This window comes from Protopterus annectens, chromosome 6.part1 (assembly GCF_019279795.1).
Source record: "Protopterus annectens isolate FY-2018-M chromosome 6.part1, PAN1.0, whole genome shotgun sequence".
Lineage (NCBI taxonomy): Eukaryota > Metazoa > Chordata > Ceratodontiformes > Protopteridae > Protopterus > Protopterus annectens.
In genome coordinates, this window is record NC_056738.1 from 52084135 (window position 1) to 52156223 (window position 72089).

The following is a 72089-nucleotide window of genomic DNA, read 5'->3' on the forward strand; positions in this document are numbered from 1 at the left end:
CAATGCCAAGCATTGTACATAATGATTCAATTTTAGTCCCCATAAACTTATAAACACACATAAACTCTCTTAATGATTGAATACCATATTCATGTGGTATTACTGTAAACAGAGACTTATAAGGTCACAAATATAAAACTACTGCATTGATTAGAATTAATCCACTGGTAAAGCAAGCTAAGAAAATCATTGTTGTCTTTACTATAACTTTTACTAACTTGTAGTAAAGGGGTCAGTTGTTTTTCTACATATTTATAAATAGCTGTAGCTATCCATCTGTTTCCAGAAACTATCGGTTGCATAGATGGTACATTAACATTTTTGCAAATTCTGGGTATCCTATAAATAACAAGGATAACAGGTTCAGATATGTAAAGGTAATTATAAATTTCAGGATTAATGGAACCTTCCATAAGTAGCTCATATAAACAATTCTTGACAGTAGAGACAAAATTATTAATATCCATCCTGTCAATCTTCTTAAAAGTACTGCAGTGAGACAATAATTCATACATCCAACAATAATATTGTTCTTTATTCATAATTGCAGTCTTGCCACCTTTATCAGCTGTCCATATAATGATATCATAATTACTGCAAAGACTACACAAAGCTTTCCTTTCCTCTAAAGTCAAGTTGTAATATCTATCACATTGTTTCTCAAAAAAGATCTTATAAAATTCATCCTCACACATATCATAAAATGTGTCAACAACAGGTGAATTAAAAGGGACAAACACATTTTTCCTTTTTAACTGGTCATTGCTATTAGACTCATTCTTATATAACATTTTCAGTTCAATGTTACATGTAAACAGTCTTAAATTTGTTAAAGCATCACTAATATTTCTTTGTGCCGAAGGTATAAATGTAAGTCCTTTATCTAAAAGTTTTAGTTCATTAAATGAATATACACACTTGGAAAGATTATGTCCAGTAGAGCTGACTCTATTTGATCAACATTTTGCTTCTGGTTGCTGGTCCTACATTTATTGATATCTGTGGCCACATCTTTATTTGGGTGGATTCCGTTAGTTCTTCCCTTCCTTGGTTCATTCTCCTTGTGGTGCTCTGTCCTTGCGAATGTGGTTGTATTTGAATAAGTAATTGAAGAAATATCTTTGGAGACCCTACAAAACAGTCTTGATCCAAAGAGCAACTAGTTTTATGACAAGGGAAAGTGGAATGTTCCAATTCAACCACTTCAAGGGATGAAAAGTTATTTGCATCCTTATTGCTTTCACTTCCCTTAACATCGTTGTTTTTAGTTTTATTTTTAGTTATATTATTATTAGTAGTAGAATGAACTGTGGTGGAAAAACTGTCTAAATCATAAACTACTTCACTGCATTTAAGATGAGTCGCCTATTTTCCATTGTTGCTGGAAGGATTAATCACTGAGATCAACATCCGCCTTTGTTCCTTCGGCCAGTAGAAAACATACTGGTGTTTAAAGTCATAAACATTCCAATTTAGTCTACTCTGCTTAACTGCAATGAATTTCTCTTCGAACAATCTAATCTTCTCAAGCATGTTATTATATTCATTAGAAATATGCTGATAGTATGCAGATTGCAAAATTTTGTCCTCTATAGTTTCATTCTCAGCTTAATGTTCTGATTCGCTATTGGCAAAGTAACTATTCATCAAGTGCATGTAGTTCACACTCAGTTTAAGATTTAATTCTTGACATTGCTTTAATACCTCTGGGTGACTATTACCATAAGTTGGCATTTTGGTAATTCACACTCATGAGGAACAATGCAAATTTCTAGATAAGCTTGAAAACTCAAGCACTGCCACTAGAGTCTTTAAAATGTTGAACTTTGGACTCCAAACTATGTAAATTTCTTATTAGATTAGTCCAGTCTTGGCTGAATGGAGCAAGATCTCATACATCAGTACAACCACTACACATATCAAGAAATGGACTTTTATTAAGGACAAGTAGCCGATGTATGAAGTGGAATTAAATGTAGATACTAAGGCCATATTTACAGAGGATCTGAACTGTGCATCCATATAGCTGGCATTGGATAGACATAACACCAGCAGTGTAAAAACAGTAATAGCAAACAAAATGCCAACTCTCCTGATGTTTAAATAGGTCCCAATCACCAAAAAAATTTCACATCAAAAGCAAAACAAGTGGGCATTCAACTGTCTAAAATGTATTTAATGTAGGAAAAACAATAAAACAGTAGAGCTGTCGAGTTAGGATCGGCTTTTTTTCAATGCTAAAACACAATGCCAATTCTGCTCCCATTCAACTTATATCAGTAGCCAGCTTCTTCAACTTAGTCACATGATCTATAAGTAATTAACCACTTAAAAACAATTAACTTAATTTATTCACCATAATATAATGCCCGGTAAAACTTAATTCATAAAAACTCTCTCTTAAATTTAAAAATAGTTTTAATACTAGTTTACACCAAGTCTAAGTTGTATGTCTGCTCTGAAATAATCAATCCATCTGTATTCAGCTCCTTCAGTTTTAGTAGACAGATCTTCACCTCTTAAAGTAATATGTACCTTCAGTATGACTCAAAATATGAATATATGGTCCTTCCCCATGGCTATAATGTATTTACTTAATGCATTACTATCAACCTCCCTCCCAATTTCAGATAAGTGATATCATAACATTTTTAATATTTGATATGCATTACCAATATAAATCTGTTCGTATTTAACACAGTTTGCCTTGTATATTGTTTTCCATAAAACATGTAGCAAAGGCAGTAAAATAAAATATTTGTTTAGTAATTGGATGTTTAAAAGTAGTCTCAGCATTAATATTATTACAATAGGAAAAGTTATAACAAGGAACAGTTTCTTTAGTATTAAATGTAGGTGTATGTACATCACTAAAAATCCTTACAACATAGCTGTTGTTTCAAATTAATTTCCGTACTACAAGAAAAGGATGGTATCTCTACTACTATTCCCTTTATCTGAAGATTAGTATGTAAAATTCCCCAGTTCTTATATAGAAAAGATTTAATCAGTGAAGAATGTCTATTAAATTTCATAACATATTTCACAGAATGATTAATACATTTTCTCTTCCTAAACATGTTTTCTCTATCTGAAATCAGTGGTGTAGCAAAAGAATTATGTTCACTAAGGACAATCTGTTAGTTTTTATCTGTAAGTTCATTATCATAGCCCCTTGCCTGGAAATATTTAGCCATGTTAGATAATTCTGATAAAAAGTAATCAGTTTTAATACTGAGTCTACTATCTCTAATGCACTGACTTTTAATCACACTGCCATATACCTGCTGAAGGTGCATGTTATCATACTGTAAAAACGTAATAGTTTGAACATTCTTTCTGTGAATTGTTGTATCAATCCTTCCCTTGTTACATAATAATGTTATATAAAAAAATCAATTTGTTTAATAGAATATCTCATATCAAATTTAAGAAAAGTAGTTGTGTTTTGTAGCTATAATATATACATCTACAATGCATCAATACTACGTGTCCATATCAAAAAAATATTGTCCACAAAACATACATAATAAATAAGATGCTGATTCTTAAAAATATGTAGATTGATAGGCTGTATAAATAAATTAATTTTCCCAGTTTGCAAGGACTAGTTTTGCATTGGTATTAGCAACTGGGTGTCCATAGCTACACCCAGTTGCTGATGATAAAACTCTTAGTTAAATATAAAAACATTTTTATTTAAAGCAATGCCAAGCATAGTGCATAATGATTCAATTTTAGTCCCCATAAACTTGCAATAAACACACAAACTCTCTTAATGATTGAATACCATATTAACGTGGCATTACTGTAAACAGAGACTTATGAGGTCACAAATATAAAACTACTGTATTGATTATAATTAAACCACCAGTAAAGCAAACTAAGAAAATCATTAGTGTCTTTAATATAACTTTTATTAATTTGTAGAAGAGGGGACAGTTGTTTTTCTACATATTTAGAAATAGCTGTAGCTGCCCATCTTTTTCCAGAAACTATCGGTTACATAGATGGTACATTTACATTTTTGTGAATTTTGTATATTTTATAAATAACAGGGATAACAGGTTCAGCTATGTAAAGGTAATTATATATTGCAGGATTAATGGAACCTTCCATAAGTAGTTCACATAGACAACTCTTGACATTAGATACAAAAGTATTAACATCCATCCTGTCAATTTTTTAAAAGTACTGCAGTCAGACAACAATTGATACATCCAAAAATAATATTGTCCTTTATCCATAATTGCAGGTTTGCCACCTTTATTAGCTGGCTTTATAAGGATATAATAATTACTGCAAATACTGCACAAAGCTTCCCTTTCCTCTAAAGACAAGTTGTAACATCTATCACGTTGTTTCTCAAAAAAGATCTTGTAAAACTCTTCACACATATCATAAAATACTTTAACAACAGGTGAATTAAAAGGGACAAACACACTTTTCCTCTTTAACTGGTCATTGCTATTAGACTCATTCTTATATAACATTTTCAGTTCAACGTTACATGTAAACAGTCTTAAATTTGTTATAGTATCACTAATAGTTCTTTGTGCTGAAGTTATAAATGTATGTCCTTTATCTAAAAGTTTTAGTTCATTAAATGAAGACACATGCTTGAAATGATTATGTTCAGTAGAGCTGACTACTATTTGATCAACATTTTGCTTCTGGTTGCTGGTCCTACCTTTACTGATATCTGTGGTCCCATTTTTGTCTGTGCGGCTTCTGCTAGTTCTTCCGTCCCTTGGTTCTTTCTCCTGGTGGTACTTCGTCCTTGCAATTGTTGTCATAATTGAATAGGTAATTGAAGAGATATCTTTCAGAGACCTTAAAAAAACTGTCGTGGTCCAAAGAGCGACTAGTTTTACAACAAGGGGATGTGGAACATTCCATTTCAACCACTTCAAGGGATGAAAAGTTATTTGCATCCTTATTTCTGTCACTTCCCTAAACATTGTTGTTTTTAGTTTTATTTGTAATTATAGTACTATTAGTAGTAGTTGTATGAACTGGGGTGGAAAAACTGTTTAAATCGTAGACTACATCACTTCTTTTAGGAAGAGCCACCAATTCTCCATTGCTACTGGAAGGATTAATCACTGACATCAACACCTGCCTTTGCTCCTTCAGCCAATAGAAAACACACTGGTTTTTAATGTCATAAATATTCCAATTTAGTTTATGCTTCTTAACTGCAATGAGTTCTCTTTGAACAATCTAGTCTATTCAAGCATGTTATTATATTCACTAGAAACATGCTGAAACTCTGCAGATTGCAAAATTTTGTCCTCTAGAATTTCAATCTCAGCTAAAAGTTCTGATTCAGTATTGGCAAAGTCGCTATTCATCAAGCGCATGTAGTTCACACTGAATTTAAGATTTAATTCTTGCCATTTCTTTAATAACGCTGGGTGACTATTACCATAAGTTGGCATTTGATAATTCACAACCCATAAGGAACAATGCCTATTTCTAGAAAAGCTTGAAAACTAATGTGCTGCCACTGGAGTCTTTTAAAATTTGCCCTCCAGACTACATATATTTCTTATTAGATCAGTCAGGTCTTGGCTGAGTAGAGCAAGATCTCTCTGAACACCAGTACAATCACTACACATATCAAGAAGCCCGGGTTAAAAACGACTGCCACCAGTACTGTTTTTACTAACCACAAGCAGCCATTGTAGTGAAGTGGAATTAAATGTAGCCACTGAGGCCATGTTTGCAGAACATTTGGGCTGTGCATCCATATAGCTGGCGGTGGTTAGACGTAACACTAGGAATGTAAAAACAGTAATAGCAAAAAAAAAAAAAAAAATACCAACTCTTTTGATATTCAAATAGGTTCCAGTCACCAAAAGCAATTCACATCAAAAGCAAAACAAGTAGGCACACAACTGTCTAAAATGTATTTAATGCAGAAAAAACAATAAAAGACAGTAAAGCTTTCAAGTTAGGATCAACTCTTTTTCAATGCTAAAACACAATACCAATTATGTTCCCATTCAAGTTATATCAATAGCCAGCTTCTTGAAATTAGTCACATGATCAATAAGTAATTACCCACTTAAAAACATTTAACTTAAATTATTCACCATAACATAATGACCGGTAAACCTTAATTCATAAAAATTCTCTCTTAAATTTTAAAATAGGTTTAATACTAGTTTACATCAAGTCCCGGTGGTATGTCTGCTCTAAAGTAGTCAATACATCTGTATACATCTTCAGTTTTAGTAGACAGATCTCCACCTCTTAAAGTAATATGTATCTTCAGTCATCATCATCTTCTTTCAGCTGTTCTCGTTAGGGGTCACCACAGCGGATCATCTGTTTCCATTTCTTCCTTTCCTCTGCATCTTGCTCTGTCACAACAACCAACTGCATGTCCTCTCTCACCACATCCATAAACCTTATCTTAGGCCTTCCTCTTTTCCTGTTACCTGGTAGCTTCATCCTTAGCATCTTTTTCCCAATATACTCAGCATCCCTCCTCAGCACATGTCCAAACCAACATAATCTTGCCTGTCTGACTTTGTCTCCAAACCTTCCAACCTGGACTGACCCTCTAATATACTTATTCCTGATCCTGTCCATCCTCGTCACACCCAGTGCAAATCTTAACATTTTTAACTCTGCCACATCCAGCTCTAACTCCTGCCTTTTTGTCAATGCCACTGTTTCCAACCCATATAACAGAGCTGGTCTCATTGCCCTCTTGTAGACCTTCCCTTTCACTCTTACTGGTACTCGTCTGTCACAAATCACTCCTGACACTCTTCTCCACCCACTCCATCCTGCCTGCACTCTCTTCTTCACCTTTCTTCCACACTCACCATTACTCTGAACTATTGATCCCAAGTACTTAAACTCATCCACCTTCACCACCTCTACTCCTTGCATCCTCACTATTCCTCTATCCTTCCTCTCATTCACTCACATATATTCTGTCTTAGTCCTGCTGACCTTCATTCCTCTTCTCTCTAGAGCATATCTCCATCTCTCCAGGGTCTCCTCCACCTGTTCCCTACTCTCACTACAGATCACAATGTCATCTGCAAACATCATAGTCCACGGGAACTCCGATGTGATCTCATCTGTCAACCTGTCCATCACCATTGTAAATAAGAATGGGCTCAGAGCTGATCCTTGATGTAATCCCTCCTCCACCTTAAATGCATCCATCACTCCTACCGCAGACCTCACCACTATTACACTACCCTCGTACATATCCTGTACCACTCTTACATACTTCTCTGACACTCCCGACTTCCTCATACAATACCACAACTCCTCTCTAGGCACCCTGTCATATGCTTTCTCTGAGTCTACAAAAACACAATGCAACTCCTTCTGATATTCTCTGTACTTTTTCATCAACACTCTCAGAGCAAACATTGCATCTGTAGTGCTCTTTCCCATCATGAAACCATACTGCTGATCACTAATCATCACGTTCCTTCGTAACCTAGCTTCCATTACTCTTTCCCATAACTTCATTCTGTGACTGATCAATTTAATCCCTCTGTAGTTACTACAGCTCTGCATATCACCCTTATTCTTAAAAATCGGTACCAAAACTTTTTTTCTCCATTCCTCAGGCATTCTCTCACTTTCCAAGATTTCATTAAACAATCTGGTTAAAAACTCCACTGCCATTTCACCTAAACACCTCCATGCTTCCACAGGTATGTCATCTGGACCAACATCCTTTCCATTCTTCATCCTCTTCATAGCTATCCTTACTTCCTCCTTGCTAATCCATTGCACTTCATAATTCACTATCCCCACATCATCCAACCTTCTCTCCCTCTCATTCTCTTCACTCATCAACCCCTCAAAGTACTCTTTCCATCTGCTCAACACACTCTCCTCACTTGTGAATATGTTTCCCTCATTATCCTTTCTCACCTTTACCTGCTGCACATCTTTCCTAGCTCAGTCCCTCTGTATAGCCAATTGGTACAGGTCCTTTTCTCCCTCCTTAGTGTCCAACCTTTCATACAACTCTTCATACGCCTTATCCTTAACCTTTGCCACCTCTCTCTTTGCCATGCACTTCATCTTCTTATACTTCTGTCTACTTTCTTCATCTCTCTGACAATCCCACTTCTTCTTTGCCAACCTCTTTTTCTGCATACTTTCCTGTACTTCCTCATTCCACCACCATATCTCCTTGTTGTCCTTCCTCTGTCCAGATGTCATACCAAGCACCTTTTTAGCTGTCTCCCTTACTAGCTATGCTGTAGTTACTCAGCTATTTGGTAACTCTTCACTGCCACCCAGTGCCTGTCTTAACTCATCCCTGAACTCCACCTCCCAATTACCCTTTTTCAATTTCCACCATTTGATCCTTGGTGCTGCCCTCACACTCCTCCTCCTCTTTTTGATCACCAATGTCATCCTACAAACCACCATCCTATGCTGCCTAACTACACTTTTCCCGGTCACCACTTTACAGTCTCTAATCTCCTTCAAACCGGCCCTCCTACATAAGATATAATCCACCTGTGTGCATCTTCCTCCACTCTTGCATGTCACCCTATGCTCCTCCCTCTTGTTAAAATATGTATTCACCACAGTCATGCCCATCCTTTTTGCAAAATCCATTACCATCTGACCTTCTGGATTCCTTTGTTTAACGCCATACCTACCCATCACTTCCTCATCTCCTCTGTTCCCTTCACCAATATGCCCATTGAAATCTGCTCCAATCACCACTCTCTCACCCTTGGGTACAGTCATCACCACTTCATCCAACTCACTCCAAAATGTTTCTTTCTCATCCATTGCACACACAACTTGTGGAGCATATGCACTAACAACATTCATTATTACACCATCAATTTCCAGCTTCATAAACATCACTCTATCCAACACTCTTTTCACCTACAAAACCCTCTTAGCATACTGTTCCTTCAGGATAACTCCTACACCAGTTCTCCTCCCATCCACACCATGATAAAACAATTTGAACCCGCCTCCGATACACCTAGCCTTACTCCCCTTCCATCTGGTCTCTTGCACACACAATATACCAACCTTCCTTCTGTCCATCATATTGGCTAGCTCTCTCCTTATACCAGTCAGACTGCCAACATTCAAAGTTCCGACCCTCACTACCCCAGTCCTAGCCATTCTCCTCTCTTCCTGCCTTCAGCCATGCCTTCCACCTCTTCTTCTCCTTCGGCCAACAGTAGCCCGATTTCCACCAGCACTGTGTTTGCTAACAGTACTGGTGGCAGTCGTTTTTAACCTGGGCTTCAGTATGACTCTAAATTTGAATATATGGTCCTTCCCCATGGGGATAATGTATTTACTTAATGCATTACTATCAACCTCCCTCCCAATTTCAGATAAGTGATAACTTATCGTTTTTAATTTTTGATTAGTCTTACCAATATAAATATGTTCACACTTCACACAGTTTGCCATGTATGTTGTTTTCCATAGAACATGTAGCAAAGGCAGTAAAATAAAATATTTGTTTAGTAATTGGATGTTTAAAAGTAGTCTCAACATTAATATTATTACAATAGGAAAAATTATAAAAAGAAACTTTTTTTTAGTATTAAATTTTGGTGTATGTATGTCATTAAAAAAATCCTTACAACATAGCTGTTGTTTCAAATTAATTTTCCTACTACAAGAAAAGGATGGTTTCTCTTTTACTATTCCCTTTATCTGAAGATTAGAATGCAAAATTCCCAAGTTGTTATATAGAACAGATTTAATCATTGAAGTATGTCTATTAAATTTCATAACATATCTCACAGAATTATTAATACATTTTCTCTTCCTAAACATGTTTTCTCAATCTGAGATCAGTGGAGTAGCAAAGGAATTATGTTAACTAATGACAATCTGTTTAGTTTTTATCTGTAAGTGCATTATCATAGCCTGTCAAAAGAAAAATCAAAGATCAATGCAGCCAAGGTTCAGTTAAGGTTCCTTTATTCTTGTACAAGGAGACAAAAATGCAGTTCAGAAATTTGTCTGACATTATACAGGACATACTTCATTATTATACTGTTCTGTAAGCCATTGCCCTCTAAGCTGACGTAGTCAAATATAACTCTAAGCATTGTTCTAAAATAGGTGTTTACTAAGTTTTTCTGCTGATATAACAAATATAAATGTTCCCATGAGAAAGTTTTCTTAAAAACAACGTGGCCTTGCTGACCACCAGCTTGTAACGATTTGGTATTACAATTCGTGATTCTTTCCTACTTTGAGCACAAAGCATATACTGATTACAGCCTATAGTCTTATCTAGTTCCTCTACAGCTGCAGTGTTGACTCAACATGAACAAGGTTATTTCCCTAAGTCTAATAAAATTTCAGAATGCTGTATTGTTCTATTCTCCTAATGCTAGCAAAATCATATGTTTCTCAGTGTATGAACAAGGTCATTCACTGAGCTGACCAGAAGCAAAGTCAGAAAGTACATGCAATTATTTTCAAGCCTGTAACAGAATAAATGTGTTAACCCTTTTAGACTTCTAATGCAGCAATAATAATAATACTAATACATATATGAATACTATATATGTGAATACACATTTTTCTAACATTTCCCCCCTATTAACACTTTTTATTCTGTTCAAAAGCAAAAATCGTTAGTTTCTTCTCCTAACCTCTTCCACTTGGGATTTGCAGTTAGGTGAGTCATTTAGTTTAAACTTCTGAAAGCATTTCATTTTCCAGCAATTTATCAACTTCAGTGTTTTGATACAACGTTTCAGATACTGACATGTCTATCAATTCTTTAATCAGTTTTTTCATGCAGGGTATGCCAAAACACGCACACACTCCCAACAGGAGTATCCCCACACAGACAGCTATTAATATGTTCATTATGAAGGTACCCCACCCCCCCCAAACAGATTCTGGAAAAAGTCCGTCAGTGGGTTGGGGCCTGGTTTGGTCATGGCCAATACTTGCTGTATCACCTCAAGGTGGTCGTTTATCTCATGTTGATAATCAGGTATATATGCACAACACTCTTCTTTGATTAAGGTACACTAACCACCTCTTGCCGCTAGGGTGAAGTCGAGAGCCATACGGTTCTGGAGCACTACAGTTCTCATAGCATTCAGTTCATCAGTTATCAATTCAAGAGCAGAAAAAGTTGCATTACTCATTACTTCAAGAAGTTTAGACAGTTTTCACAGTTCCCAAATCGATTTTGCAGCTCCATATGCTGGTAATATGCCTGCCCATGATATGACAGCATCACTCAAGTCAATGTGCGTCAGCTTGGTATCCATGGTATGATGGTCTTTCCAGCCTGCTTCGATCCGTCCCACTGGATTCTCAGGCTTTCTGACAGCTTCCATCTCAGATATTTCGAATATTTCCCTGAGGCAAAACTGCAGTGTGTCGTATGGCCGGAACCAGCTACCCCAAAAAACAACTGCCGGACCAATTCTCAGGAAACCATTTATATGCTTTCTTACCACACACAAAATAAAAATCCTCTACCTTAGTAGTTACTTTACTACGAAATGGCTGCCCTGTATGAAACATTTTCCTATCTATTACAGACAGTTGCTTAAAAAGAACAGGATTACGTTGCACTTCATCAATAGTCTTGTGCATGGACTCAAGAAATGAGTCATAATTCGAATTACAAACTGTATCCATTCTGTTTGCTTTGGTATAACATTTGTAATGTACAGTCACATTGCACATGCTCCAACCCACTTGAATTGTGTCATTCTTATAAAAACATACAATTCCTTTTTGTGTCACAGGCAAATACAGTGCTACCTTATCATGTGCTTTGATAGCTACAGTCTCATAGACCAAATTTTCCCAGGTCTCATTGACCCCTAGGGGGACTGCAGTCATTAATAACCCCCCTTATGCTGTTGGTATGGCTGTGCAAATCCAGCAATTCGAAACATTAAAAGTCTCAGCATATACACGTGTAATTGCCTGATAAGTGTTAAAGTTCGGGTGCCAGTCTATGGTCGGCTCATCACGTTTATTCAGTTCAGCTGATGTGGCCAAAAAAAGGATGGGCCACAGCAAAAAGATTATTGTTGTCAGTACAATTAACAGGATAACCATGCAATACTTCTGGGGTTGTTCTGCATTCCTGTTTGCTCTAGATTCTGTCATGTTTAGTCTTTCTGTGAAACAGCAAGATTTTTATCTAGCTCAAAATTTTTGCAAAGTTTACAGTGTGTCAAATGGATCCAAGAGGATTTCTCACCAATCTTGATTGCTGTCGGTGTCGGCAAGAGGACCTGGTAAGGTCCCTCCCACTTTGGCGTGGTCCAATTCTTCTGCTTGACAATCTTCACCCAGACCCAGTCGCCTGGGGCTACTGTCGCTTCCAATGGTTGATTTGCCTCTTTACCTGAAACAGAAGGCTGCAAAAGATGTTTAGAGTTTAGCATACGTCCCATATATCTTGCTAGTGTACAGTCTGCTTCCTGGTCCGTGGGCATGAGAGATTTCCACTGAGGGGTATAGTATGCCCTCCCAAATATTATCTCAAAAGGCGTTAGTCCTTTCGCATTCGGAACAGTTCTCATGCTCAACAGTGCCAGGGGCAGGCAGTACACCCAATTCTTTTGTGTATCTGACATCAACTTCCTAAGCTTGTTCTTTAAAATCCCATTGTGCCTCTCCACCATCCCTGAGGATTGAGGATGATATGCACAATGTTTTTTCAAAGAAATTCCAAAATATCTACTGAGTTTCTGTATGGTTTGATTTACGAAATGTGTGCCATTGTCACTGTAGTTCCTTTTCGGTATACCAAATCTAGGAATAATCTCTTTAACCAGAGCCTTTGCAACCATAGCTGCATCTGGATTTTTAGTCGGAAAGGCTTCCACCCATTTGGAAAACATATCTACAATGACAAGGCAGTAACGTTTATTTTCACATTTACTCAATTCTATGAAATCCATACAAATAGTGTGAAATGGATATGGTGGTGTAGGGAAACTCCCTTGCTTGGGCTTTAACGCCCCCTGTGCATGATGTTTGTTACAAGTGTGGCATGATAAACAACATTTTTTTGTATAGTTTGTAAATCCGTATGTAGTAAATACCTGGCTGACTAACTGTACCATCCCCCCTGTTGAGACATGGCATTGCCCATGGCTCAACAAAGCTGCATATCTAAACAAATTAGATGGCAATATTGGTTTTCCTTCTTTGGAGATGTACAGTCCTTCCTTGAGGAGTGCTCCTCGCCTTACCCACTTTTGTTTTTCTGCCTGTGTAGTAAGTGTTTGCATTGTTTTCAGCATTTCTAAGTCTAAACTCTCAGAAGGTTGTAATTCCTCGTTCAAAAGAAATGCTTCTGAGGCTGCTTGCTTTGCAGCTGTGTCAGCTCTCGCATTGCCTTTTGAAATCCTATCTTGTTGCTTGGTATGAGCTATGCATTTACAAATAGCTACTTTCTGAGGTAACTGAATTGATTCTAACAAATCTAAAATAAACTGTGCATGATTAATCGGTTTGCCAGTAGATGTCACCATTCCTCGATTTTTCCACTGTTGCGCAAAAACATGTACAGTAGAAAAAGCATACTGGCTGTCTGTAAAATGTTCACACATTTACCCTTTGCTAAGGTACATGCTCGTGTCAAGGCAATCAATTCTGCTGCTTGTGCAGATAAGCTATGTGGTAAAAGTTTTGCTTCTATAATTGCAGTATCAGAAACTACTGCATATCCTGTTAGGTTCCATCCTGTAGGACCCTTTCTGCATGAGCCGTCCACGTAATATGTCACCTCAGCATCATCCAAGAGAACATCCGTGAGGTCTTTTCTGGGCAGTGTCTTTTGCTGAATTACCTGCAGGCAGCTGTGCGGTGTGCCATCTGCAGGAATTGGGAGCAAGGTAGATGGATTCAAAGTTGTACAACGTTCAATTGTCATGTGAGGTTGGCTCAACAAGCTAGTCATACAGGATAGATGCCTAGCAGGGGAAAGATATGTTACCTTCTCTTGCAGTAAAATAATTGCGACTGCATGAGGCACTCTCAGTGTGAGAGGGTGGAATAATACTACTGAGGCCGAAGCCTGCACTGCCTTTGCGGCTGCAACTACTGCTTGTACACAGTGAGGCAAAGACAGCGCCACTGGGTCCAGTTGTGATGAATAGTAAGCAATGGAGCGTTGCTTGTCCCCATGCTGTTGTGTCAATACTGACGTCATATAACCTTGCTTACAATCTACGGTTTGGAAGAAACGTTTATGATAGTTTGGTAATCCTAAAACCAATGAGGATGCTATCAACTGTTTCAGTTTACAGAAAGCTAATTCTGCTTCTGGTGGTCCATTGTATCAAATCTTGTGCTGCCATAGGCTTCTGAAAAATCAGGTTGGTTAATGGTGCAGATTCCAAAGCATAGTTTGGGATCCAGCTCCGACAAAAATTAGTCGTACCAAGAAAGGGCATCATTTCCTTCTTGGTTGTGGGTTTTGGTGCTTGTAAGATTGCTATTTTTCTGTCTTCATCTAATGTCCTACCCTCTTTGGATATTACATATCCAAGGTACTTAACTTGTTTTCTCCAAAGCTTCAATTTATCTTTGCTTACTTTGTGTCCTTCAGCGGCTAAGAATTTCAATAATGCTATAGTGTCTTCCTTACAATCTCGCTGGGTGGGGGCTGCCAGCAGAATATCATCAACATAAAGTAAAATCTGACTACCTTTCAGTAGAGTAAACCCCGCCAAGTTACTTGCCATCTCTTGTGAGAATATCGTTGGACTTTCACAATATCCCTGTGGTAGTCGCGTATATGTATACGGTTTCCTCTGAAATGTAAATGCAAACCAATACTGGCTGTCAGGGTGTATCGGTATTGAAAAGAATGCATTGCTAATATCTACCACAGAAAAATATTTTTGTTGAGGCTTTACATCATTCAATAGGGTGTGTGGATATGGCACCGTGGGTGCCCTTGATATTACTGCGTCATTTACAGCTTGCAAATCTTGGACCATATGCCATTCTCCATTTGCTTTTTTAACCGGGAATAAGGGTGTGTTACATGGTGAATCAGGAGATTCCCCCAGTATTCCTTCCTTAAGTAAAGCTGCTATGATAGGTTTAATACCTGCTTCTGCATCTTTTCTTAAGGGGTACTGCCTTTTTTGTGGTCTAAACGCTGACTTTGGCGTGATGGTAACTCATCCTGCTGTACGAATAAGTCATACATCTGATTTTCCTGTTGACCAGAGAGTCTCTGGTATGTCTAATAAATCTTTTTCTTCCTCTTCTAATAAGTGTGCTTCTCAGCTGTCCCCGCTTGACTGCAAGTGCACAGCTGGGTGTGTCTGTGTTATCCAACTCAATTTCTGTCTTTGTACTCCTTGTTCTGACAATTCTGACTCTGTCTGCTTTTCCCATTTTGTGACTTTTTCTCCTAGATCTGCCCATTTCATACTCTTGTCCTTAGTTAAACTAACATGTGGTAATCGATTTAATTTATACAGTGCAAAGAACTCCTGGGGCCATGAACAGCTAACTACACTGTTCCCTTTCATGTCCCAATACAGATTACGCAACACTAATCTGTTTGCACGGTTTTTAAACAATTCTTGCTCATATTCTTTGTCAGGTCCTGGTGTATTACAATAATACAGAGTACAGTGCAACAGATGTTGTATGTCAATGCAAAGGGAGGGGAGGGGAACTTACTGATAGCTACATTCATTAACTCTCCAGTTATTGCCCCAGGACCAGTCGTGACCAAGTTCTGGCTGTACCAATAAAATGTTTCACCCTCCAATTGCACTGCAAAAGTATTAACTTGTCACCGTGCTTCCATACCCAGCATGGTTGGGACTACTGCTATGTCAAATAGTTGCATAAGGTCTCTGCCCAAAAGGTTCACTGGGCATTTCGCAGAAACAACAGTTTTACTTTTCTGGGTTAATCCTGAAACAGGATCTGTTATTGCAATATTATGGGAGAGAGGCTCCCGATACAGCTGTCCATTAGCTGCTTTCACTAATATGTAATCATGTGACTGAATTCTCCGGTAGTTTGGAGAGGTGTACCAGGGTTCGTGATGCCCCTGAGTCACACAGAAATTTGACTTCCCTCCCCTCTACCAGGAGTGTAACGTCTGGTTTTGTGTCAGCCAAATAGAGCTCCAAGCTCAATAAGGCTAGGTCTAATATTTCATTGTCTTCACTATCGGTAGCTTCCTGCACTTCCTCTATTTCTCCTAACACATTCTCTGCTCTGTCTATCACATTCTCATTTGTCCTTTCTTCATTATTCCTATCTAGTGATTCTCGACTATCATATAGTCAGTCCTCACCCTCTTCATTTTTATCCTCCATAGCTGCCTTTTTATTTTTCTTGCAATCCCTTGCCATATGTCCCTTTTTACCACATTTGAAACATTCACCCCTTTTCTTTTGCCCTTCAAAGTCCTCTGATCGCTGATCAGATTGTTTGTTTCCCTGGGCATTCTTCTTGCCCTTCCTCCCAGACTGTACTAAACAAATTTCTCCATCATCTACAGCAAATACTTGGGCTTTCTTTTTCTTCTTGTTATTAAAATGCCTTTCGGCATGCCTAGCACATTCAAGCAGTGACTGTAATCTGCTTGTGCGATGATCTACCATACGCTTCATAATAAAACTGCTTATGGGTGCAATACTGCCTTTTAAAAATGCATTCTTTAACTGCTGCTTATATGGGGAATCTTGTGTCTGGTCTTCAGGAATCTGCATTCCACAATGGTTATTAAAACATTCCAGTAATCTAGCAAAATATCTGTCAACAGTTTCACCTTCTTGTTGGATGCACTGATTAATGCAAGTCCAGTCTGCCCTAGGCTTCCATTTCTCAGAGATTTGGTCTTAGACCTTTCACTCTGTTGTCTAACTCTGCACTGCTATGTGGGAGGGGCTTAAGCGCGGCATCACGGGGATTCCAGCTGCCACTGATCATGTGCCAATCTGGACGTACTATTTGTCTGACTACTTTTTCTACTTCCTCTCCGTTTAAGTGATAACTTAACCTCATGCCTTCCAAGTCTTCTAAAAACTTTCTAAAATTAACTTTTGGATGGGGAATTCCCTCTGTGGCTTTCCGGATATCTTCCGGTGTCCACGGTCTATATACTAGGAGAGTTGGGTCCTGCCCTTCCTGTCCTGCCTGAGGATTTGGTACTTCTATGAGTGGGCATATCTTTTTTTCACTCATAGATCGCAAATTTTTACTTATTTGATATAACTCAATATCCCCTCTCAAACTGTGTGTTCAAGACCTAGTCTCGACAGGATCTCTGACAAACGGCTCTGTTTTTGTAACACTTCTAACCAACAGAACAGCAGGGTATCGTGGGGGTGGACCTGCCTGTTCACTCGCTTCATATTCTGGCAAGGGAAGCGGAGGGGGCAGAGGGGCTGATGCTAAAACCAAGTTATTATCCTCTTTATCCAAAAACATTGCTTTTGAATTTTTATTTATTTGTTCCCTTCGGTTTGCTTCCTCAATCCACCTGTGTGCCTGAGGAATTCCTAATTTGCGCTGTCTTTTTACCTGCCCTTTGGAATCAGTTTTAAGTTGTTTTAAAAGTTTGACAAGTGAGGATTTTTCTAGTTTACCATCAAATTCATATTTATTAACCCACTTTGTGTAGTACTTAATGTTATCGGCACGTCGTGACCGCATGTATTCTGCGTCTTCGGTTAACGGCAGATTTTAGGGTCATTTTGTACACTTATTACCCATTTTGTCCTAACCTTATAAATGTTACATAACCCTTCTTATTTTTAATGTGGTACTATGAAGAGTTTATAGTCCCTTCAGACTACCTGCCTACTTATTCTGTTTCCCTGATCTATGACAAGATAGCAATTTTTCTGTCCCTGGATTTACACAAAAATCCTGACTGATCAAATACAATCAAGTCCCTGATCTAAAACAGAAAAAAAAGTAGAATCACCTTAGCTGAGCCTCAGCAATTGATCACCCTGGTCCGATTGAAACCTGCCCATCAGCCGCAGATCAGAAAGTGGCCGGCCTCTGCTTATACGACAATTCAGTCGGAGGTCTTTTCGAGCAAGAAGAACCGTTTCGGTAACTTCTTCCGTACGGATTCAAGCCACCAGGCCTGTCTGATCCGGGATAACCGAGAGGTTTCCAGTCCAAAGGATCAACTTGTCAAAAGAAAAATCAAAGATCAATGCAGCCAAGGTTCAGTTAAGGTTCCTTTATTCTTGTACAAGGAGACAAAAATGCAGTTCAGAAATTTGTCTGACATTATACAGGAAATACTTCATTATTATACTGTTCTGTAAGCCATTGCCCTCTAAGCTGACATAGTCAAATATAACTCTAAAACAGGTGTTTACTAAGTTTTTCTGCTGATATAACAATTATAAATGTTCTCATGAGAAAGTTTTCTCAAAAACAATGTGGCCTTGCTGACCACCGGCCTGTAACGATTTGGTGTTACTATTCGTGATTCTTTCCTACTTTGAGCACAAAGCATATACTGATTACAGCCTATAGTCTTATCTAGTTCCTCTACAGATGCAGTGTTCACTCAACACGAACAAGGTTATTTGCCTAATTCTAATAACATTTCAGAATGCTGTATTGTTCTATTCTCCTAATGCTGGCAAAATCATCTGTTTCTCAGTGTATGAACAAGGTCATTCACTGAGCTGACCAGAAGCAAAGTCAGAAAGTACATGCAATTATTTTCAAGCCTGTAACAGAATAAATGTGTTAACCCTTTTAGACTTCTAATGCAGCAAGCATAACACTAACACATATATGAATACTATATATGTGAATACATATTTTTCTAACATAGCCCCTTGCCTGTAAATATTTAGTCATGTTAGATAATTCTGTTAAAAAGTAGTAAGTGTTAGTAGTGAGTCTACTAGCTCTAATGCACTGACTTTTAATCACACTGCCATATACATGTTGAAGGTGCATGTTACCATAATGTAAAAACTTAGGAGTTTGAACATTCTTTCTGCGAACTGTTGCATGAATCCTTCCCTTGTTATATAAAAAAAAACAATTTGTTTAATAGAATATCTCAGATCAAATTTAAGAAAAATAGTAGTAGTTATAATATATACATCTGCAATTAATCAGAACTACCTGCCCATATCAAAAAATATTGTCTACAAAAGATACATATTAAATAAGATGTTGATTCTTAAAACTACGTAGTTGATAGGTGGTATAAATAAATTCATTTTCCCAGTTTGCAAGGACTAGATTTGCATTAGTATTAGCAACTGGGTGTACATAGCTACACCCAGCTGCTGATGATAAAACTCCTAGTTAAATATAAAAACATTATTATTTAAAGCAATGCCGAGCATAGTACATAATGTTTCAGTTTTAGTCCCCGTAAACTTACTATAAACACACATAAACTCTCTTAATGATTGAATACCATATTCATGTGGTATTACTGTAAACAGAGACTTATAAGGTCACAAATATAAAACTACTGCATTGATTAAAATTAAACCACTGGTAAAGAAAACTAAGAAAATCATTGTTGTCTTTAATATACCTTTTACTAACTTGTAGAAAAGGGGACAGTTGTTTTTCTACATATTTAGAAATAGCTGTAGCTGCCCATCTGTTTCCAGAAACTATCGGTTGCATAGATGGTACATTTACATTTTTTGCAAATTTTGGGTATCCCATAAATAACAGGGATAACAGGTTCAGCTGTGTAAAGGCAATTATAAATTTCAGGCTTAATGGAACCTTCTATAAGTAGTTCATATAAAAAACTCTTGACATTAGAAACAAAATTATTAACATCCATCCTGTCAATCTTCTTAAAAGTACTGCAGTCAGACAATAATTCAAACATCCAACAATAATATTGTTCTTTATCCATAATTGCAGTCTTACCACCTTTATCAACTGGCCTTATAATGATATCATAATTACTGCAAAGACTACACAAAGCTTTCCTTTCCTAAGTCAAGTTGTAATATCTACCACATTGTTTCTCAAAAATGATCTTATAAAACTCATCTTCACACATATCATAAAATGCTTTAACAACAGATGTATTAAAAGGGACAAACACACTTTTCCTATTCAACTGGTCATTGGTATTAGACTCATTCTTATTAATGTTACATGTAAACAGTCTTAAAACTTGTTAAGGCATCACTAATATTTCTTTGTGCTGAAGGTATAAATGTAAGTCCTTTATCAAAAAGTTTTAGTTCATTAAATGAAGATACATACTAGGAAAGATTATGTACAGTAGAGCTGACTCTATTTGATCAACATTTTGCTTGTAGTTGTTGGTCCTATATTTACTGATATCTGTGGCCCCATCTTCATTTGTGTGGATTCCGTTAGTTCTACCCTTTCTTGGTTCTTTCTCTTTGTGGTGCGATTGTGGTTGTATTTGAATAAGTAATTGAATAAATATCTTTGGAGACTCTACAAAACTGTCTTGGTCCAAAAAGCAACTAGTTTTATGACAAGGGGAAGTGGAACATTCCACTTTAACCACTTCAAGGGACGAAAAGTTATTTGCATCCTTATTTCTTTCACTTACCCTAACATCGTTGTTTTTAGTTTTATTTTTAGTTACATTATTATTAGTAGTAGTAGTAGGAACTGGGGTGGAGAAACTGTCTAAATCATAGACTACTTCACTGCATTTAAGAAGAGTCACTGATTCTCTATTGCTGCTGGAAGGATTAATCACTGATATCAACACCCTCCTTTGTCCCTTCAGCCCATAGAAAACATACTCGTTTTTAAACTCATAAACATCACAATTTATTTACTCTCCTTAACTGCAATGAATTTCTCTTTGAACAATCTAAACTTCTCAAGCATGTTATTATATTCACTAGAAACATGCTGAATCTCTGCAGATTGCAAAATGTTGTCCTCTATAGTTTCAATCTCAGCTAAAAGTTCTGATTCACTATTGGCAAACTAACTATTCATCAAGTGCATGTAGTTCACACTAAGTTGAAGATTTAATTCTTGCCATTGCTTTAATAACTCCATGTGACTATTACCATAAGTTGGCATTTTGGTAATTCACACCCATGAGGAACAATGCCCATTTCTAGATAAGCTTGAAAACTCAAGCACTGCCACTGGAGTCTTTAAAATGTTGAACTTTGGACACCAAACTATGTATATTTCTTATTAGATCAGCCTGGTCTTGACTGAGTGGAGCAAGGTCTCTATGAACATCAGTACAACCACTACACATATCAAGAAATGGGCTTTTATTAATGACAAGTAGCCGATATAGTGAAGTGGAATTAAATGTAGACACTGACGCCATATCTGCAGAGCATCCGGGCTGTGCTCCATATAGCTGGCAGTGGATAGACATAACTCCAGGAGTGTAAAAAATGTAATAGCAAATAAAATACCAACTCTCCTGATGTTCACATTGGTCCCAGTCACCAAAATCAATTCACATGAAAAGCAAAACAATTGGGCATTCAACTGTCTAAAATTTATTTGATGTAGAAAAAAACAATAAAACACAGCATAGCTTTCGAGTTAGGATCAACTTTTTTTCAATGCTAAAACACAATGCCAATTCTGTTGCCATTCAACTTACATCAGTAGCCAACTTCTTCAACTTAGTCACATGATCAATAAGTAATTAACCACTTAAAAACAATTAACTTAAATCATTTACCATAACATAATGCTCGGTAAACCTTAATTCATAATAATTCTCTCTTAAATTTTAAAATAGGTTTAATATTAGTTTACATCAAGTCTAGGTGGTATGTCTGCTCTGATGTAATCAATCAATCTGTATTCAGATCCTTCAGTTTTAGTCCTCAAAACATATAGAATAAAAAAAGATGCTAATTCTTAAAAATACTTAGATTGATAGGTGGTATAAATAAATTCATTTTCCCAGTTTGCAAGGACTAGATTTGCATTAGTTTTAGCAACTGGGGTGTCCATAGCTACACCCAGTTGCTGATGATAAAACTATTTTTTTAAATATAAAACATTATTATTTAAAGCAATGTCAAGCATTGTACATAATAATTCAATTTTAGTCCCCATAAACTTATATAAACACACAAACTTTCTTAATGATTGAATACCATCTGTCTGCTCTGATGTAGTCAATCTGTATTCAGATCCTTCAGTTTTAGTAGACAGATCGCCACCTCTTAAGTAGTATGTACCTTCAGTATGACTCTAAATTTGAATATATGGTCCTTCCCCATGGGGATAATGTATTTACTTAATGCATTACTATCAACCTCCCTCCCAATTTCAGATAAGTGATATAATTTTTAATTAGTCTTACTAATATAAATATGTTCGCACTTAGCAGTTTGCCATGTAGATTGTTTTCTACAGAACATGTAGCAAAGGCAGTAAAATAAAATATATGTTTAATAATTTGATGTGTAAAAGTAGTCTCAATATAAATATTATTAGAATAGGAAAAATTATAACTAGGAACAGTTTCTTTATTATTAAATTTAGGTTTATATACATCACGAAAAAATCCTTACAACATAGCTGTTGCTAAAAATTAATTTCCTTACTACAAGAAAAGGATGGTTTCTCTACTACTATTTCTTTTATCTGAAGATTAGAATGTAAAATTCCCCCAGTTCTTATATATAACAGATTTAATCATTGAAGTATGTCTATTAAATTACATACAATATCTCACAGAATTATTAATACATTTTATCTTCCTAAACATGTTTTCTCCTTATGAAATCAGTGGAGTATCAAAGGAATTATGTTAACTAATGACAATCTGTTTATTTTTATCTGTAACTGCATTATCATAGCCCCTTGCCTGGAAATATTTAGCCATGTTAGATAATTCTGATAAAAAGTAATTAGTGTTAGTATTGAGTCTAGTAGCTCTAATGCACTGATTTTTAGTCACACTGCCATATACATGTTGAAGGTGCATGTTATCATAATGTAAAAACTTAGTAGTTTGAACATTCTTTCTGTGGATTTGGTTTATCAGTCCTTCCCTTGTTATATAATAATGGTATATGAAAAAATCAATTTGTTTAATAGAATATCGCAGATCAAATTTAAGAAAAGTCGTTGTGTTTTGTAGCTAGAATATATACATCTACAATTCATCAATACTACCTGCCCATATCAAAAAATATTGTCCACAAAACATGCATATTAAATAAGATGTTGATTCTTGAAACACTGGACTGATAGGCAGTATAAATAATTTCATTTTCCCCTTTTGCAAGGACTAGATTTGCATTAGTATTAGCAACTGGGGTGCCCATAGCTACACCCAGTTGCTGATGATAAAACACTTCGTTAAATATAAAAACATTATTATTTAAAACAATGTCAAGCATTGTACATAATAATTAGATTTTACTCCCCGTAAACTTATTATAAACATACATAAACTCTCTTAATTATTGAATACCATATTCATGTTATTACTGTAAATTGTGCCTTAATACACATGGTCACAAATATAAAACTACTGCATTGATTAGAATTAAACCACTGGTAAACAAACTAAGAAAATCATTGGTGTCTCTAATATAACTTTTACTAACCTGTAGAAAGGGGACAGTTATTTTTCTAAATATTTAGAAATAGCTGTAGTTGCCCATCTGTTTCCAGAAACTACCAGTTGCATAGCTGGCACATTTACATTTTTGTGAATTTTGGGTATCCTATAAATAACAGGGATAGCAGGTTCAGCTATGTAAAAGTAATTATAAATTTCAGGATTAATGGAACCTTCCATAAGAGGTTCATATAAACAACTCTTGACTTTGGAAACAAAATTATTAACATCCATCCTGTCAATCTTTTTAAAAGTACTGCAGTCAGACAATAATTCATACATGTATATATTATAGCTACAAATCACAGCTAATTTTCTTAAATTTGATCTGAAATATTCTATTAAACAAACTGAATTTTTGCTATAACATAATTATTTAATGAGAGAAGGACTGATACAATTCACAGAAAGAATGTTCAGACTACTAAGTTTTTACATAATGATAACATGCACCTTCATTATATATGGCAGTATGACTAAAAGTCAGTGCATTAGAGCTAGTAGACTCAATGCTAACACTGATTACTTTTTATCAGAATTATCTAACATGGCTAAATATTTCCAGGCAAGGGGCTATGATAATGCACTTACAGATAAAACTAAACAGATGTTGCTAAGTGAATGCAATTCCGTTGCTACACCACTGATCTCAGATAGAGAAAACATGTTTAGGAAGAGAAAATGTATTACTAATTCTGTGAGATATGTTATGAAATTTAATAGACATACTTCAATGGCCAAATCTGTTCTGTATAAGAACTGGGGAATTTTACATTCTAATCTTGAGATAAAGAGAATAGTAGTAGAGAATCCATCCTTTTCCTCTAGTTAGGAAAGTAATTTGAAGCAACAGCTATGTTGTAAGAATGTTTTTTTTTATTGATGTACATAGACCTAAATTTAATACTAGAGAATACATTCCTTGTTATAATTGTTTATAGTGTAATAATATTAATGTTAAGACTTCTTTTAAACATCCAGTTACTAAATGAGTATTTCATTTTACTGCCTTTGCTACATGTTCTATGAAAAACATAGTATACATGACAAACTGTGTTATGTGCGAACATTTTTAGATTGGTAAGACTAACCAAAAATAAAAAGAGAGGATAAGATCTCACTTATCTGAAATTAGGAGGGAGGTTGATAGTAATGCATTAAGTAAATACATTACTGGCATGTGGAAGGACCATATATTGAAATTTAGAGTCATACAGAAGATGCATAGTACTTTAAAAGGTGGACATCTGTCTACTAAACCTGAAAGAGCTGAAAACAGATGGCTTGACTACTTCAGAGCAGATATACCTCCTGGACTTGATTTAAACTAGTATTTAACCTATTTTAAAATTTAAGAGAGAATTTTTATGAATTCAGGTTTACCGGGTATTATGTTATGGTGAATGACTTTTTAAGCGGTTAATTACTTATTGGTCATGAGACTAATTTGAAGTAGCTGGCTATTGATATAAGTTGAATGGGAGTAGAATTGGTATTGTGTTTTATCATTGAAAAAAAAGGTGATCCTAACTCAAAAGTTATGCTGTGTTTTATTGTTTTTTTCTGCATTAAATAAATTTTAGACAGTTGAATTCCCAATTGTTTTGCTTTTGATGTGAATCGTGTTTGGAGACTGGGACCTATTTGAGCATCAGGACAGTTGGTATTTTGTTTGCTATTACTGTTTTTACACTCCTGGTGTTATGTCTGTCCACTGCCAGCTATATGGAGCACAGCCCAGATGCTCTGCAAATATGGCCTCAGTGTCTACATTTAATTCCACTTCACTACATCAGCTACTTGTCATTAATGAAAGCCCCATTTCTTGATATGTGTAGTGGTTGTACTGATGTTCATAGAGATCTTGCTCCACGCAGCCAAGACTGGACTGATCTAATAAGAAATATATGTAGTTTGGAGTCCAAAGTTCAACAGTTTAAAGACTCCAGTGGTAACGCTTAAGTTTTCAAGCTTATCTAGAAATGGACATTATTCCTCATGGGTGTGAATTACCAACTTGCCAACTTATGGTAATAGTCACCCAAAATTATTAAAGCAATTGCAAGAATTAAATCTTAAACTGAGAGTGAACTACATGTGCTTGATGAATAGTTACTTTGTCAATAGTGAATCAGAACTTTTAGTTCAGATTGAAACTATAGAGGACAAAATTTTGCAGTCTGCAGAGTTTCAGCATGTTTCTAGTGAATATAATAACATGCTTGAGAAAATTAGAATGTTCGAAGAGAAATTTATTGCAGTTAAGGAGCGTAAACTAAATTAGGATGTTTATGACTTTAAAAACCAGTATGTTTTCTATTGGATGAAGGAACAAAGATGAGTGTTGACATCAGTGTTTAATCCGTCTAGCAGCAATGGGAGAATTAGCGACTCTTCTTAAATGCAGTGAAGCAGGCTATGATTTAGACATTTTTTTCACACCAGTTCATACTACTACTACTACTAATAATAATATAACTAAAAATAAAACTGAAAACAATAATGTTAAGGGAAGTAAAAGCAATAAGGATGCAAATAACTTTTTATATCTTGAAGTGGTTGAAGTGGAAAGTTCCACTTCCCCTTGTCATAAAACTAGTTGCTCTTTGGACCAAGACAGATTTGTAGGGTCTCCAAAGATATTTCTTCATTTACTTATTCAAATACAACCACAATCGCAAGGACGGAGCACCAAAAGGGAAAAGAACCAAGGAAAGGAAGGACTAACGGAATCCATTAATAATATTGTTCTTTATCCATTTTTACTATCTTACCACCTTTATCAGCTGGCTTTATAAGGATATCATAATTACTGCAAAGACCGCACAAAGCTTCCCTTTCCTCTAAAGTCAAGTTGCTATATATATCACATTGTTTCTCAGAAAATATCTTATAAAACTCATCTTCACACATATCATAAAATGCTTTAACAGGTGTATTAAAAGGGACAAACACACTTTTCCTTTTTAACTGGTGTTTGGTATTAGACTCATTCTTATATAACATTTTCAGTTCAGTGTTACATGTAAACAGTCTTAAATTTGTTAAAGTATCACTAATATTTTTTTGTGCCAAAGGTATAAATGTAAGTCCTTTATCTAAAAGTTTTAGTTCATTAAATGAAGATACATACTTGGAAAGATTCTGTACAGTAGAGCTAATGCTATTTGATCAACATTTTGCTTATGGTTGCTGGTCCTACATTTACTGATATCTCTGGCCCATCTTTGTTTGTGTGGATTCCATTAGTTCTTCCCTTCCTTGGTTCTTTCTCCTGGTGGTGCTCCGTCCTTGTGATTGTGGTTGTATTTGAATAAGTAATTGAAGAAATATCTTTGGAGACCCTACAAAACTGTCTTGGTCCAAAGAGCAACTGGTTTTATGTAAGGAATATAAAAACAGTAATAGCAATCAAAACACCAGCTCTTTTGATGTTCAAATAGGTCCCAGTCACCAAAAGCAATTCACATCAAAAACAACAAGTGGGCACTCAACTGTCTAAAATTTATTTAATGCAGAAAAAGGCAATAAAAGACAGTAAAGCTTTCCAGTTGGGAGCAACACTTTTGCAATGCTAAAACACAATAAAAATTCTGCTCCCATTCAATTTGGGCGGCACAGTGGTGTAGTGGTTAACATTGTCACCTCACAGCAAGAGGTTCTCCGGTTCGATTCTCGGCTGGGGTGCCTTCTGTGTGGAGTTTGCATGTTCTCCCTGTGTTCGCGTGGGTTTCCTCCGGGTACTCCGGTTTCCTCCCACATTCCAAAGACATGCATCTGGAGCATTTCTCCCCGGGCCTCCGCTGAAAAAAGGCTCTGTGGAACCTAGTCGGACATTCCCGGTCAACAAATGTTAAATAAATAAATAAAATAAAATAAATAAAATTTATATCAATAGCCAGCTTCTTCCAATTAGTCACATGATCAATAAGTAATTACCCACTTAAAAACAATTAACTTAAATTATTCACCATAACATAATGCCTGGTAAACCTTAATTCATAAAAATTCTCTCCTAAATTTTAAAATTGGTTTAATACTAGTTTACATCAAGTCCAGGAGGTTTGTCTGATCTGAAGTAGTCAATCCATCTGTATTCAGCTCCTTTAGTTTTAGTAGACAGATCTCCACCTCTTAAAGTAATATGTACCTTCAGTATGACTCTAAATTTGAATATATGATCTTTCTCCATGGGGATAATGTATTTACTTAATGCATTGCTATCAAACTACCTCCCAGTTTCAGTTAAGTGATATCTTATCATTTTTAATTTTTGATTAGTCTTACCAATATAAAAATGTTCGCACTTAACACAGTTCACCATGTATACTACGTTTTCCATAGAACATGTAGCAAAGCCAGTATAATGAAATATTTGTTTTGTAATTGAATGTTTAAAAGTAGTCTCAACATTAATATTTTCACAATATGAACAATTATAACAAGGAACGGTTCCTTTAGTATTACATTTAGGTGTATGTACATCATTTGTCACCTCATAGTCAGACGCTGTCCGGTTCGATTCTCAGCTAGAGCGTCTTCTGCGTGGAGACATGCGTGAATGGGCGTACCTTCATTGAAGGTTGTGCGTCAGGGCTGGTAACTCGGCACATAAAAATCAAGTACCACTCATTAGCAGACCAGAGTTCCGCTGTGGCAACCCCTAACCGGGAACAGCCGAAAGACACAACAACAACAACATCATTAAAAAACAAATCCTTATAACATAGCTGCTGCTTCATATTTCTTTCCTTACTAAAATAAAAGGATGACTTCTCTCCTACTATTATTTTTATCTCAGGATTAGAATGTGAAATTCCCAAGTTCTTATATAGAACAGATTTGATCTTTGAAGTATGTCTATTAAATTCATATCTCACAGAATTATTAATACATTTTCTCTTCCTAAACATTCTAAGAATAGTGGTTTTGCAAAGGAATTACATTCACTAAGTGCAAGCTGTTTAGTTTGATCTATAAGTGCATTATCATAGCCCCTTGCCTGGAAATCTTTAGACATGTAAGATAATTCTGATAAAAAGTAATCAATGTTAGTATTGAGCCTACTGGCGCCAATGAATTGACTTTTTAGTCATACTGTCATATACATGCCAAGAGTGTATGCTATCATAATGTAAAAACCTAGTAGTTTGAACATTCTTTCTGTGTATTGTTGTATCAATCCTTCCCTCATTACATAATAATTTTACATCAAAAAAATCAATTTATTTAATAGAATATCTCAGATCAAATTTAAGAAAATTAGTTGTGTTTTGTAGCTATAATATATACATCGCCAATTTATCAATACTACCTGCCCATATCAAAAATATTGTCCACAAAATGTACATAATAAATATGATGTTGATTCTTAAAACACTGGATTGATGGGTAGTATAAATAAATTAATTTTCACAGTTTGCAAGGACAAGGTTTGCATAAGTATTAGCAATTGTGGTGCCCACAGCTACCCCCAGCTGCTGATGATAAAACTCTTTGTTAAATATAAAAACATTTTTTAAAACAATGTCAAACATTGTACATAATAATTCAGTTTTAGTCCCCATAAACTCTCTATATGTGTTATTCATTCACATATGGTTTATATGATGAATGTTCATGGAGTTCATTAGTTTTTGGTAGCACACACTTGCATACGCGCGCGTGTGTGTGCGTGTGTGCGCATGTGCATGTGTGTGCGCGCGTGTGTGTGTGTGTGTGTGTGTGTGTGTGTGTGTGTGTGTGTGTGTGTGTGTGTGAGGTACATTCAAGTGGTTTGTCACTTTATTTAATCTCAAGTGGTATAAAAAGAGATGTAATCAAAGATGATCTAATGATAATGTCCTATACATTTTACCAGTTATAGCTCAAATAATAAGGAAAGCTTATGATTTTTGATCATTACTATTAGTTTTCTCATAGATGTATCCGTAATATTGCAGTTTAGCTTGTCACAGTGCATTAGACTGTGTGATCTAGTGGTATAAGTCTGGCATTTTTCCCCTTCTTCCACTGCAGTGTGACAGTGCAGTTGTCATATGTAAGTTAGTGGGTAGCAGGAAAATTAAGAAATCAGCCTCTCCTCCTCTGTTCATACCAACCAGTCAAGAGAACTACGAATGCTAAGTTCATTTTTTGCTACTGCATTTGTGCACATTGACTGTATTTCATACCAACTGCTGCTTTTATCTAATTTAAGTAAAGGATTTGTTCTGCTGTGCTGCTTTTTTCACTGTCGCTTATTTAATTTAAGGAAAAAAGTATCTCTTCTTTTTTATTCTGTTCGGTTGCATTTCTGTTGTCTGTAGTACAGCTTGGATTCAGACTGGTGAAATCTAGTTCTGTTTGAGATTGAGCACTAAAAATCAGGACATATTTTCTTGGAGAACCACGCCCCTGTATCCTCATGGCAGAAGAAGTACAATAGGACTATCTAATTAAGGGTTTATTGGTTCAGGGCTTAGTTTGAGCTTTTACATTGGTTCAGGGCTCAGTTTCAGCTTTTTCATTGGTTTCCTTGCATTTGTTTCTTTGCTCTACACTAAATTATTTTTTTCTGCTGCATTTGTTGCACTTTGACTGTACTTCGTACCAGCTGCTGCTTTTATTTAATTTAAGTAAAAGATCTGTTCTGCTGTGTTGCTCTTTACACTGTTGCTTATTTAATTTATGGAAAAAAGTATTTCTGCTTTTTTTTGTGTTCTGCTGCACTTCTGCTTTCCATAATATAGATTGGATTCTGAATCTAGTTCTGTTGGGGATTGAGCCCTAAAAATAAGGACATCTTTTCTTGGAGAAAGCCCCTGTACACTCGTGGCAGGAGAAGTACAGTAGAATTATCTAATTAAAGGATTACTGGTTCATGGCTCAGTTCAAGCTTTTTCATTGGTTTCCTTGCATTAGCTGCTTTGCTCTACATTAAGTTCATTTTTGTTATTGCATTTATTGCACTTTGACTGTACTTTGTACCAACTGCTGCTTTTATTTAAGTAAAAGATCAGTTCTGCTATGTTGCTTTTTACACTGTTGCTTATTTAATTTAAGGAAATAGTATTTCTGCTTTATTTTTTCTGCGTTCTGTTGCACTTCTGCTGTCCATAGTATAGATTGGATTCAGATCATCTGAATTCAGTTCTGTATGGTATTAGCACTAAAAATCAGGACATCTTTTCTTGGAGAAACCCCCATGCGCCCTTGTGGCAAGAGACATTCAGTAGGGCTCTCTAATTAAAGGTTTACTAGTTCAGTGCTTAGTTTGAGCTAGTGAGAGAAACTTGTGATGGTACTTCAGAGACTGTACCTAGTTCAGGGCTCAGTTTGTGCTTTTTCATTGGATTCCTTGCATTAACTGATTTGTTCTTGTGTTTTATTTAAAATCCATATTTGTGCAGGTTGGTGCTTATCTTAGAAGGGCTCCAGAGAGTTAGGCAATCTCTGCTCCTCCTTTCATACCAAACAGCCAAGAGAACTACAAATGCTAAGTTCTTTTTTGCTACTGCATTTGTGCAATTTGACTGTATTTTGTACCAACTGCTTCTTTTATCTAATTTAAGTAAAAGATTTGTTCTGCTGTGTTGCATTTTACACATTGTTTATTTAATTTAAGGAAAAAAGTATTTGTGCTTTTTTATTCTGTATTCTGTTGCATTTCTGTTGTCCATAGTATAGACTGGATTCAGACCAGCTGAATCCAGTTCTGTTTGAGATTGAGCACTAAAAATCAGGGCATCTCTTCTTGGAGAATCCCCCTGTAGCCTCGTGGCAGGAGAAGTTCAGTAGGACTGTTTACTAGTTCAGGGATTAGTTTGGACTTCTTTCATTGGTTCAGTGGTCTGTTTGAGCTTTTTCATTGGTTCAGGGCTCCATTTGAACTTTTTCATTGGTTTCCTTGCATTAGCTGCTTTGCTGCTGTTTGGCACATGTAGGGTTGGGTATGACTGGCAGTTACAGACACAAACATCTTGCTTATTAAATTTCTCTTAGCACAGCATTAACGCTCCTTCAGATGCTTGTCATGGTCCTGCTCCACTGTCCCATGGAACACTAGGTGCAGCCTCTGAGGTACCGTTACAAGTCTCTCTCACTAGCCCTTCCTTATTTATACCTCTCCTGTCCACCTACCTTACTTGTCCTTCCTGTCCTCTTCCTGTTCTGACAACTTTGACTTATGTCACACTATGTGCAGACAATTTTGCAGTTTCTCTAGCCAGCTTGGTTGACACAGACATCCTGAGACAGTGAAGCAATTGCCTAATGCACACTTACAACCCTCTTATTCTAGTTCACACATATTTAGTATGTGAGAGATGGATCTATTTTAAGAACCTAGAATCCATGCTCTCCCACTCACCAGTCAGTACATCTGACAAAGAGCAGGTTGTCAGCATGCACACCTCACCTCCCTCACCCCCCAAACCAACAACACATATACCTACATTTTCAGAAGTCCTCATCAGAAACTTAACTAAACATCAGAGAACTTCTAGATACATGCTCACTTCACATAATACATCCTATGTTAAATAAAATACACATAACAGATCACGCATAAGTGTCTTACTAAAGAAGCCCTTAAAGCAAAACACAAAACCAAACATCTTAATCATAGGTGAGTCCATTGTGAGACACACAGATGGCCCACTCCCCAGATTGGACAAGGAAAAGATCATAGTCAGCTTCTGTCAGGTTCCAGAATCCAGAACATCTCACAAGTCCTCAAGTCTCTCAGCAGCAGGTACTGTTATGACTCGGTCATCATCTATGCTGGTGTGAATGACTTAAGACGTACTTCACTCGACTATATGAAGAGAGATATGATTGAGCGTTCTGATTAAGTACCCCAGGCAGGTATGTCCCTAGCCTTAAGTAGCATTTTACCTTCACCTACGATGATTGCTCAGTACAAACAAAAAATTATTGACTTCAATAATTGGCTTAGTTTCTGTTGTTATTTTAATGGGATCTAGTACCTGTTATGTGCAGTATCTAGTACCTGTCAGCCTGGGATGACATGATCGACAAACCTCAATGCTTTGCCAGAGATGGTTTTGATGCCCCTGCACTGGCCCAGTAATCAAGGAGCCTCAATTCTCACCAGTAGTACTAGTGAGGGATGTACACATTAGGTGGGAAGACAAGTACACACACTGTAAAGTGCAATTTCCCTTAAGATCACACAGAGAAAACAGTCAGTTTGGGGCTGTTTTTTCCCTCTTCTCCAGATCCCCAATGACTCCCCACTGGCACAGCTATAGGGTTAAGATCTTAGCCGAATGGCCAAGCTAAGACCTCCAGCACCCTCTCTGTCCAGCCAGTGCTTTGTATCCCTGCCGAAGTAGCTGACACACACACACACACACACACACACACACACACACACACACACACATACACACACACACACGCACACACACACACACACACACACACACACACACACTCTTTAAGATTTGATTGACATGAAAACACACAGACACACACCTGAGAAAGGTTAGCACAAGTTTACTAGTTATGCCTCCTTCGGCCCAGACTATGAGGTAGTACCAACTGCCACCAGCCACCTTTACTTATCAGCTACTATAAGGCCCTTACCAAAGGGTGTCCAATCCTACTGTGTAATGTTATATTATCCAAATGTAAGTGTGACCAAAACCAAGGTTATTGGAGTGTCCTATACAGTGTCACCAAATACATATGCAAGTACTCTAAGAGCTTAAATATGTCTCACAAATATCAGCCACAAAGATACGTTTAAATATATTTACTAATAAATAATAAAGAAACAAGATAATATTCAATCACTACAGTAACTACAGAGTTCAGAATCACAGGACATATTTTAAAACAACATTGCAGGACAGTCTCAAAGAAATACATAAAACATCTAAACTAATCTTTACTATATTTTTATCTATATCTAAAAGAAATCACTGTACCCTAGTTACTTACTATTAGCAAAGCAATTGCAGATGAGGGGATGTTCTTGCCAGGTCCAAAACCAAACACAAAATGCAAAGTCTGTCTCTGAGAGAGTTGTTAAATTACTATCAAACATTACGGCTGGGTCAGCTAAGATGGCATCACTCTGTCACCTGCCTTCAGTTCCCAGGCTAACAGAAACTTAACAAAGTTTTAGCATTGCTGCTCAGATGTGCAGCTGCTAGGATGCAATAAAACACTTTACATTTTAAACCCTGCAATTAAAACTACCTTCAAGACAATAGAAAGAAACTTCTAGCTCTAAACATCCTGTCTCCTTGCTGAAGCTGAGAGATAACACAATCGTAAACAATTTTGACTTATTTTCTTGAGGGTTTGCAAGATAACTCTGTATGTTCCAGCATCTACTATTAAGACATACATTTGTACAGGTATATAGTTTATATACATTTCTGTTCTTTTCCAGTAGGGTACACTGTGGCTACATTCTTAAAGCTCAGTACATAACATACAGTTCAACATACTTCTGTACCAGTAGTTTAATATACACATAACATATAGTTGTCTTACATTTGTAAGACAAGCATATGAATCATATTAATATTCACAAATGACATATGATTATTTACAAAATTCCAGATAACTGGGCTGGCAGTGTCACAATAGTCTTCATCTGTCACCTCTGGGTTTTAGTTACTGGCTAATGCTCTTGTCACCCCCATTATTCCTTTTTTAGTGAATGTCAAAAGGACAAAACTAACAACAGAATAAGACCATCTAAAAACAAACTCAAGGTTATGCTGCTTAATGCTAGGAATCTAAATCTGAAACTGCACTCACTGGACGCAGTCCTTACTTTGGAAGATCCTGATGTGTGCTTTAAACAAGACCTGGTTTAAGGCTGTGGAAAGCACCGCAACCTTACCGGGTTACAATCCTTCCACATGTTCAGACCTCAAACTGAAGGTGCGAGAACTAAGGAAAGTGATGTATTGATATTCATAAAAAATAAATACATCTCAAGACTGGTTAAACAGAGTGACTACCATGAATTACTCCAGATGCATTAACTGTTGGTAAGACCCCTCTTTAAATCATTGCCAGCTATGGGACCCTGTCCATGAAGCAGGATACCCACTCAGCCTGCCTGGATCTACTTGAGTCATTCAAGGTACAAACAAGCACCCCGGTTGGGTGACTTTCATTACTCATCCATCGGCTGGGTTAACTATACATGTGCTAGAGCTCTCACCCAAAGGTTCCTGGACTTTGTTAACTCCAGTGCCCTGAACCAGCTAGTTGGCACCACCACAAGGGGCTCAAACATTCTGGATCTGGTGCTCACCAACATGGGAAATCATTGTACCACCCCAGTTATGCTGCCCTCCCTAGTGAGGTCTGACCACAAAGCAGTCTCATTGGAGGTAACAATGACACAAGAACCCCCACCCCAGCAGCAACTAGACTGAAAACCTTCACTAAGGCCAATTATTACCTCTTATGTGACGGTGTAAACAGATTCATACCTGTCCCACTGATGGAGAGGTTACCTATGCTAGGATATACACTAATGCTTTATACAAGCATCTCTACAATAGTATTACTGGTGCCATAGCTGATAGGATCAAAGCAAGCTCTTCAAGGAAGAACAAACCTGTCTGGTGGATGTCAGCCATTAACAGGCTATGCAACAAGAGGAAGAAATTGCTGTCTAAAAGTACAATTATGATCTCAAACCTGGAAACAATCCCTCTTTAACTTAAATAGGCAAATAAAACATCTTGGAAAGTCCTCTAAAACTACTTATGAATCCAAATTAACATCCCTAGCTAAGGAAAACCATAAAGTGTTCTTTAGCTACATCCAAAACCTCAAAAGGAAATCCTTGATATGTGCAGAACTTGTTGTTAATGGTACTACATATACAGAACCAGTGGATATTGCAATCCTGCTGGCTGAAAGGTTCAGTGCGAACTTCACTCCCCTTTCTCCACTACGTATACCACAAAGCATCCCTACCTCCTGTCTCACACCTAGTATCTCCAAAGAGCAAGTCTTAAACGCCCTGTCCAAGGCTAAAAACACAGCATCAATGGGAGCAGAAAACATCAGAGGCTGTGTTCTTAATGGATTAAAAGAAGAATTAGTGACAGCATTGGGTACTTTGTTCAACCACAGACTTAGTATGGGTTTTGTCCCTGCTGAATAGAGAACAGCTACAGTCATCCCTTTGCATAAAGGGGGTGTATTTATGACCCTGAGAACTATTGACCCATAAGCCTAACCAGCCTTATCTGCAAGGCCATGGAGCATATCATCATGGACCTAATCAACAAAGATATAAGTAATCTAGAAACACTCAACCGTCCCCAGTTTGGCTTCATCAAAGGGAGATTTTGCCAGTTAAACTTAGTAGACTTCTTCAAAACAGTCATCAAAGTTCTTGATTAAGGTAAAACTGTGTGCATACAGCCTACCTGGACTTAGCCAAGGACTTTGTCACCATCCCACACTTAGGCATCATTTAATAACTCACCCAGCTGGGTATCAACCCATTTATTGTCAGGTGGGTTGCAAACTGGCTCACCAATAGAACTCATACAGTCAAATTAGTAGACACTACCTCCTCCAGCAGACCAGTAACCAGTGGTGTACCGCAGGCGTCTGTTCTGGGGCTCCTACTGTTCAGAATATACTTCTCTGAAGTACAGGCTAAAACTGAAGGTCTGCAGTTGAGCCAATGATTGCAAACTAGGAGCAGTTATTCAGTCCACTAATGATGTCAATATCCTGCAAGGAGGACTTAAACAAACAAATGATTGGTGTCAAAGTCATGGACTGACACTCAATGTAAAAAATGCATTATCATCTCCTTTGGCAAGGGTGATGTTCCTGCAAACTACTCCATAAATTGCAATACCTTAAGCACACAATCACTAGTGAGAGACCAGGGCATGTAGGCTGATAGCAACCTTACCTTTGATCACCATGTCTCCACAGTAGTAAGAAGGGAATTCTATGTTGCTCATCTAATAAGTAAAGGAATTGCCTCCAGAAAAAAAGGAGGTTATAACCCCCATGTACTCTTCCAGTTATAACCCCCATGTACTCTTCCATCATCAGGCCAATAATAGAGTATAATGCTCCCTTTGGTATATACCTGTCCAAGCACCTGCAGCAATTGGAGAGATGGTAAAGGTTTCTTACAAAGAAAAAAATCAAGGTCTCCAGCACATGTCATATGTGGACAGACTGAAATCACTGTCTGTTTACTCTGTGTAGTATAGACTACTCAGATATGACCTGTTCCTTATGTATAAGGCAATATCTGACCCTGTCTTAATGGAAATGCTACACATTCACAAGTCAAACAGTACATTTGTCACACGCTCAAGGGACATTAACCTGGTATGTGATATCGATAGAACTTGCTGGAGGGACAGATTTACCTCACAGAGGTTACCTCATCTCTGGAACAGACTTCCAATCCATGTTAAGCAGAGCCCCTCAATGACCCTATTTAAGTGTAATTTGGATGATTGGATAGGAAACCATAAATTCACCCGGGGGGGGTCAACCTGTGTCCCATGTAGATATGGGTGATAGCTTGTGGTTTAATGCCTACCCAAAACAGACACTCTTGGGAACAAGGGTTAACTTAGCTAGGCTTGTAAGATCCCTATGGCCATTAGCCTAGTAACCTCGTATGATCCTATGACCCTATGATCCATGGGGGTGTAGGTGGATTCCCCCTGTAAAAAAATTGTTTTCTCTTTTTAATGTTTGAGTTATGTTGGGTTTGAAGAAGTGTGCCTAGATAGTTATGTTAGATCATTTGTGTTTAGACATTCTGTTTTTAGAGCAAATGACATATACTTTGTGTGTGTGTGTGTGTTTGTGTGTGTGTGTGTGTGTGTGTGTGTGTGTGTGTGTGTGTGTGTGTGTGTGTGTGTGTGTGTGTGTGTGTGTGTGTGCGTGTGTGTGCATGCGTGTGTGTGTGTGTGCAGCATGGCACAGAATGTGGTATGGGTTGGTGTATAGGATGAGCACCTGGTTATGGCTGTTGGTAGGTTCAGTGCTTTCTGAAGATTCAATACTAAGCTGCCTTCCAAAAACATAACCTTCATATTGGGACTCAAAAACTATGGCTACATGATTTGTTAACATGATGTGTGGGTACCCCATTTATCCCATTGTTGTCTGTTATTTGTGTACAACTCATGAATATTTCAAAGTACATTTCTATGGCACACTACACTGCATTATCTACCTTACACTAATTGAACTGATATTTGTATTGCTTCACCTGCCTATCTTAAAGGTATGTGATATCCTGGTTGGCCTTCTAGTTAGTACTTTTGTCAAAATGAAAAGTGCCTTAGGCATTCAAGTGTTTTATGATAAATTAATCATTGACTTGAGTGACTATATAATTGCTTATTTAAAATCTAAATTGACACAGTCTGTATAAAACATAGAGTTTCAGTCTTATCAGCTCACAGATGTCCAATCTGTTTTGAATCATAAAAACGGTCTTTCCAATTTGAAATAGCCGGGTACATGGTTGTTATAACAACATTTTAGTATGAGTAACATTGAATTTGGGATGTGATAAAAATAATTATATTAGTAGCATGTCTTGTATTAGCTTAAGTGAAGGGAATGAGGATTTTTTGCTAGATTTTGACAGACAGAATGAAAATGTTTCTAAACTTCTGAACTTTTAAACGTCTGTATACCAAGCCAATCAGTTTTGCTCTGGAATACTAGTTAATAAACCAAAGACATCTGCATATATTGAATTGCTATTTTTGGCTTTGATCAGACACAGTATATCTTTGAATCTATCAGTCTTTTCTAGTTTTTCTACCTGTGGCTGAATGGCTAAGTCAGATGTTATGGATGGGTAATGGCTAAATCAAGTAGTATGGAGAGATAAAGGACAAGCTTATTTTGTACAGCTTTATTGTTAAAATGTCAGAGGTTTCTGTTTCAATACATACAGGAGCCACAGCATGCATTCTGAGCATCCATGTACCAAAGGAGAGAAATGGAAGTGTACAGTGACTATATTCAAATGTTGTCAACTTACTGTGCCAAAATTTTCAATTTCTGGCGTTAATGCAGTATTCAGCAAGCTGCCTGTATATGCTTGTTTCAACTTGAATATGGCTTTCATAGGTTCATATGTTAGTAGTACGTTAGCTGTCCTTGTGGGCCATTTTTATCCTAGCTAATTTCACTTTTTGTACACAAAATAACCTATCCCATTTGGTTATAGATCGGCCTTACCTATTTCATGGTTGGTAATTATATATTACCCCTAATGAGAATAACTGGGATCATACTACAGATAATTTGATGGGACCTATGTGTGGGATAAAGCATTTAGGACCTGTATCTTTCCATTAGTAGCAGAGGGGGAAGTTCTGGGGTAAAATTTCTGTTTCTCATCCATAGATGTAAATTGTGCTTGAAAATGGACAGGGATAAACTTTGTTTAATGTGGATGGGTAGTCTGTTCCAGGTATCCTCTATAAAATATATCTCTCCCTCCAAACTGTTCTGTTGATGTTGCAGAAGAGGTTTAGGTTACTACACTGAGTATTCCTGATGTTTATTTTTTTATATTGATATTTGTTTAAGATATAGTATGTCTTTCATTTTGGGGTTAAAACACATTGGTCAGAATGTATTAGTGTGCATATTTGATATTTCAATATACTGTCAAAAACTTATATAAAAATGCTAGTAACACTAAGATAACGTTTGGAATTATAAGGGAGATAATAGCAGAATTTATTTTTGGAATGGGTAGTTATATAGAATGTGTTCATAATAAAGGCTTTCTGGGAATGAAAGAGGTGTTAACAGATAGGATTTCATTATATCTTGTGATGATGGGTTTTAGTTTCTTAAGGAAGAATTCTGAATTCAGATGCAGCTGCAAAGAACAACTGACTGGGTGGAGCTACATCAGTCAGTGTTACCTATTCCACAGTTACACCACAGCATATGGTAACATCAATTTTCCTTCCAGTAATAAAAGATATAGGCATGGAACCCCATCCTTAATTGCCATGGTTGCAGTGGGGACAACATGCATGCTTAACTGACATCAAATGAAAGATATACTGAAAGCAGCAACACTTGCCATTGCCCCCAAGACACACAATACACACAAGCAAGACATATGTGGTCAGTCCTTTTGGACATACACACACACACACACACACACACACACACACACACACACACACACACACACACACACACACACACACACACACACATACACACACACACACACACACACACACACACACATGCACACACATATGGTCTGTAGAAGTGCTCTGGGCCTGATGCATGGTTGCATGCTTACATTTCCAGAATACTGGGAATCAGAGTACACTAACCCTGAGATTTAATAAAATCCATGTAGACATAGTGTAGAGCCTACACAGAATTTACAGTGTCTGTATCCATGGTTCCCCCTTGGCAGCACGTCATGCATATTAATGATGGCACATTGCTGAAGGAGAGCTGTAGAGCAGGGTTATTGAATCATTATAGGGAGTGTGCTATTAACTGTATCCACAGATGAGTAACACACTCCCTGCACTGTCCAATTACATGAGTGTCCTTTTTTTTTTTTTTTTTTTTTTTTTAAAGCGACTGTGCAGTGCAGTGTGGAGCACAGCAATGCTGAGTGATGCCGAGACACCTTCCAGACATCTAAAAATAGAAACTGGATGCATTTAATTTTTGACTTAAAGGTCAAGTTTAAGCATAGCTGAGTGGGTTTGCATGGCACTGTGCACAGCAGTGCTTATACGTAGCTCAGAGTTATATGTAATGGTATAGCAGAATTCCACATATCCACATAGCTGATTGAGTGGAGTAATGGTGTTATGTGCAGTAGGTGCAGGGTTTGAATATATGCAAGTGAATTATTATGGAAATAAAAATGATGCTAATTATTTTTAAAACCTGGCTCGCTGCACTCAGCTAAGCTCTGCTAAGTCCTGCTAAGCACTGGTAAGCATGGGGGGGGGGGTTTCTATGAGTTTTCCTGATGCTTGACTGAGCTGAGCTAGTTTTTGTGGTGCTAAGCAATACACAGCATTTTTAAACATTGCCCAGTGGCATTTAAGGGCAGGAAAACACACTATATAAAGCTCACTAGGTGGAAATATAGCATAATCAGTTAGAGTTCTACCTATGTACAGACTATGGCTGGTGTTGGAGAGGGTGCACACATCTGGGCACAGCAGTGAGGCATTCAGGAGTCATGGGTCATGGTTGGACTTCTGATAGAAAACCAGGAAGAAATGGCTGCTGCAGGGGGAGTTAGAGGGCTCACAGTGCAAGGCAGAGGCCTGGGACCAGCTGGCAAATGAACTCACTGGTGTGACAGGTATCCCCCACACTGGTGAGCAGGTCTCTCACCACTATGATGACCTGAAGCATCTGAAGGGGTATCTCTTGGCCACCTAGATCCAAGATGCTCAGGCTGGTAATGCCCCACATGTCTGTAAGTACATTTACCTCTGTTTGACTTATGTCTAAACCAAATGTCTGCTAAACTGGTAAGCATAATGGTCTGCTTCTCTCCCAACAGCTACAGAGGATACAGTTCACAATATTGAGCCCCGTGCAGGGTGCTTGGCCAGGTTGCACTGTGAGTGTGGTGAGTACAGATGTATTTTGTAATCTATAGTCAAATAAGCAAGAAAGAGTAGAGCATTAACCATAATAAGGTACCTGCAAAACATTTGCAGTGCCATAACTGTGGAATTTCAGCTGCATAATGACAACTGCTGTGCAATAAAGACTCAAAACTCTACCAGGAAATGCATGACGGTATCTCTAATAAATGCTGTTATGCAATAACTCCTGAATTAGACATGTTTTCTAATAATACAACTATGACAACTGTGCTGCAGTAACACATAAACCAATACTAATAACAGCAAGGTAAAGTGTGTACATTAGGATTGTGTTGTTATAGTCATAGCATTCCAAGTATAATTATTCAGGCTGTGAGGTAAGGTGCTGCAGTCAGGTATAACACTGTAATAGCTGTATACTGCAAATATATTGTTCACATATTGCTCTGTTTTCCGTAAATAGGAGGTAAGCAAAATATATGGGTGAGATAGCCTACCCATGATCTGATATCGTTTGTTGACTTCACACATATATCAACACACTAACAATATATCATGTACACCTGCATTCTGTTTAGTAATGTATAGGTTACCTAGTATCTCTCTCATGCTTGAATGTCATGCATGTATGTTTAACTGCCACGGCAGTCTAGTATAAAACTGTAATACGATTACCAGGTCATATTTTGATTCCAGGTGAGCTCTAGGTAAATATCAGTCAGTCATCACTCAGCAGTGACCCAGTAACTCAGTTTGTTAAATGCTCTGCATGAAGTACATTTTGGCACACACAGACCAGAGTTTGAATCCAGTGCTATATAGAAATAAATATTACTGAATCAGTCACATAATGCAGATTTTCTCTCCACAGGAACTACAATTAAATGGGTGAAGTACCCCATATTATGATTAAATAATTGTGTATTCAGATGTCACAGGCTGTTAAAATTATTACCAGGAATGTGATAATACTGCAGAAAATAAAGGACATAAGTATAATAATATTAAAATAAAATAAAAGAAATAAAATGTATAATCTTGTTATGGCTCCATGCCTGGAGTGTCTGTTAAAGGTTGATGCGGTCAGTTAATACATTCAATGCACATGTCCTCTGCAGCCACTGCTATTGGGTTTTATCCCCATGCTTGTGAAAAATATTATAGTATCAGTCACATAATGATTACAGATATTCAGTTGAGGTACCCCATATTATGAGTACATAACTGTGTGTTCAGATGTCACAGACAGTTAAAATAATTACCAGGATTGTGATAATACTGCATAAAATATGGGAAATAAGTATACTATTAATAAAATTAAATTAATTATGGCTGGAGTGTCTGTTAAAGATTGCTGCAGTCAGTTAATACATTCGATGCATGTTCTCTGCAGTCACTGTTATTGGGTTATATCTGCATGCCTGTCAAGCAAGGCATGATAGTTGTTTACTTTCTGTACTGTACGCATACATGTCTCTCAAGTGTCATGCTGTCATGTAATGTAATTAGTAGTGCATAATCCATCTGTCATAGGCATAGCATACTAATGATTACAACAATTGCAAAGTATCACTACAGCAACCCACAGTACACCTTGGTAGTTACATAGGTCCACCTGATGTGAAAGTATTCTGTATAGTTGTGTACCCACAGTTTTTACTGCTTGGCCCATAGGGTCCCATGTGGATAGCTTGAGAGGTATGTATGTGCTACAGCACCTACAGAGAACATTTACACATACAGAAAGGACAAAACTGTAGAGTAGAAGTAGTACTGTCAACTACATAGCTAATAGTTATTAATGGACTGTATTTCTCTGTCTCCCCACCCCATATTTTCATTTATCTTTTGTCATTCATTGGTTATGGTTTACTATTAACATACATTGTTATATTAAACATTATTTTGGTGCATGTGTTTTATTATTGTTATCTATTATAAAGGTTGGGTTGCATATTAACATATCTATTTGATTTACCAATTCTGTTGGCCTTATGCTATAACTGTTACTGGCATGCTGTTTGCATTCTGACTGTTCTGTTATTTATCATTGTGTTTCACATAATATGCATTGGTTTGTAATCGGATAATTTCCAATGTTCTGGTATGCTGCTATTACTAACAATGTTTTGTGCATAACTAACCTATCCATCACCACAGTGTGTCTGGGTAGGCTAGTTCTTGGTGATCTGCCTACCCTACCTCAGCTGGCCATGGCACCAGTTCCTGGCACATCTGGGACCCAGGTCAGTGGTGCCTCCTCTACTGCCCCCTGCACTACCTTTGTGTGAAACCACCTTGGGAGGGGGTGAGACCAGGCATACCCCTGGGAGCAGTGGTGGAGAGGTTGGTGTCACCTTAAGACAACTGCCAGTCATGGTGTGCAGGATAGTTCAGCGGACTTATGAACTACACCTGCACCAGATTGAGGGCACACTGGCCAACCTGGTGGGGCAGGTTGGCCCTGGCATCCAGCCTCCAGTACAGCCAACATTGGGGTAGTGAAGGAGCATTGTGTACTGCCCATAGGTGGGGATCTCAGTCATGCTGCTGCCATCTGGAGGCACATGCATCTCGGATTCCACAACTTCCTCCCCATCCAAGGTATTTACCCCTCCCTCATGTGTCGCACACTGCCCCTGTCTGCTGTCTTGTCTATCTGCAATCACATCCTCTCCTACCCAACTTACTTCCCCTCATGTACCTATGTATCTTCCACTCCCTCCTTACAAAGAAAAATGGGCACCTGTCCCACAAAAAAAAATATTGCCCCATACATATCTCTCTGTTTTGCACACATGTCCCCTGGACACAACTAATTTGGTCCAATTGGCTTTGCAACACATTTATGTTGCCATCCCTCATCTCTGTGGGGTTTGAGGGTCCAAATTCATCTACAAAAATCTGTCAAAATGCACAGCTGTTGCTGTACAAGAAATAGAAAGCTATGGTTCTTCCCTACACCTTTCCTGCACATCCCTACCTGCCTTTCACTGTTTTCCCCCTGCTTGCCCTCATTTCACCACTGCCTTATCACTCCCTTTTTCTTTTCTTTTTAATTTTTTAGTGCAGATTTGTGCATAGCTAAGTGGCATGCCGCACCATGCAAATCCACTTAAATGAGCTTTAATGTGCCTGAATGATCCTATCTATTTCTCACATGAACAAAATAATCACCTCTGTCATGTATTGAACCCAGGCTCCTGTTAATTGCTGTATAGTGCATTAGCCTACTAGGCCACACAGACTTTAATTAAAAGAGGTGTTTCCAGAAAAATATATAGATTGCCACTGACAGACTGAAATTAAATCTAATGGAGAAATGGAAGTATACCTGGGACTCTGATGCAAAAGGTACACCAGTAGACAGCCAAATAAATAATTATTGAAGTACATGAGGTCTGCGATAGCAGGTAAATGTTCCCTTTTATCATCCAGCATCTTTAAACACACCTATTAAGGCAGCAATGACAAAGTACATGTGTACAACTGGGACCTTGTTGCAGAACAACTGCCTTTGAAAGCCATGCACATACTGACGGATGCAGACAATGTGTGTCATAGACTGTATCTATGCACATATATCTTGCAAATACACTTAACATAGCACTGACTCAACTGTTCAGTCTGTTAAATGCCTTACATTAGCTTCATTTTTGCCACTCACAGTCCAGGGTTCGAATACAGAGTGTTGCACTTCAATTACATTGTTGTGAACACAGCAATTAATGACCGTGTCATGCAGTTTTATCCCACACAGTTTACTGCTACTGAATTAACTGCTACCATGCTTGCAAGTCAAAGGCCTGCAGGTAGAGACACACTACACATATTTGTATAGCCTAACTATATGTTGCATACTACTCTGTTACTGGCACTGTTGCATAATAGATGTAGTTTAAGCACATGTCTCGAGTGGACTGTAAAGGGTACCTTTGCCCTGGCTCAGCTGTAATGATAGGGCTGTCACTGCTGCCATAGTTACACATAGAGCTTGCTTTCCTTCAAAGTGTTCACACTCTCCCCATGTGTGCTGCTGCAGCCTGGAGCATACACAGCTGTATATTAAGCTTTTTGCTACAGATCTACCATGCCTCACAACCCCCTAGAACAAAGGATTCAGACAAAACCATACATAAAGGGGGGAGTTCAAAGGTCCAGCAATAGGGACATGTTTAACAGTTTGCTCCTACAAAGATAGTCAGGTGATAGAATAGCAGCTACTGCATTAGCATACATATTCTGATGGGTATGATGTGTGACACTCACGTCTCCCTCCCCTTACTGATGTCAGCCCACAATGTTTAACACTGAACTGCCATATGATCACATTGTCATGGGACAGTGGCCAAACATATCAGGCAAAACTGTGGACATACTTCATAAATTTTAACAGTGGACAGTATTTGTACCTACCCTCTGTGATGATGTATTCTCCACCCCTCACTAATGTCCATCTCAAAAAATAAGAAAGGGGCCAAGGTCTACACGAAGGCCTTAAATATTGCACTGTGCTGTCATGTCATTGGCTAATGATAGTGCAATTCAGCTGATCTGGATGCAATTAGCAAGTCTGAGCCACAGATTGGTGCAGAGGCAATTACCTGTTAATGAGCATTACCTACAAAAGGCAAGCAACTGCTTGTGAGGAACAGGTCTGCATGTTGTTTTGCTCACACAGACAATGGATTTGCAAGCTGTTTGCAGAGGAACACTTCAAAAAAGGATTACATCTCTCTACCAGGTATGTAATAGATATCCGCATATAATGGGATGCAGATGGGAGGAGGAAGGTATGGGGATAGGGAGTACAACTGTATGTCTGCAGCAGATCTGTAATATTGACATGTCAATGATACTCTGCTGTCCAACAGCTACAAGCATGCCTCTCAACTGTCCCTGCTTTGAATCACATCTCAGCTTTGCCCCTGTTACTCCCACCTACAACAGTCGGCTGTTGTAGGAAAGCTAGTGGATTACATGTTAGACATAGCAACACTAAGTAAGGGCGGACACTTCTGTAACATCAAATGATGTAATGTAATTCATCTCCTCTCAGTCTGTCAATGTCACACAAACAGTTTTGACATTGTAAAGCTGTCCCTGACTGTCCCTGATGTACTCTGGCTAGGTCACTGTTTTGTTGACATTCGTCCCTCAATGGTTGAGAGCCATGGCTAACATACCTGTCAACCCCCTACTGCAGGAATTCAGGTCAAAGCCATAATTAATGGGGGACACAGCCCCATACTCAGTGACAGAGTATACATATTGCCCATACAAAGTAAGACTGTGAATAGACTAACAGATATTACCATAGCATAAGTGTTTTCAGAGGGGTCTGGCATGTGACATTTAGATTCTATATTTATTTTCTGACAGCAACCATCAATGATTGGCCAACCATTTGTCAGACATCCACATGTTTGTGCCAAAAGGACCACATATGTGAGGCACACATTGACATTCTGCAAACATCTGTGCAGTTGAGAGGTATGATGCCTACAGGGCAAATATACTAAAGCAGGTTTGCATTGCTTTCTGTTATTGTGGCACATTGGTGTTGCTGGACTGCCCCCATATAGTTGCTGTAATAGCACACAGCTATTTTTTCAACAGTGGCAGTATGACATATTAATGGGAATTTGCCCATAAGGGACACACCACAGTAGACTGCAGTGATGGGTGTAGAGACATACAGCAAAATCTGTCACCGCATATGGGGACATACCCAGTATTGCTTGCTATCTTGGTGACAGCCATCCATGTAGTGTGTTGATAGACTGTGTGGGGTATGACACAAGTGAAAGGTGGATAGTGCAGCCCGTTTTGATTGTGCAGGGTCTGTACATAGTGGATGTCCACATATCTGGTCCTGTAATGTGTTCCCCTCTTGTTGTCTTTCAAGAATGATGTATCACAGGAGGCATGCACCATTTACAGCTGCAGAAAATTATGTTATCCCGGATGGCCTCAGACTGCATCATCACATTCTGCTTTCTAGTGGTCACCAGAATTGTGACCAGCATGCAGCATTCTGGGGTGACCTTATCAGAGAGGTTAACCAGATTGGCCAACAGGGCAGGACCTATGATCAGGTCTGACACCGGGCCACAGATATGGTCAATGCTGCACATCAAAAGGCAGCTGCTGTGGCCAGAGATCGTGCTACCACCAGTGGAAGGCCAGCAACAGAACAACCACTCTTGGACACAGAGGAATTCCTGGCAAGCCTAGGATCAGCCACCAGCTCCAAGGCATCCATCACACCATACATCCTGGAGGTGGTACCACAGCTTCCACATTAGAGGAGCATCTAGGTAAGCTTACTGTGTTCACCAGTGTAATACCATATCAGTCATTGTGGCAGGCTCTGCATACCAGTACACAGGTGTCAGGGCTATCTGCATTGGGGGGTAAGTTTTAATGCACAGTTGTGCACACATACTCAAAATGTCAGCAATGTAGGCAGTATCACATTAGCTACTGTACATGTGAATATATGCATACATTATCTTGTAACACTGCAACATTTGGTATTGCTGACAATACCTCTCCCTCACCTTTTCATAGGTCTATCAAGTGTAGCCGAAATCTGTGGTCCTGTACCTGGTAAGTGTGATATTGTTGTTTTATGGATCATCTATACCCTGAGAATGTTAAGGGCTGCCATTTTGCCCTAGGCACAACAGTTATGCTTAGCTAAAATAGAATAGTTATATGTTCCATTTCGGGGCAGTTAACTGCAGTGCATAGAATGGGTAATCACAGCTGTGTATTTGTACAAACATTAACATGTTTGCACTTATAGTTATGAACTACTATGCAGACTGCTATACAGGAGGCAATTACTCCAAGATGCCTGTTCATACACAATAGAGAGATGGTACATACCTGAGGCAGGGATACTACAACTGGCATATAATTCTGAGGGTATGTGTACTGGGTTTTAAGTGTAGTTCTATCACATACATTGTCATATAGCATACCTCACAGGTGTATTGTACAGGCAACGTTAACCAGATGTAGGTGAATTGCAAGTTATAATGGGCCTGTCTTGTCTGTGTATGTTATGTGTTTGTGTGTTGTGCATGGGATCAGTGATGAGAAGATATGGGATGTGTAATGCAGTTGTGCCTCCTCATCTGTATGAGTCTGTGTGGATTACCATACATAATAGTGCAGGTAGTAATGTACTGATATTTGTCTTCATCCTCACAGGTGAATGGGGGGGTGGAGTCTGTCCCCTCATAACCTGATGTCAGTGTTCCATCAGACTCTGATAATGATGGTGGCCATAATGAGGTATAGGTGGGGCTGTCAGGGGCTGAATCTGTCCCACCGGTTGACATCACTCTTCTGCCTCCATTGTCCCTGCACATAGTCAGTATGCCAACACGGGTCTACTTTGTTTGATAGAAAACACATTCATTGAAACTCATTTCATCGAAGCATCATTTCACTGAAAATTATTTGCCTGAGCACAGTTCACTGAAAGGTCACTTCACTGAACTCATTTGACTGAAACTCATTTAGTCTAAACAGGTATATGCCCTGTTCCCCACTGTAGTGTGATCCTAGAGTTAGTTAGTATATATAGTAAGAGGTGGAGTGGGGGGCACCCCCCACATTGGGGGGTGTTGGTGGCGTAGCCCCCCACCTATTTTAAATGTTGTAAACTATAGACATGGATTCTTACAAACCAAATGAATAACTCTTTCCAGAAAATAATATATACCTAAACTACCCACACCCCCTCTTACTATATATACTAACTCCAGGATTGCATTACAGTGTGGAACAGGGCATACACCTGTTTAGATGAAATGAGTTTCAGTCAAATGTGTTTTCAGTGAAGTGAGCTTTTAGTGAATTGTGCTCAGGGAATTCATTTTCAATGAAATGAGGCTTCGACAAAATGAGTATCAGTGAAATGCATTTTCTATCAAACAAAGTAGACATACCCACACATTCCCAGTTCCCAGAGGCCACAGATATTGGACAGTCAGAAGGTGGTGACATTGAACAGGACAATGTGACAACTATGGCCTCAGTGAATGTAGACACTGGCCATATTCAGAGATCTGTTGAGGTCCCACACAGGCAGATTGACAGGGGTGCTTGAAGGAGGACTGCTGCCTGTCCACCTCCCATCACAGGTGTCACATCACAGGTCACTCGGAGCAAGTTTCGGGCGTCATGGAGGCACAGGCATGTTCTGAATACAACACCAAATGGATGTTCAGGGTTATGGATGCAGCACAGTCTGACATCCCTAACTGCCTCCACTGCATTGGTGATGCCATGAATTGTTTCACTGATGTAGTTGACAGATTGTGCATTGTGTATGTCTCTGACCATACATTGTCTGTGTTGGAACATCTGGTTGGAGTAGGGCATCGGACACATGGACGTAGGTCAGCAACACCATCTGCTGACGGTCCATGTGGCCATGTATACTCATGCTCCCATAGTGACAGTACCTTCAGCACTACAGAGGGAAGTGTGCTGTTCACACCACAGTGTAGCAGGTCATGGGCACATCATCCTGGGTTTTCCCATGGGGAACACGGGCCCAGCAGACAGCAGTCACAGTCAGCTACTAGCACTGCATCTGACCTTGGGCATGGTGGTGCCAGTGCCACTCCTGGCAGAGCCAGTTCCCATCTTCGTGATCAGAAACAGTGAACTGCTACTCTGCCATATACAGTCCACAGCTGTCCAACATACACATGTGTAGGGCTATCACTGAGCTTGACTGTGTACATACACACCCTCAAACATTACTGTCACATGCAGGTCACCAACAGACACATATGGCACCTCTCCATGGCCCATCTAACCAGCACCCCTTTTTGACCCACACACATGCTGTCAACTGTTTGGCACAGCCTAGGCTTCTGACACCCCCACACCACACATTGTGCATGTGATGATACCTGTGCCACATCCCTTCCATCTGTGCCATTGATGCAGGGATGTGCAAATATGTGTCTGATGCACAGGGTGACTATATTAGTTTCAGTGTACTTGTGTAGTGCAGTATTGTTATGCCATGGCAGGTGTTGTGGGCCACTAAAGGTACTGTGTGCTGGTATGTGTCATGACTACACAGCAAACATTGTGTATCTTAGTTGTATGATGTCAGACTGGTGGTAGTGTGACAGAATGACAGGTGTATCACAGACCTCTATATGTTTCTGTTCCAGGGGTCTGAGTGGTTATACTATGGACACATGGCGGCAGTAGAGCAGCACAAGATGACATGGCAGCACAGCAGAAATATGACAGCAGCAAGGTACGGCAGTATTCCTGCATGGTTCTCTAGGTGCATATGTGTACAAGGGCATGTCTGGGATAATGGGGGCAGTCAGCAGAATTATGCATTCATGCTTTGTGACAAGGTCTGTTACATTAGTTATGCCTATGTAGGTGAGGGCAATATAAGACCAGAAGCTTGTCGCAGAGCTGTAAAATGCATAACCATTGCATAGAAATAGCCCATATGGGATGCCCATAGTGATACAAGGGGATATTTCTGTACCCACATACACTTTTCAAGCTTGCTAGTTGTTGCTGAAGCACCTACCAAGAGGAGAAAACGCTGACAGAAGAAAAGGAGCCACTTTTATGATTTTAAGTATTTTCTTCTGATTTTTTGTTAAGTTTTACTGCTTTGTCGCCTACTTTTTGGCATTTTCCGGCTTGCTAAAGTTTATATCTGTAACAGTAACAGTACTTATAGGTTCATAGGTTCATAGGTTCATACTAGGCTATCTGCCCGAGGGCATTTACAAGCCTAGCCCATAGTTTTGTGGCTTACGCCACCCCTTTAGTATGGGGAACTATACCCATTATTTTGCTGTGCCTCTGTTGAGCAGTGACACTGAGGTAATCCCTGGGGTATATCTGCGATCTCCCATCCATTGGTCAAGATTTCTCTTGAACAAGGCCAGCGAGGTGCTCTGCCTCACATATACCGGGGTTTTATTCCACAGCATAGGGAGTCTTTGGGTGATGAATCTATCCCTCCAGCATGTCCTATTAATAGCCGTGTCGAGGTTTAAGCCTCCCGCCCTTGTGGCTCTGACGGATCTAGATTTTTTGAGGTGAAGCATATTCATCAAATCTGGGTTTGACATGGCCTTGTATGTTAGGCAAAGGTCACCTCTGAGCAAGCGGTAGGCGACTGAATAGAGCTGGAGTTCTTTCAGTCGGGCAGCATAGGACAGATGTTTGAGACCCTTTATCCTTTTGGTGAGGAACTTTTGTGTCCTCTCCAGCTGCTGCAAGTGTCGGGTCAGATACATTCGAATGGGGCATTGTACTCAATCATTGGTCTGATGAGTGATGAGTATAGGGAGACTATGACCTCCCTTGATCTAGATGAGAATCCCTTCATGATAAGGTGGGCAATGTAGAAGGTCTTCCTAACTACTTTAGCTACATGGGTGTCGAATGACAGACTACTATCAACCTGGGTCCCCAGGTCCCTGATAACTTCTTCTGTGCTCAGTGGATTGCCACCTATTTGGTAGCTAGGGGTAACCTTGTTTTTCCCGAAGGGTATGACTATGCATTTTTTGGCATTTAACTTTAGACCATGGCTCTGGCACCAGTTATCCGTTTCTGTGAGACCCTTCTGAAGGATATCTGTGTCAGATGTGTTTTCTACTATGGCACCCAGTTTGCAGTCATCTGCAAACTTTGTCAGCCATAACCCTCCTGTGTTTGCTTGTACTTCAGAAAAGTAGATGCCAAACAAGAGAGGGCCCAGGACTGAGCCCCGTGGTACACCACTTGTGACAGGCTTTGAGTCTGACATGGCGCCAGCAACTCTGACCCTGTGGGTTCTGTCACTCAGCCAGTTTGCAACCCATCTTGTGATGTATGGGTTAACATTTAAGCTGATGAGTTTTTCAATGATACCAGAGTGGGGTATTGTATCGAAGGCCTTTGCCAGATCGAGGTAGGCTGTATGGACTGCCTTTCCCTCATCAATGGCTTTGGTGACTGTTTCGAAAAAGTCAACCAAGTTTAGAAGGCATGATCTGCCTTTGACAAAGCCAAACTGGGATGGATCCAAAGTCTGCAAATTCCCTATGTCTTTATTTATGAGGTCCATTATGATCCTCTCCATGGCTTTGCAGATAAGGCTTGTCAAGCTAATGGGCGGTAATTTCCAGGGTCGGTGGAGGCACCGCCTTTGTGAAGTGGGACCACAGTTGCAGTGCGCCACTCCCTGGGTACGTATCCAGAGGTAAGACTATGATTAAACAGCTGCCCTAGCTGTGGGTTTAATTCCTCGTTGAGTTCGTGGAGCACACAGCCGGGGACACCATCAGGTCCCATGGATGCTGTGTCTTTCGCTTTGGAGAGAGCAGTTCTCACTTGGGCGTTGGAGATGTTTGGGGGCCTGCAATCGCTTGGTATAGATATCTCTCCTTTTGGGGAGGGGAGAAGTTTGCACTGAACCTGTCAGCCAGTATGTTGGCAATGTCTGTAGGATCAGTAATCTTCACATCATTTTGAACTAGTTCTGAGCATATCTGGGAGTTTCCTCCCAGGTTTCTAACATAGCTAAAGAAGGCCTTATGATTGTCTTTTGAGTCTTTAGCTATTTTTCTCTCAAAATTTGCTTTGGATGATTTTATGAGAGCTCTTAGTTTTTTACGTATAGTGATCAAGGGTGTCTTACCTTTTAAGGATTTTGCTCTATCTTGTAGTAGCTTCCTCCTTTTGTTGTAGAGTTTGTTTATGGCTGGGGTCCACCAGAGTGGACGCTTGCCTTTGGTACAAAGAGTCTTTGTTTTGCTTGGGATTGCCTTATCCATGCAGTCCTGCAAGTGCTGGTAGAAGGCATTTGTAAGTGATTCAGCGGCTTGAGTACTGTTTTCCGCCAGCTCGGGGGCCTTAAAGGAGACCACACTAGTCTTTAGAAGTGTGAAGTCGGCTTTCGAGAAGTTCTTTACTGTGGTCTTTTTATTTCAGGTGGGGGTGGGATGAGGACCTCCAGCGAGATTAGTTTGTGATCTGATCTCACCAGTGAGGGGTATACTTCCGGTGTTGAACATTGTGCTCCCATGTTTGTGATGATGAGATCAAGTATGTTTTCTCCTCTTGTGGGGATGGTGACTAGTTGTTCCATGGCATTTGAGTTTATGAATTCCAGGAACTTTTGGGCTAGGGTGTTTGGGCTTGAGTAGTGTTCCCAGTCTATATTAGGGTAATTGAAGTCACCTAGTATGATGGTGTTTGGTGATACATTTATCCCCTCTAGTGTTTTCAGGAAGGCCATGTGAGGTTCCTGAGTTTGTGAGGGTGGCCTGTAACATGCTACAATTTGCAGAGCAGTCTTGCCTATGGTTAATTGCACCTGGATGGTCTCCGATGCATCGTGCGTTGCCACCAGTCTTGAGGTGTGGGTGTCTTTGATGAATATGGATACCCCTCCTTTCTTGGTATTGTCCGGATTTTGGGGCGGAACGCATGATAAGAGGTAAAACCTGATAGTGCTGGGGTGCTCTCAGGAGCCTTGAACCAGGTTTCTGTCACTGCACAGACATCGATGTTCTCCATACTGAGAAGGGCCTCGAGTCGTGCATTTTGAGATTTAGACTTCTGGCATTGAGCAGCATTACCCTTAGTTTTTTCCTTTTTGTGTTCTAGGGTGGTAGGTTTAGAATTTGAGCCTTGCCTAAAAAGGCACTATGGGGTGGCAAGAGCCTTTGCCAATATCCGAATCCCAGGGTGACAGGTGCAAGCCGTCCGCTTGAAGCAGCGTGGCTTGTCCAGCATGTCATCCCAGGCAGACAGACATTGGATCCCCTTTGAATGACACCAGAGTTTAAGCCAATTGTTAAAGCTGATCATCTTATCTCTGTATTGTGGCATCATTCTTGGTGAAGGTAGGATACTGCTCAAGGTCAGGGTCATACCTGCCTGGGCTACATAATCAAAGAGCTCCTCAATGTCTCTTTTCATGTAGTCCAAGGAGGTACGTCTCAGGTCATTTACACCAGCGTGGACAATGACTGAGTCGTATTTGTACCTGCTGTTGAGAGACCTGAGTGCTTGCATTATGTGGCGGATTCTAGCCCGACAGGCAGCTTACTGTGACCTTCTCCTTACTCAGTCTGGTGGCGGGACGTCAGTGTGTCTGACTATGGAGTCACCAATGACTAGTGTGTCTGGCATTGTGTTTGGCCTTAAGGGCTGTGACTGTTTGACACTCTGACTGTGAGGTCTATGTGTTGCAGGTGTTGTGTTCTGAGGTGGTGGTTGTTTGGGTGTCTGCTTTGGTGGCCTCTGCTGTTTTGGTACATTTTTGATCAGAGCCGAAAGTATGTCTTTGTGTGTTTATGTGTATGATTTGAGGTTGTGATGGTACTATGTGAGACTGGGTCTATAGTGTGTGTGGTAACCTTCTCCTCCTGACTGGTCTTGCCAGTCCTATGTTGAGAGAGCTCAGCCTCCAGTTTGGCCGTATAGTTGCATCTCTCACATGTATTTGTGTTTTGTGGGAGGAGGAGAGGGTTGTCTGTGTACATGAGGCAATTGTAACATTGCCTCAATATTCCCAGGTTCACCAGCTGAGCAGGAGAGGACACTAGCAATTGATCCCTCGACATGCTAGAAGGACTAGACAAACAACTTTAAAAGAGATTCGGGGACGTGGGTGACCGAGAAATGGTGGTTTGCCTTTTTGGGGTGCTATCTATAAGAGTGCCATATCAAGGTAATAAGTACTGTAGGAGCAAGTGCTAGGTTTAACAGATAGAGAAAAGTCTACTTGGAGTCAAGTAGAGATGATCTTTTTAGGTATTAGAGAAAGTGCTAGTAACAGGGATGCTTAAAGGTAAGATTGAAAAGAATGCACTCTGCAGTGTGCACTAGAGAAGTTAGATATGAAAGTAGGTAACTTGAGTTTTACCTGTTTAAAAAGTTAAGGTTTAGTGGAGAGTTACTATTTTTAAAACAGCAAGATGGACTGAAAGGGGTGGCTACTTTTGTATTTTGGTACTATGAAATACTGTAGGATGGCCAATAAATTTAAATAATTGAAGGGGTGGGATTTCAAAAGTGATGGTTTTGTGATTACTCACATAAGCCAGTGAAAGTAGAGAGAAATGAGATATATTGGAACACATCTAGAGCCTGTTTACTGCATTTCCAGTGTTGCACTTAATTTAAAATCGTTTTTCTCTCTAAAAACTACATTTTACCTGATTTTGGCCTAGCACTCAAGTGTGGGGTCATTTATTGCACTGTTGTGATTACTTTGCTGCTTGTGTATCTCTGCTACCTTTAAACTACAACAAAAAGAAAAAAAAAGCAAAAAACTTGCTTTTTTCCCACTTTCTGAAAGTTAAGAAAGTTCAGTTACAGATTTGCTGTTCTGAACTGTTTGGAAGTTTCTAGAAGGCCAGTGCTTGCTTGGGCTAAAGGGAAGTCTCTGTGTTCACCAGTGGGAGTGGTTAACACTGAACAGCCTGCCTGTCCCTGGAGGAGTGGTTACTACCTAGAATCACAGCATCTATGGGACCGGACGGTGTCCCAGGCTGTGTCTTACACGAGCTCCAAGAAGAACTGAACCCTCACATTAAGTCACTTTTCAAACTTAGCCTTACTACAGGATATGTACCCAAAGAATTGCGTACAGCTACAGTGGTCCCACTCCACAAAGGTGGTGCTACAACGGACCCCGGAAACTATCACCCCATAAGCCTGACTAGTCTGCTCTGTAAAACTATGGAGCGTTTTATCATGGAACTCATAAACAAAGACATTGGGAGCCTCCAGACACTGGACCCTACCCAATTCGGCTTTGTTAAGGGCAGATCTTGCCTCTTAAACCTAGTTGATTTCTTTGAAACAGTGACCAAAGCCATAGATGAGGGCAAGGTAGTCCACACAGCCTACCTGGACCTCGCAAAAGCCTTCGACACAATACCCCACTCGGGCATCATAAATAAGCTTACCAGCTTAAATATCAACCCCTATATCACAAGATGGGTTGCAAACTGGCTCAGAGATAGAACCCACATGGTCAGAATCACAGGTGCCATGTCCGAATCCAAACCAGTTACAAGTGGCGTCCCACAGGGCTCAGTTCTGGGACCTCTCTTGTTCGGTATATACTTCTCTGAGGTTCAGGCTAACACGGGGAGGATTATGGCTGACAAAGTTCGCAGATGACTGCAAACTGGGGGCCATAATCGAATAATGACACAAGCATCCTCCAAAAGGGTCTCACAGAGATGGATGCTTGGTGCCAGAACCAAGGCCTCAAGCTAAATGCTAAAAAGTGCATAGTCATCCCCTTTGGGAAAAACAAGGTGCCCACAAATTACCACATAGGTGGTAATCCATTAAGTACAGAAGAAGTAATTAGAGATTTGGGGACCAACGTAGATAGTAATCTCTCCTTGGATAATCACGTTGCCAAAGTGGTTAGAAAGACTTTCTATGTTGCCCACCTTATCACGAAAGGGTTTGCATCTAGATCAAGAGAGGTCATTGTGCCCCTCTACTCGTTACTCATCAGGCCCATAATTGAATACAATGCCCCTTTTGGGATGTATCTTACCCGACACCTGCAGCAACTGGAGAGACCCCAAAAGTACCTCACCAAGAGGATCATAGACTACAAACAGATGTCCTATGCAGCTCGACTAAAGAAACTCCAGCTCTACTCAGTTGCTTACCGCCTACTCAGAGGTGATCTATGCCTGATGTACAAAGCCATGTCAAACTCAGAATTAATGGACATGCTCCACCTCAAAAAATCCAAGTACCTTAGAGCTACACGCTCCAGGGACCTAAACATCAGCACAAAAATAAATAGGACATGCTGGAGGGGCAGATTAATTTCCCAGAGGCTCCACTCACTCTGGAATAGAATCCCAATTCATGTTAGACATAGCCCCTCACTGATCCTCTTCAAGCGAAATTTGGACAGGTGGATGGGAAATCACAAATTCACCCCTAGGATCTCTCCTGTGTCCCTGCTAGACAGAAGCACAGTAAACTAATCTTAAAAGGGTACCTTCTGTGATCTACTTTACAGAGGCACAGTAGGCTAATCTAATAGGGAGGCAGAAGCCAAATACACACTGGCTAGGCTTATAAATGCCCTAGGGCAGATAGCCTAGTATCTACCTATGAACCTATGAACCTATGAATGCACAGAGTTGGCTGGTATGAGATTAGAACTCCTACATATCTACTATTATAAACAAAGAAATAAAAATGTCAGCTCACCAAGAAAACAGATGATAAACAAGGTAAATGAGTAATGATAAAAATCACTGTTCAGCCACGGAGAAGCTTTCAAGATAAAATATCTGGCAAAAAGTGTTTAATAAACAGATTAAAATCACAATATCACAAAAGACTGTTTATAGGTTCATATGTTGGTACTAGCTATCGGCCCTAGGGCCTATACAAGCCTAGCTATAACAATTCCCTGGCTATTCCGCTTTAGCGTGCTTTTTCGCTTGTATTCAACTCAGCACAGCTCCTCGTGGTGTCCTGCAGAGTTCTACAAGCAGCAGAGAGCAAAAGAGTGACTTTTTCCTGATTTAAGTATTTTTTTTCTGGCTTTTTGATTATTTACTGCTTAGCGACTGCATTTTCGCCTGTTTATACAGCTCTGCATTCTATTTAAACTGTTTTTGTGTTGATTAACTGTTTTGCACTTTTAAAAAAGTTATTTGTTGCATAATTTTACCTGTAGGCTAACACACTCAAGTGTGCTAGCTGTTTAAAAGCATTTATAGCATTTACTGTCTGTTTTTCCTGTTTTCTGAAAAAAAAAAAAAAAAATCTTGTTTTCCTGCCTTACTGAACTAGAATAGTCCAGTCTTCAGAGTTTGCTGATCTCTGGGCTTTGGCTTGGTTCCTGTGCTATTCCGTATCCTTATTTGGATAAAGGGAAGCTTCTTTGTTCACCAGTGGGAGTGGGGAGCACTGAGCAGCCTATTTGTCCCTAGAGCAGTGGTTCCAGCCAAAAACTTGTAGTCTATTGACCATTTTGGGTCAATTCCTAGCTGTTTTCAACCCCCTGCTATAAAGCCCGCTTTAGCGTGCTTTTGCGTGATTTAGCGCAGAGTTGCCCATAGAGCACCATCGGGCAGCGCCGGTTAAACAAGGTTAAACTATTTCTGGCTCCGTAAAGTCTGCTCTTCAATTTTTCCCTTAGAACTTCTCTACTTGCAATCTAAACAGTCTATTCTCTATCTCAAAAGCTCAGCACTTGCTCCTAAAGCATTTTTATATAGGTAAAGTACTTATATACTAAACAAAGTACTACATTAGCCTAGAATCCCCTGAGTACCCATTTCCCTATAGGTCCCTTCTGACTCAGTTACACAGCAAACTTTTTCACTTTTGTAGCATGTCAAGGGTCAGTTGCTAGCATCCTCTCCTGTTCAGCTGGTGAATCTGGGCATCTTGAGGCAATGTTACAATTGCCTCATGTACACAGACAACCCACTCCTTCTCCCACAAAACACAAATACATGTGAGAGATGCAACTATATAGCCAAACTGGAGGCTGAGCTCTCTCAACTCAGGACTGGCAAGACCAGACAAGAGGAGAAGGAAACCACGCACACCACAAACCCAGTTTCACATAGAACTATCACAACTGCAAAACAAACACATAAACACACAAAGACATACTGGAGGCACTGATCAAAAATCTACCAAAACTACAGAGGCCTCCAAAGCAGACACCCAAGCAACTGCCACCTCAAGACATAAGACATGCAACACATAGTTCTCAAAGTCAGTGTGCTAAACAGTCACAGCCCTTAAGGCCAAACACAATGCCAGACACACTTGTTATAGGTGACTCCATAGTCAGACACACTGATGTCCCACTCACCAGACTGAACAAGGAAAAGATCACAGTTAGCTGCCTGTCAGGCGCTAGAATCTGCCACATAACACAAGCACTCAGGTCACTCCACAGCAAGTACAAGTATGACTCAGTCATTGTCCATGCCGGTGTAAACGACCTGAGACGTACCTCCCTGGACTACATGAAAAGAGACATAGAGGAGCTCTCAGATTATGTAGCCCAGGCCGGTATGACCCTGACCCTGAGCAGTATCCTACCCTCACCAAGAATGATGCCACAATACAGAGACAAAATGATCAGCTTTAATAATTGGCTTAATTACTGGTGTCATTCTAAGGATCCAATGTCTGTCTGCCTGGGATGACATGCTTGACAAGCCACGCTGCGCAAGGGAAGGCTTGCACCTGTCACCCTGGGCTTCCGGATATTGGCAAAGGCTCTTGCCACCCCATAGTGCCTTTTTAGGCAAGGCTCAAATGATAAACCTACCGCCCTAGAAAACAAAAATGGAGAAAAACTAAGGGTAATACTGCTCAATGCCAGAAGTCTAAACCTCAAGATGCACGCCCTCAAAGCCCTCCTCAGTATGGAGAACATTGATGTCTGTGCTGTGACTGAAACCTGGCTCAAGGCTCCTGAGAGCACCCCAGCACTATCAGGTTATACCTCATATCATGCCCGCCCCAAAATCCGGACCGAACCACAAAAGGAGGGGGAGTATCCATATTCATAAAGGATACCCACACCTCCAGGTTAGTGGCAATGCACGAAGCATCGGAGACCATCCAGGTGCAATTAACCATAGGTAAAACTGCCCTACAGTTTGTAGCATGCTACAGACCACCCTCTCAAACTCAGGAAGCCCACACAGCCTTCCTGAAGACACTGGAGAGTATGAATGTCTCTCCAAACACCATCATATTGGGTGACTTCAACTACCCAAACATAGACTGGGAACATTACTCAAGCCCCAACACCCTAGCCCAAAGGTTCCTGGAGTTCATAAACTCAAATGCTATGGAACAACTAGTCACCATTCCCACAAGAGGAGAAAATATACTAGACCTGATCATCACAAACATGGGGACAAAATGCTCCACACCGGAAGTATATCCCTCATTGGTGAGATCAGACCATAAATTAATCTCACTGGAGATCCACATCCCGCCCCCAACCCCAGCAAAAAAGACCACAGTGAAGAACTTCTCAAAAGCAAACTTCACACTTCTTAAGACTTGAGTGGTATCCTTCAAGGCCCCCGAGCCAGTGGAAACTACAACCCACGTTGCTGAAACCCTTACAAATGCCTTCTACAAGCACCTCCAGGAATGTATGGATCAAGCAATCCCTAATAAAATCAAGACCCTTTCCACCAAAGGCAGGCGCCCGGTCTGATGGACCCCAGCCATAAACAAACTCTACAACAAGAGGAGAAAGCTACTACATGACAGAGCAAAATCCCTAAAAGGGAAGGCATCTCTGATCAATACTAGCAAAAAACTACGATCACTCATAAAATCATCCTAGGCCAACTTTGAGAGAAAAATCGCTAATGACACAAAAGACAATCATAAGGCCTTCTTTAGCTATGTTAGAAACCTGGGTGGAAACTCCCAGATATGCTCAGAATTAGTCCAAAATGATACAAAAATCACTGAACCCACAGACATTGCCAACATACTGGCAGACAGGTTCAGTGCAAATTTCTCCCCTCCCTCCCCCCCAAAAGGAGAAATATCTATCCCACCAGAGTCTAGCCTCCCAAACATCTCAGATGCCCAGGTGAGAGCTGCTCTCTCTAAAGCAAAAAACACATCATCAATGGGACCGGACAGTGTACCCGGCTGTGTGCTACACAAACTCAATGAGGAACTAAACCCACACATAAGGCTGCTGTTTAATCTTAGCCTTACTACAGGATAAGTACCCAAAGAATGGCGTACGGCAACTGTGGTCCCACTCCACAAAGGTGGTGCTTCTACGGACCCTGGAAATTACCACCCCATAAGCTTGACAAGCCTTGTCTGCAAAGCTATGGAGAGGATCATAATGGAACTCATAAATAAAGACATTGGGATACACTGGATCCTACCCAATTTGGCTTTGTCAAGGGCAGATCCTGCATCTTGAACTTGGTCGACTTTTTCGAAACAGTCACTAAGGCCATTGATGAAGGTAAGGCAGTTCACACAGCCTACCTTGACCTAGCAAAAGCGTTCGACACAATACCCCACTCGGGCATCATAGAAAAGCTCACCAGCTTAGATGTAAACCCATATGTCACAAGATGGGTTGCAAACTGGCTCAAGGACAGAACACACAGGGTTAGAGTTGCTGGTGCCATGTCAGACTCTAAGCCGGTCACGAGCAGTGTCCCACAGGGCTCAGTCCTGGGCCCCCTCTTGTTCGGCATTTATTTTTCTGAAGTGCAGGCAAACATAGGGGGATTGTGGCTGACAAAATTTGCAGATGACTGCAAACTGGACACCATAATTGACACTCCATCAGACACAGACATCCTCCAGAGAGGTCTCATAGAAATGGATAACTGGTGCCAGAGCCATGGCCTTAAGCTAAATGCCAAAAAATGTATAGTCATACCCTTTGGGAAAAACAAGGTAACCCCTAATTACCACATAGGTGGTAATCCATTAAACATGGAAGAAGTTATCAGGGACCTGGGGACCCAAGGTGACAGTAACCTCTCTTTTGACACTCACATTGCCAAAGTGGTTAGGAAGACCTTCTACATTGCCCACCTGATCATGAAGGGATTCACATCCAGATCAGGAGAGGTCATTGTACCCCTGTACTCTTCACTTATCAGACCAATGATTGAGTAGAACGCCCCATTCGGAATGTACCTTACCCGACACCTGCAGCAGTTGGAAAGACCCCAAAAGGTCCTCACCAAAAGGATAAAGGGGCTCAAACATATGTCATACGCTGCCCAACTAAAGAAACTCCAGCTCTATTCAGTCACATACCATCTGCTCAGAGTTGGTCTGTGCCTGACATACAAGGCCATGTCCAACCCGGAATTAATGGACATGCTCCACCTCAAAAAATCCAAATCCACCAGAGCCACGAGAGCAAGAGACTTAAACCTCAACACGGATATAAATAGAATGTGCTGGAGGAACAGATTCATCACCTAGAGACTCCCTACACTATGGAAAAGAATCCCAGTCCATGTGAGGCAGAGCCCCTCACTGACTCTGTTCAAGAGAAATCTTGACGAGTGGATGGGAGATCGTAGGTTTACCCTGGGAATCATCTCTGTGTCACTGCTGGACAGAGGCACAGCAAACTAATGGGTATAGTATTCTCATACTAAGGGGTGGTGAAAGCCACACACACTCTGGCTAGGCTTATAAATGCCCTAGGGCAGATAGCCTAGTATGAACCTATGAACCTATGAACCTATTTCTTCCCACAATATTTACTTCCCTGGACCGCTCTCTAGTAGGGCGACTGACATGATCTCTGGGGTGAATTTCCTATCTCCCATCCAATCATCAAGGTTCCATTTGAAGAGGGCCAAAGAGGCACTCTGCTTGAGATGTATGGGCAGTGTATTCCAGAGTTCGGGGAGTCTCTGGATCAGGAACCTATCCCTCCAGCATGGTTTGTTCATTGTGATGACAAGGTTTAGATCCCTGAAGTGTGTGTCTCTGAGGGATTGGGATTTCTTTAAGTGTAGCATGTCCACCAGCTCTAGGTTTGACATGGCCTTGTATGCTATGCAGAGATTGCCTCTGAGTAGATAATACGTGGGTAGTCATGTGTGAGGGGAATAGGGAGAGACAGATATGGATACATAGCTGTCTGTATGTACAGACATATTTCCACATAGCAGTTCTTTGGGTGGAAGAAGCAACAGACATGGACACAAGTTAGCTAAGTGTAGGAGCATGCCCAGAGTGACTCTCAGTATTTACAAGGTGACTCCAGGCCAGAGCTACCTGTACTTCAGTCCTAGATTTTGTGTGCTGCAGACCATTAGCTGCTGCACCTGTTTCCACAGTCCAGCACCTCCCTGATATTTTGTCCAAGGCATTCCCCACCTGTTTACTGAATGTAATATGTTACTCATACCTATCAGCTGTACATAATGTAATAGAGTGTCCAGAGTTTTGCATCATATTTTTGGTATGGCTTATACAGCACTGTGGTTTTCTGGCACATTAGTGGCAAATCATTATAGACTGATGTTAGGAAATGATGACAGACATTTGAGTTTCTGACTCCATACACATCAGAAGACTCATGCCAATGCATAAACTGCTATTTCTCAACTTTATATATCTGTCTATGCAGTAGTTAATACTTGTCCTTATATCTGAGCCTTTGTCCCAGTATTATTCATGGCTTTGTCTAGATTTCTTGCTCTAAGAGGTTGAGAGGTGTGATGTGACTGGGGTACATGATGTAACACCACACACAGGGTGACAGTCTTTGTACCATTCACTGTACATGTTTTTTGTAGAATGTCCAGAATTCCACCCCATATGTCTGCTCTGTTCCTCATACAGTTGTGGTTTTCTGGTAATATACTATAAAATTCAGTCCACTGAATTTTTGTAAGTACTGAGACGGTTAAGTGATGACCTTTACATCCTGCAGCTAATCTGACCTGTTGCAAACTGCTGTTATACTAGCCACCTTCTAGGTAACTTAAAGCAGGTACAGTTGATATAAAAGTCTACACACACCTGTTAAAATGCCAGGATTTTGTGATATAAAAAATGAGACCACAATAAATCATTTCAAAACTTTTCCCACCTTTAATGTGACCTATAACATGTACAATTCAATTGAAAAACAGACAAATCTGTTAGAGAAAAAATATAAAAAATAAAAAATGTAGAATAAGCTGGTTGCATAAGTGTGCACACCCTTAAACTAATACTTTGTCGAAGCACCTTTTGATTTAATTACAGCATTCAGTCTTCCTGGGTACATACCTGCCATCAATTAAAGAGACTCTGAGTAACACTAAATAAAATTCAGCTGTCCTAGTAGGATTTTCCTGACATTTATTCAGTTGCCTACTACAGCAAATGCCATTGTTCACAGAGAACTTACAAAGCATCAAAGGTATCTCATTGTTGAAAGGTATCAATCAGGAGAAGGGTACAAAAACATTTCCACAGCATTGGATATAACATGGAACACAGTGAAGACAGTCATCCAAAAGTGGAGAAAATATGGGACAACAGTGACGTTGCAAAGAACTGGATGTCCCTCCAAAATTAACGAAAAGACAAAAACAGGTCAGGGAGGCTGCCAAGAGACCTGCAGCAACACTGAAGAAGCTGCAGAAATTTCTGGCAAGTACTGATTGTATACTACACGTGACAACAATCTCGCATATCCTCCATATGTCGGGACTATGCGGTAGGGTGAGCAAGATGGAAGCCTTTTCTTACACAGAAAAACGTCCAGGCCTGGCTAAAATTTGCAAAACAATACATCAAGTCTCCCGAATTCATGTAGGAAAATGTGCTATGGTCTGATGAGACCAAGGTTGAACATTTTGGCCACAATTCCAAACGGTATGTTTGATGCAAAAACAACACTTCACATCACCAAAAGAACACCATCTCCATGGTGAAGCATGGCGGTGGCAGTATCATGCTCTGGGGTTGCTTTTCTTCAGCTGGAACTGGGGCTTTAGTTAGGGTGGAGGGAATTGTGAAGAGTTCCAAATACCAGTCACTTTTGGCCCCAAACCTTCAGGCATCTACTAGAAGGCTGAAGATGGAGAGGAATTTCACCTTTCAACACAACAATGACCCCAAGCACACATCCAAATCAATAAAAGAATGGCTTCACCAGAAGAAAATTAAAATTTTGGAATAGCCCAGCCAGAGCCCAGACCTAAATTCAATAGAAAATCTGTGGGGTGACCTGAAAAGGGCTTTGCACAACAGATGAACTTGCAGTCTGACAGATTTGGAGCACTTTTGCAAGGAAGAGTGGACAAATATTGCCAAGTCAAGATATGCCATGCTGATAGACTCCTACCCAAGAAGATTGAATGCTATAATGAAATCAAAAGGTGCTTCAACAAAGTATTAGTTTAAGGGTGTGCACACACAGCAAAGTATTAGTTTAAAGGTATGCACACATGCACAACCAGAGTATCCTACTTTTTTTTTATTTTTTATATTTTTTCCCTAACAGATTTGTTTGTTTTTCAATTGAATTGTACAGGTTATAGGTCATATTAAATGTGGGAAAAGCTTTGAAATTATATATTGTGGTCTCATGTTTTTATATCACAAAACCTGGCATTTTAACAGGGGTGTGTACACTTTTTCTATCCACTGTATAATGTCTGTCTGTAGGTTTGGCCCTCTCTCCCCCCATTTTCTTTGGCTTTGTCCAGCTTTCTTGCAGAACAAATTGCGGCATTATGACAGTCTGTGGGGCTCCTACCATATAAGTAACTCACATGCAAAAGTTGTAGATCCTGCCAGTGTTGAACCATCAACACCATCACCCATGCAAATGTCCTTAGCCCAGTGAGCCACACCAGCCACTGGAAGGAGAGGGTTAATTCCTCACACTATAAACAGCATACAAGACATACACCATGACCCCTGGATTTTGTCGGAAATACAACATGTGGCCAGGTTCTGTGTCACAGCCCCGGAATTATGTGTTTTACTGATATATCTTTGAAAACATACTGTTACTGCAGTTGTATGGGAACACTAGTGTGTTGGGGGTAGGGGACTCTGGCATTGACAGTTGGGTGTCTGTCCTATGACCCCATTTTTTGGCATTTCCCTTACATAATGCAGTGGGGTTTCCAGCCATGTGGCCAAATGAATGTTATGGAGCACTCAGTATTGGACAGAGTACCTGTTGTCCCAAGTGGCTGTTAGATCTCTGCAAGTAGTCCAGTAGCCCACTCTATTCCTTTCCATACATGCAGCAGGTCTATACATATGCTACCATTGTCTAGTACCCTGTACATGTGTTGTATAAGAGAGTGACTTACCTTGTGAATGCAGTGGTTGAGAGCCCTGTAATTCAGGTACAGGTTGCATGGTTTGGCTGGCATCCTTTTTACTATATGTATGCGGGTCAGAGTAAGGAGTCAGTCCCTAGGACTTTAAATTGTTGTCACTGCATGTGCTATGTGTTGTCTCTTGGCCAAGTCCAGGGGGTACTGGGCCCACCTATGTCTGCCTACAGGGTCAACCTCAGGGTGTTCCTCCTCCGAGTCCCACTGTGGGTATGGCTGTGGGGACCTAGGCACTGGTGTGGGACTGTGTATCCCTTCCCTTTACTGATCCTGCCACAGCTGGTTCTGCAGGATAATATTGTGTAGCACGGCACATACTGTGAACATCTGTGCACATGTGGCTGGAGAGTACTGCAGGGCTCTACTAGATATATCAAGGCACCAGAACCTTGACTTGAACAGCCCAAACACATGCTCTATGATGTTCCTAGTTTGTGCGTGTGCCTCATTATGGCATTCTTCATTGGGTGTATGTGCATTTCTGATGGGTGTCATCATCCACGGTCCAAGTGAGTAGCCAGCATCCCCCACTAGAGGGCCATATGGGATGTCTTCCCAACAAACATCTGGTACAGCTGTGATGTGTGCCAGATATGGGAGTTATGATAACTGCCAGGGCTTCCAGCACACATATTCATGATAATGCCCTGGGCAATGCACCCAACCTGGCAGTTAATGGAGTGATATTCCTTGAGGATGACATAGATTCTACCCTCCTCACTGATGTTGCCTTGATGTGTACATGAGTAGAGTCTATGGCACCCAGTACCTCAGAGAAGTGTGCTACATGGTAGAAGAGTCGCATACTGCTAGTCCTCTCCTCAGGGGTGTGGGGTAAATAAATGTGCTCACTGGCATGCGTTAGCATGGCATCCAGGAACTGGTGGAGTACCCTGGATGCTGATGCCTGTGAGACCCCCCATCATGTCCCCAGTTGGTCTTTGGAAAGTACCTGCAGCTAGTATCCTAAGGGCTACCTTTGATTCCACTGGGATCCACTCTGTTGGCTCTGGGTCTGAGTTGACAGTGGCAGAGTTTGGTGAGTTCTTGTATAATGTCCTTGTCCATCCTATAGCACTCTACAATCTCCAGCTCATGTAGCTCCTGGAAGGTTACCCTGGGCCTGAGCACTCTTCTCCATCTCAGTCTAGGCATATTGTCAGCATCAGCTTTAGCGCTAACCTCAGCATCTAGCACATACAAATATAGCAGACCTGCAGCATCATCAGTGCTGACCTCAGTATCTAGCATATACTGTATGTAGTAGAATCCCATGTTTGTACTCCACTAGTGCAGAGTATGGGAGTGAAATCAGATTGCATGATGTATGCAACTTTTCTAGTGCTCTGCTATAGGTGCCGCCTGTGTGATTGGCAACCTATGATGCATTCCACCTGCCAAGTACATCATTAAGGGATTTTAATGGTCATGTTTAAGTGAAACATGGGTCATCAGCAATTTATATATCATTGTAGGCACAGATACCCATTTTTGCTATTCAGTAAACCCAGCTCATTTGCATAGAGATCCATGCACATGACCTGGAAAGTGCACTGTTCCAGGCCCTCCCACCTTAGCAACCACAGCTGTCTAACCATCGTACATACTCCATGCAAGATGCTTTAATGCATTATTGTCACATATTTAATTTTCTTCATTCTACAATTTTTATTTTTATTTATTTATTTTTTTGCACAATGGGATGTTTGTGCACTGCACCCTGCAAACAAAACCTGGGTATTAAAAAATATTTTTTTTACATTAATTCCATTACATTTTGGACATACAGGGCATAGTTTTGCACATATCTGTGTCTGATATGCTATCTCTGTCATTCTAACTGAACATGTACAGCCTCTGTTCTCTGTTTTACATCATGTACACAGATATTTTCCGTGCACACTTCAGACACCAACACAGGGTCTGCAGGACTGCCTATCTGCTTGCTAGATCAATCTGACACCCTCATTTGCATGCAATTCTCTTGCTTATGAGGTGATTTGCATGCCACGGACATTTCCATGTTGGTGCGCTTGTGCACACCCCTCAGCTCTGTTTACTGAATCACATAGTTACTTACATCAGTGTAAGCTCCATGCCACTATGCCCACACGGAAAAAAAAATCATGTAGTATTTATTGAATCCCCCCCCTAAGTCAAGTTCCTGTAATAAATGAAAATAAACTGAATATCTGGTGCATAGGTAAGTTATCTATCATTAACAGTGCAAAATATAATAATTAACCATAACTTAACAACTCCTAACTGACAATAACAACAACAAATGTGGCCTTAAAATGCTGTCATGGCAAATTCAAAAAATATCAAAGTATGCTTAACAACTAAAATTATTTACCATATTGCATTAGTGTTACTACTATGCTTTTTCATAAATTAGATGGAGAAAATCTGAGATGTACTCAGGCACAGATAATTGTTTATCACAGCAGTCATCAGAATAAGCAAAGAGGCCACAGGCATTATTTCAGAAAGGTTAATAAAAAGGCTCGAAAAGTCATCTCCAGAACAGTTACAGTGATCTGAAGACTCCTCATCCAACAATGTTCAGCATACCTACAGCCACCCCCTCAAACAAACAAACAAACAAACAAACAAACAAATGCAGTTTCTATAAACAAGTATATGCTGCTGCAGAAATGAATTGAACACCAGTTAAATGCTTTGGCTGTGTATAATGATGACTCTGTCAGAACATCCAGATGACTCTTTCAGGTTTTCTTTGCTGTAATGATACAGCACTTCAAAAAAGACTGGTCTCATCTCTTTCTGCATTTCCATATTTCTATCTTCAAGTTAATTGGCTTAGGTTTCTTGAGCACTGATGCTGTTGGACAACTGCTAGCTGTGCTACTACAGTAGGGTCTTATTACAAAAGGATACAAAATTATTCACAGCAATGAAACAAGAGAACTCATTTTAGATTTTCACAGAGTGTGCATGGGTGTGGGGGGTTTGTGTGCATTCTAGCTTCATTCAGAGTGCTGTATGATTTCCTTTTGCCAAATTTTAAGTGAGTTATAGCTTATCAATTTATATGAATGAGCAATCAGGTTCTATGACTTTGGAGTTTGTATATTATAGGTTCATAGGTTCATGAGTTCATAGGTGTGTGTACTAGGCTAATGGCCCTGGAGCCTTTATAAGCCTAGCTCATAGGATTACCCTGGCATCATGCCACCCGACCTTAGTTCCCACTGCCTCTGTCGAGCAGAGCCACTGGAGTGATCCCCGGGGTGAATTTTCTATTTCACAACCACTCATCAAGATTTCTCTTGAAGAGGGTTAGTGAGGTGCTCTGCTTGACATATATGGGAAATCTATTCCATAGCATGGACAGTCTCTGTGTTATGAACCTGTCCCTTCAGCATGTTCTGTTGATTGTAGTAACCAGGTTGAGGTTTTTGGAGTGTGTGGTGTGGAGGGATTGGGATTTCATTAGATGTAGCATTTCTAACAGTGCTAGGTCAGACATGGCTTTGTAAGTCAAGCAGAGATTGCCTCTAATTATGCGATATCTATGAGACAGAAAATAGCTGGATAATTTTAAGGCTGTCCATATAGGACATGTGTTTAAGGCCTAGGATCCTCTTTGTGAAGTAATGTTGTGGCCTCTCCAGTTGTTGCAGGTGTCTGGTGAGGTGCATGCCAAATGGGGCATTGTACTCGATGATTGGCCTAATGAGGGAAGAGTAGAGGGAGACAATGATCTCTTTCTTCCTGAATGCAAAACCCTTAGTAATGAGATGTGCCACATAGAAGGATTTTCTGACCACAGTGGCAATGTGGTGGTCAAAAGAGAGGCTGCTGTCAAACTTAGTTCCCAGATCTCCTATAACTCCTTCTGTGTTCAGTGGACTACCACCAATGTGGTAATTCATGGGAATTGGGTTTTTCCCAAAGGGGATGATGACACATTTTTGGCATTGAGCTTAAGGCCATGGTTCTGACACCAGTTGCTGGTCTTAGTAAGGCCTTTCTGTAGGATGCCAACATCACTTGGGGAGTTAATAATAACTCACAACTTGCAATCATCTGTGAACTTTGTCAGCCAGAGACCCTTCATGTTGGCCTGGACTTCAGAGAAGTAGATACCAAACAGGAGCAGACCTGGGACAGAACCCTGTGAGGCTTCACTTGTGACTGCTCAGCAGTCTCACTTGGAGTCAGCTATTTTCACACTATGGGTTTTATCTGTGAGCCAGTTTGCAACCCACCTAGTGATATAGGAGTTGCTGCTTAGCTTAGAGAGTTTTTCTATGATTCCTGAGTGGGGAATGGTATCAAAGGCCTTGGCCAGATCAAGGTAGGCTGTATGAACCACCTTGCCTTCATCCACAGCTCTGGTGACTGACTCAAAGAAGTCGACCAAGTTGAGCAGGCATGATCTACCCTTCACAAAACCAAACTGTGTGGGATCCAGAGTTTGGAGATTCCCTATATCCTTGTTTATTAGGTCCATGATGATGCATTCCATAGCTTTGCATATCAGACTCATTAGGCTAATGGGGCGATAGTTCCCGGGGTCTGTAGTTACTCCTCCTTTGTGGAGAGGGATGACTGCAGCAGTGCGCCATTAAGTAGGGACAAAGCCTGAGGTGAGGCTGTGATTGAACAGGGCACACGGGTGAGGTGCCAGTTCACTCTATAGTTCATGTAGAGCACAGCCAGGGATATTGTCAGGTCCCATAGAAGCTATATTCTTGGCCTTGGACAGTGCTGTTTTAACCTGCGCAGCAGTAACACTGGGTGCCTGTCAAAAGTTTGCACTAAATCTGTCGGCCAGTATATTTGCAATATCTATTGGCTCAGTATTGGAGGTACCATTGTGCAGTAGCTCAGAGCAAATCTGGGTATTGCCATGGAGATTCCTTACACAACTATAAAAGGTCTTGTTGTTGTCTTTACTATCTGCTACAATTCTGGTTTCATAGATAGCTTTGGAGGATTTGATGAGGGATCTCAACTTTTTGTTGAGGCTGATAAGGGAGTTTTTCCAGTTTTGGGACTTCACCTTATTCAGCATCAGTTTCTTCCTTCTGTTGTAGAGTTTGTTTATGGCAGGGGACCACCAGATTGGCTTCCTGTTTTTGGAGGAGAGTGTCTTGGTTCTATTGGGTATGGAGAGATCCATGGAGTTGTGTACGGGTTTGTACAGTGCATTGGTGTATGATTCGGCGGTCATGCAACTATTCTCCATTTGCATGGGTGCCGTGAAGTTAGCCACTTCTGTTATTAGGAGCCCAAAGTTAGCTTTGGAGAAGTTTTTATGGTGGTTTCCTTTGTGGGGGGGGGGGAGGGATGTGGATATCCAAGGTGATTAGTTTGTGGTCAGATCTAACCAGGAAGGAGTTGACTATTGGTGTAGAGCAGTGGTTGCCCATGTTGGTAATGACCAGGTCAAATATATTGCTACCTCTAGTGGGGGTAAGAACGAGCTGGTCCAGGGCATTGGAATTAATGAATTCCAGGAAACATTGGGCAAGTGTATTGGTACATGAGCAGCTTTCCCAGTTAATGAAGGGGTAGTTAAAGTCACTCTGTATGAGGCTGTTAGGTTGGACCCTAATATTCTCCAGGGTGCTTAGGAACGTGGAATGTGAGTCTTGGGACATGGTTGGGGACATATAGCAGGTTACGACCTGAATCGCTGTCTTACCCAGTGTTTGCTGCACCTGTAGTATCTCAGATGCATTATGTTGAGCTACCAGTCTGGAGGTGTGTGCATCCTTTATGAATATGGAAACACCACCGCCTTTGGAGCTTCAGTCCAAGTTCTGGGGCTGAAAGGTGTGGAATGAGTTGTAGCCTGGTAGTGCAGGGATGCTTTCTGCTGCCTTGAACCAGGTCTCTGTTATGGCACAAATGTCGATGTTCTCCATTTTAAGGAGTGCTTTGAGCAACTGCATTTTGAGATTTAGACTTCTAGCATTGAGCAGCATGACCCTCAGATTGTATTTGTTTGTAGCTGTTATGGTGGTA